Source organism: Schistocerca cancellata, chromosome 3 (genome assembly GCF_023864275.1).
Source record: "Schistocerca cancellata isolate TAMUIC-IGC-003103 chromosome 3, iqSchCanc2.1, whole genome shotgun sequence".
Classification (NCBI taxonomy): domain Eukaryota; kingdom Metazoa; phylum Arthropoda; class Insecta; order Orthoptera; family Acrididae; genus Schistocerca; species Schistocerca cancellata.
The window spans coordinates 947,948,679-948,020,767 of record NC_064628.1 but is presented as its reverse complement, the minus strand read 5'-3'; positions in this window follow the sequence as shown (position 1 = coordinate 948,020,767).

Below are 72,089 nucleotides of genomic sequence, written 5' to 3'. Positions count from 1 at the left end.
AGCCTTAATTGCTCTGACTTTGTCGTGGGTGTCATTTCGTGAGACATATGTGGCAGGAAGTAATATGTTGCCTAACTCTTCGCTCGAAAATACTCACTCTGAGTTTCAATAGTAAAGAATTCTGTGATACATAAAGTCTCTCTCGTAGTGTCTGTCCCAGGAGTTCACAGAGCACCTCCGTAATCATCAAACAACCACATTCCGAAGGTCTCCTGCGCAACTGCAGCTGACAAAGAGATAACGTGGTGCGCATAGAACACACCTGTGCCGTCTGTGCCCCCAAAACCCCGTGACATTTGCTAAGTCAGTGTACATATCGCAGTCAAGCTGCGCCAATCACTCGTTGCCGGGTTACTGGTTATTCTATGTGTTTTCTTATCTTTGTTAGCATCTGTCATTAAACCGAATATCATACTGCACTAACTTGAGGCTACTCTAATAAATGGGTACGTAACAAAAAAAAAAAAAGAAAAAAAAAGAAAAAGAAAAAAAAAGAAAAAAAGAAAAAAAACACGCTGTTCTTAACATAAAAGAAACCCTCAGTTTCCAGTGGCAGTGGGCTTCGCTTGAAACACATGGTAAGTAGTTTCTTTTCCTCTCACTCCACCATTCCTGAAACGAAACTGCAAGTATATTCCCAAGCGACACAGATACACCTGACAACTCTTGGGACAATGTTATATGGGGTGTTCAAAAAGTCTCTCCGCAGTGCCGTATGATTGTTCGCCTGCCTGGGGTACTTCCCTTCAAGTGGACTGTTCCAACATTCCACTGTTTCGTTTATCTCAGCCAGCGTTAGTAGTATCGTTGGTGTGTGTCGTTACGTGCTGAAGTGAACGTTTTAAGTTTAGTTCTTTCGTCCGTTGTTTCGTTTTTGTCACTGTTAAAATACTGACCACTGAAGAACGTATGTTTTTAGTCGATATAGTGTTCAAAGCTGGCGGTAAATACACAGTTTCAGTTCGTCAAACGTTTAAGTCAGCTTTCACGGAGACAACACTCCCATATCGCGATACTGAGAGAGATTTGAACAATAAATTTCGAATTACGGGTTCTGTGACAGATGCACCGAGAAGTGGTCGTCCTAGCGCTTTGTTTGAGGGTAAACTACTCGATATTTCTGATAAAATGTCCGTGAGTCCGAAAAAGTGAGTAAGAAAACTCGCCGAGGAAATCGATGTTAGTGTCGGAACGGCCCACACAGCTGTAAGGAAAAAATTAGAACTTTTCCCACTGAAGGGAAAGTCGTGCAAGAACTGAAAAATACTGATCATGGCAAGAGACTGCATTATTGTGAATGGTTAAAAAATTTCGTTGAATAAAACGGAAGGGATATTCTTAACGAAACGTTTTTGACTAATGAGGCGTGGTTTCATACATCCGGGTACATGAACTCGCAAAATTCTCGTATGTGGAGTACTACAAATCCATTGTGTATTCATGAGGAACGACTTCATTCTGTGAAAATACGAGTTTGGATTGCAATTTCTAGATGTCTGATTGTGGGTCTTAGATTTTTCAACCAAACAGTAAACCAAAACGATACTGCAGTGATATTCTGTACCCATTCATGGGAGAACTTGTGTTAAGTGAAATAATGAACGGTTATTTTGAACAAGAAGGTGCTACCGCGCATACTGCTCGCGTTTCAATGTCACTGCCTCTTGATGTTTTCGGAAACAGCATAATTTCACAGAGACTTTGGCCTCCACGATCGCCTGACCTAACACCACCTGACGTTTTCTTCTGGGGTGCAGCGAAAGCAACTGTCTTTAAAAACCGTCCCACATCCATCGATGAATCTAAAACTGCAATATCCACTTTCACTGCTTCTGTTACAGAAGAAATGTTACAGCTTGTGTTCGAAAAAATGATTAGACGAATTGCATTGTGTATTCAACAACATTTAATGTGAAAATTTGTAAGTAAAAATCAATATTCAATAAATTAATAACATTTATTTCACTGAGCTTCATTTCGGTATATTCAAGGCGGCATACGGCACGCGCGGCTAACAATCATATGGAACTGCAGAGAGACTTTTTGAACACCCCGTATTTCCATTTGGCTATTTGGAGACAACGCATTTGTATATGGGAAGATCAGGCCGTTATAAATCATTGAAATTTGTGGAGACTTCAAGATGATGAGCTCTGTGTGAATGTCGACACTCGGCAAAGACCTAATGTCATACGTAAACTTTTTGTAATCAATAACTGGAGTAAGTCACAACCGTAAAATACACTCCTGGAAATGGAAAAAAGAACACATTGACACCGGTGTGTCAGACCCACCATACTTGCTCCGGACACTGCGAGAGGGCTGTACAAGCCATGATCACACGCATGGCACAGCGGACACACCAGGAACCGCGGTGTTGGCCGTCGAATGGCGCTAGCTGCGCAGCATTTGTGCACCGCCGCCGTCAGTGTCAGCCAGTTTGCCGTGGCATACGGAGCTCCATCGCAGTCTTTAACTCTGGTAGCATGCCGCGACAGCGTGGACGTGAACCGTATGTGCAGTTGACGGACTTTGAGCGAGGGCGTATAGTGGGCATGCGGGAGGCCGGGTGGACGTACCGCCGAATTGCTCAACACGTGGGGCGTGAGGTCTCCACAGTACATCGATGTTGTCGCCAGTGGTCGGCGGAAGGTGCACGTGCCCGTCGACCTGGGACCGGACCGCAGCGACGCACGGATGCACGCCAAGACCGTAGGATCCTACGCAGTGCCGTAGGGGACCGCACCGCCACTTCCCAGCAAATTAGGGACACTGTTGCTCCTGGGGTATCGGCGAGGACCATTCGCAACCGTCTCCGTGAAGCTGGGCTACGGTCCCGCACACCGTTAGGCCGTCTTCCGCTCACGCCCCAACATCGTGCAGCCCGCCTCCAGTGGTGTCGCGACAGGCGTGAATGGAGGGACGAATGGAGACGTGTCGTCTTCAGCGATGAGAGTCGCTTCTGCCTTGGTGCCAATGATGGTCGTATGCGTGTTTGGCGCCGTGCAGGTGAGCGCCACAATCAGGACTGCATGCGACCGAGGCACACAGGGCCAACACCCGGCATCATGGTGTCGGGAGCGATCTCCTACACTGGCCGTACACCACTGGTGATCGTCGAGGGGACACTGAATAGTGCACGGTACATCCAAACCGTCATCGAACCCATCGTTCTACCATTCCTAGACCGGCAAGGGAACTTGCTGTTCCAACAGGACAATGCACGTCCGCATGTATCCCGTGCCACCCAACGTGCTCTAGAAGGTGTAAGTCAACTACCCTGGCCAGCAAGATCTCCGGATCTGTCCCCCATTGAGCATGTTTGGGACTGGATGAAGCGTCGTCTCACGCGGTCTGCACGTCCAGCACGAACGCTGGTCCAACTGAGGCGCCAGGTGGAAATGGCATGGCAAGCCGTTCCACAGGACTACATCCAGCATCTCTACGAACGTCTCCATGGGAGAATAGCATCCTGCATTGCTGCGAAAGGTGGATATACACTGTACTAGTGCCGACATTGTGCATGCTCTGTTGCCTGTGTCTATGTGCCTGTGGTTCTGTCAGTGTGATCATGTGATGTATCTGACCCCAGGAATGTGTCAATAAAGTTTCCCCTTCCTGGGACAATGAATTCACGGTGTTCTTATTTCAATTTCCAGGAGTGTATCTATAAGCATGTGATGGTGTTAACTGAAAGTGGAAGGGCGTCATAAAATTAACTGTAACACCACGGTGGCCGTATTATTTTGTGCAATCCGTGTACTTCCTTTAACTTGTGAGCTGGTGGCTGCAGGTTGATCGGACATCGTCTTCTCACGTTTGTTGCGGCCGCGAGGGGTACACTGAGCCCCGGGAGCAATTCTTACACTGTACACGGGATAAGTGTTTACAGAACGTCATGTGCACCAACAAAAGCTGGCAATGGCGGGTATTAAGATAGCTTACACAGAGCCGTGCTAGATTTTACTATGTTTGTAACTTTTTTATCTGATGCTTTCTATTTGCACATTTCTGTTCCTTGCCCGATTCATGGTCACGATTTGCAGTGCGCTATATGGTGCCCGTGTAGCTCAGTGGCAACTTCCTTCCTCGCGACAGAAGCAGTCTGGAACAGCTTAACTGTACTTGCGGTAGGACTTCTAAATACTGTATCAATTATTGTCCATTTCTCTCTGATATTGAGGGTCAGAAAAAGATGTCGATGTTTCAAGAAGAAAGACTGCATCCGGCCTCATGTCCTTTACAATACGAGCACCTGTCTCTACATTCCCCGTCGTTATTGTCCCATTTTGGCTGTAAATGTTTACAACAAGCTTTTAATACTGTTCTTTTGTCCAATTGCCGTATATCGCTTGCCCATCGAACAAGTTTTTTGTGCTTCCAGAACCGAAGCGACACAGAATATCAATATGTCAAGACCTTTCTGTACATGCAAATATTCGCAGTCGCACTTCTCGCAAGTAAAACGGCGGTGCTATTTATGCTAACTTTCGTCTCAGATTTAACGTAAGTCCTGCTGAAGCGGTATGCTTCTGAGCCGTGCACACTCCGAACTGTGCGTTTCCTTGAACTTGGCTCTCTATCTGCGTTTGGTTCCCGCCGTTGTTGCGGTTATGCCGTGCTTCTTCCTACTTCTACGTGTGGCACCAGCGATGTGTATCGATATTGCACCGTGTACCATCTTTGGTCTTGTGCATATGGTTTCCGGGGGGGGGGGGGGGGGGGGTCTGCAGGCAGTCGGTCGGTTGGTGCGGACCAGGGAGGATATCTCCGTGCGGAGCGCTCGGCTGGGTCCGCTGGCGGTCCCTGCACAGTGTCGGAGTGTGTGAGGAGCTGTCCGGTCGCTACGAGCTTCGTGGCTCACCGACTCAGGACGTCAAAGTTGAGTGGTGTCTTAAGTACCCAAGCCACGTCCGTTCCTGTTGTGTCGTTCGTTTCGGTGGTTCGCTGTTGGGGATCTTTTCCTGTGAGCAACACCGAGGGTTTGTAGTGGTGAAATTGAGCCGCCGTGCAGTGGAATTAGCTGTATTGGTACACTACAATTCAAGTGCACCAGTGGAATTTTCTGCCTTGTGGCCGTTAGTGTTCTGATTGTCTGCCTTGGCCACTAACGTAATTTCAAGCAGTGTCCTTTCCTCACCTGCTGTCGCTGTCCAACGAAGTATGTAGTTTTGACAGCTTAATACATATTTCATTGTGGATAATCACGTGCGTAACAGTTTGGTCTTTGAGTTCGTGTACCGATCGGTGGCTAGCAAGTCGTTTGGTCGGTCAGTCTGTGACTGTCTCTCGGTTGGGTTACCAATGGATCAAGTGTAGTTGGGCCCACCACCTGTCTCATCTAAGTGAAAGTTAAGATTCGAGGGCGGGCCCACCCCCCTCTGGAGGCGTCTGAGTGCTGTTGTCTATACTGTTATAGCCAATGGTGTAAAAGAAAAAAAATATTGCATTTTATGTAAATCAATGGCCTTCAGCCTGTATAAGTAAGTTTGAATTCTGTCAAGTGGATATTTTGATGAAACTTACTGTTGTGCTATCTTTCATTTAGTGCGCTGCCAGCCACTTGAAACTTAAAGGTTTAAGGTATTTTGAATTTTTGGAAAATCGATTTTGGGCCTTCAGCCACTTTAAACCTTATTCTTAAATTATTGGCATTGCATTCCTTTTTCATTTAGTGTGCTTTTGGCCACTTAAAGCTTAAAGGTTAAGGTATTTTTTTGAATTTATGGGAAAAAAAGCTGTGGGCCTTCAGCCGCTTAAAGCCTTATTCTCAAAATTTCCCCTTAAGCAGAAACATTATGGCCTTCTGCCTTAAAAGATTATGGTAATATATTGTAAAATTTTGAACCTAAATTGTGGCCTTCAGCCGTTTTTATTGCACCTTGTATATGTTTGTTCTATCCACTTTTGCGTTGAGGCTTTTAGCATAGCTGTGATGAATACATATATATTTTAATTATTTTATTTGCAATTTTAACTGCTTCAGTCACTTGAAAATTATCTTGTTGATTTTTAAGATTTCTTGTTTGGAGGCCTCCAGCCGTAATTGGATTTTGAAACTCGTATTTGTAAAGGTTCAGGAGTGTGCCGTTTTGGTTTAAATGTGTTATTAAATTACAATAAATTACAATTCTGAAGTGAAACTGACCGCCACCTTATTTGGTCCTTTGCACAATCCTAGTCACCTGTTCCGACCAGCGGGTTGAGCGGGCGTTTCAGCCCCATGAATTGGTTCTGTGAGTACGCTTCACGAATAACCCAACTCATTTTCATGTAAAATGCAATTACGTTTTTTATTTCTATTACTTTTTCAATATGTCACACTCCCTCGTCTTCTTTGTACCTCTCCAGTATGTATGAGCGCATATTGTGTGAGTGTGTTGGCCTCAGAAAGGAGAAGGGCTGTTTGAAAGATCGTCTGTAGACGCGGTAGACTTCTCAAAAGAAAAACAAGGGAAGCTAAAAACAGGGATTGCTTGAGACACTTCGGAAAGCTCGGCTCTGAGGAGAGTAGAGGCCGGAGGCTGGCCTCCATCCAATAGGAACGTGGTAGTTCAAACAACGGGCGGGGTGGCCGGTGGGTAGCGTGGCGGAGAGGCGATTGCTGGGACGTGACGAGAGGACGCAGTGTGCAGTCGCTCCCTCTTGAAGATGGGAAGATGTGAAATGCATGCTCCCGAACTAACTTCTCCTCTATGGACCGTCTCAGGAGACCTCTTGAAAATGATGTGCTCAAGTGTATGTGGGTGTCTTCACAGCTCTGTGCGCTGGCGCTTTTGCATTAATTTCTGTAGTAGCGGCAGGTCGCGTAGTGTTTCGTTGTGTGCGTGGCGACGAGTGGAAGGGTTGTTCCCTTCGGCCTTCCTATGGGGTGACCACTGATAGGCCAATCAGTTATTTGAATACTTGTCGGCACCGATAATAGTATGGACCGTACAATTATAACATGTAATTTATAATAAAATTTCAGTCACCTAAAAAAAAGAGTTGGAATTTAAAAAAAAATACCTCTCGTCTCCCAAAGCTGAAATTCAGAATTATAAGAGTAAGAAACCTTTTATTGCCTTAGTAAATAATGCCAAATCAACTAGCATTTCTGCCTCTCGATCACCCATTAGCAATATGGACGCAGGCCTGGAAAATGCTAGGAGTTACATCTACATCTACATCCATACTCCGCAAGCCACCTGACGGTGTGTGGCGGAGGGTACCTTCAGTACCTCTATCGGTTCTCCCTTCTATTCCAGTCTCGTATTGTTCGTGGAAAGAAGGATTGTCGGTATGCTTCTGTGTGGGCTCTAATCTCTCTGATTTTATCCTCACGGTCTCTTCGCGAGATAACCGTAGGAGGGAGCAATATACTGCTTGACTCCTCGGTGAAGGTATGTCCTAGAAACTTCAACAAAAGCCCGTACCGAGCTACTGAGCGTCTCTCCTGCAGAGTCTTCCACTGGAGTTTATCTATCATCTCCGTAACGCTTTCGCGATTACTAAATGATCCTGCAACGAAGCACGCTGCTCTCCGTTGGATCTTCTATATCTCTTCCATCAACCCTATCTGGTACGGATCCCACACTGCTGAGCAGTATTCAAGCAGTGGGCGAACAAGCGTGCTGTAACCTACTTCCTTTGTTTTCGGTTTGCATTTCCTTAGGATTCTTCCAATGAATCCCAGTCTCGCATCTCCTTTACCGACGATCAACTTTATATGACCATTCCATTTTAAATCACTCCTAATGCGTACTCCCAGATAATTTATGGAATTAACTGCTTCTAGTTGCTGACCTGTTATTTTGTAGCTAAATGATAAGGGATCTATCTTTCTATGTATTCGCAGCACTTTACACTTGTCTACATTGAGATTCAATTGCCATTCCCTGCACCATGCGTCAATTCGCTGCAGATCCTCCTGCATTTCAGTACAATTTTACATTCTTACAACCTTTCGATACACCACAGCATCATCTGCAAAAAGCCTCAGTGGACTTCCGATGTCATCCACAAGGTCATTTATGTATATTGTGAATAGCAACGGTCCTATGACACTCCCCTGCGGCACACCTGAAATCACTCTTACTTCGGAAGACTTCTCTCCATTGAGAATGACATGCTGCATTCTGTTATATAGAAACTCTTCAATCATACAATTGGTCTGATAGTCCATATGCTCTTACTTTGTTCATTAAACGACTGTGGGGAACTGTATCAAACGCCCTGCGGAAGTCAAGAAACACGGCATCTACTTGTGAACCCGTGTCTATGGCCCTCTGAGTCTCGTGGACGAATAGCGCGAGCAGGGTTTAACACGACCGTCTTTTTCGAAACCCATGCTGATTCCTACAGAGTAAATTTCTAGTCTCCAGAAAATTCATTATACTCGAACATAATACGTGTTCCAAAATTCTACAACTGATCGACGTTAGAGATATATGTCTATAGTTCTGCACATCTGTTCGACGTCCCTTCTTGAAAACGGGGATGACCTGTGCCCTTTTCCAATCCTTTGGAACGCTACGGTACACCGCTGCAAGAAGGGGGGCAAGTTCCCTCGCGTACTCTGTATAAAATCGAATTGGTATCTTATCAGGTTCAGCGGCCTTTCCTCTTTTGAGCGATTTTAATTGTTTCTCTATCCCTCTGTCGTCTATTTCGATATCTACCATTTTGTCATCTGTGCGACAATCTAGAGAAGGAACTACAGTGCAATCTTCCTCTGTGAAACAACTTTGGAAAAAGACATTTAGTATTTCGGCCTTTTGTCTGTCATCCTCTGTTTCAGTACCATTTTGGTCACAGAGTGTCTGGACATTTTGTTTTGATCCACCTACCGCTTTGACATAAGACTAGAATTTCTTAGGATTTTCTGCGAAGTCAGCACATAGATCTTTACTTTCGAATTCATTGAACGCCCCTCGCATAGCCCTCCTCACACTACATTTCGCTTTGCGTAATTTTTATTTGTCTGGAAGGTTTTGGCTATGTTTATGTTTGCTGTGAAGTTACCTTTGCTTCCGCAGCGATTTTCTAACTTGATTGTTGTACCACGGTGGCTCTTTTCCATCTCTTACGATCTTGCTTGGCACATACTCATCTAACGCATATTATACGATGGTTTTGAACTTTGTCCACTGATCCTCAACACTATCTGTACTTGAGACAAAACTTTTGTGTTGAGCCGACAGGTACTCTAATCTGCTTTTTGTCACTTTTGCTAAACAGAAAAATCTTCCTACCTTTTTTAATATTTCTGTTTACGGCTGAAATCATCGATGCAGTAACCGCTTTATGATCGCTGATTCCCTGTTCTACGTTAACTGTTTCAAATAGTTCGGGTCTGTTTGTCACCAGAAGGTCTAATATGTTATCACCACGAGTCGGCTCTCTGTTTAACTGCTCAAGGTAGTTTTCAGATAAAGCGCTTAAAAAAATTTCACTGGATTCTTTGTCCCTGCCACCCGTTACCGCTCCCATTACTGAGTGCGTTGGTTTTGTGCATGTGTCTTGTTATGAGTTGCATGCGCTGGTGATTTATAAATAACTAAAAATCAAAGTCGTAATCACAAGAAATATTGTCACGCACATTCGACCACAGCGTCCAGTAGCGGGGATAAGAATACTGTTCCATTCTAGAGTACGAGCACCAAATAACCAAGCAGACAAGCAGTACAGGTCAGCACCGCTTGAAGGGAAAGACGGTGAACGGCTACTACCATTTTTTGTTACAAGGCCACTACCAGCATTGTTTTTAAACATCGCTTACCGAATATTGTTGAAGAAAATAGATCGTTTTCCTTGAGAAATTAGTAGTGGATTCAGGAGTGTGGTGAGCGTACTGTAAGACACTGTAAACACACCATCAGATTATTTGACTTGTCGCGCTAACGAAATAGGCGAGTGTCAGCAATATGTCTCGTGGTCTTATCGCGGCGTGTTTATCTTCTGCCGTTAGGTCAGACGATAGACATGCCCCTTGCACGCTTAGAGTAGCTGATTGACGGTGACCAACTTTCAACAGGACATGATTAATTTTCACACACATTTATTAAAATAATAACAAGCATAATAATTACTTAACTTGGTTCTGGATGCTAGTTACAATTGACAATCTGAAGTTCCTTTGGTATCGGTACGTTAATCTTATTCTCACATATATCTCTGATATTTGACGAAAGTGTCTATACATTTGTCTTCATGGCTATGTACAGGAATATGGCAATCTTATTAGGCGCAGACTGAAACTTGTCTATAGACAAATGTAGTGCTCTTACAGACTGGTACAGGCTAATGCATACTGGTACAGACTGGTGCAGACAAATGCAGACTGGTTAATCGGTGGTCTGTACACTCGTTATAATATCTCGCGCATACATGTATCACTGCGCGAGAGTGATCCGCGAGGAGAAAAGGTCCTATGTTAGCAGCAATCTCATTGGCTGCGTTACGTATGAATACGCGGTTCGGCGGAAGCAGAATTTGGTCCGTCTCTATAGCAGCGCCATCTCGTAGTAGGAGACGGACGAGCGCTGCGCCTGCGCTGTTGTGCTTAGCGGGGTGCGCTCTAGTGGGAAAATTATGTACGCGCTGACTACGCGGAACTATGTAGACAACAAGGAGCCTGACAGAATTTAAGAAAAAATTACGAGCCTCAATGACAGAGCAAAGTAACAATCGTTTTTCCTTCCCTAACTTGTCCAAAACGTCATTGGGTCTTGTACAATACTCACGCCTGTCGGAAGGCCCCAGTCTTAAATGCTGTGGAATACATATCTACTTTGACACGAGTGCTGGGACTGATCAAAAATGGTTCAAATGGCTCTGAGCACTATGCGAGTTAACTTCTGAGGTCATCATTCGCCTAGAACTTAGAACTAATTAAACCGAACTAATCTAAGGGCATCACACACATCCATGCCCGAGGCAGCATTCGAACCTGCGACCGTAGGGGTCGCGCGGTTCCAGACTGTAGCACCTAGAACCACTCGGCCACAAGCCGGCCGGTGTGGCCGTGCGGTTCTAAGCGCTTCAGTCTGGAACCGCGTGACCGCTACGGTCGCAGGTTCGAATCCTGCCTCGGGCATGGATGTGTGTGATGCCCTCAGGTTAGTTAAGTTTAAGTAGTTCTAAGTTCTAGGGGACTGATGACCTTAGAAGTTAACTCCCATAGTGCTCAGAGCCATTTGAACCATTTTGAACTCGGCCACACCTGGGACTGATCCTTACTTGCTCTGATCTCGAGGTCCGCCCTTACCGACCTGGACATCGACAACAGATTCTTTTTCGCTGCGGCCATGTAGAGGGCCACGTTCATTTCACGGACACTATATCGGCCAGTAATCTTCCGTGTCTGATATGCCTTCCTGAAAACTCCCGTATCATTTCCACACTTTTTTTTATTGTGTTGCCATTACACGAGGTAGAAAATTCACGTATTTATCAGCGGTCCTAAAGCGTAAGGTTAGTGTTGATACTGGCCACCATTACGGCAACACACAAGACTAAGTGGAAGATAATGGCCGGGCCGCGAAGCGAGCGCCAACACGGGCCGGCTAATTCCTCTCGGTTATGACACGCTGCGATAATGAAGCCGTGTCTCCGATTACAAATACGCCGCGGCCGGCCGTCCGGCACGGCGCGGGCCCACTCTTAATGACGGCCAGCGCCCCGGCGGGCCTCGGAATTAATTCTCGGCCGAGGCAGACGCGGCAGCGGTAATCCCGCCATTACGGGTAATTTATACGCCGCTCCCCGGGGGAGTGCCGGCCGCCAAGGACACGGAGCGGCGGGAACGGGGCGGGCCGTATCTCACGCGATTACCGGCGGCGACATTAGGCCAGCTGCAGACGGCGCGCACGTGCGCGCGGGCACCACGGCGCCGCAAACGTAGGTCCGGAAACCGACGGCTTCCACGAGGCAACGTGTACTCGTGTACCGGCTGAGTACGTGACCACTTTACGACAGAGACCCCGCAGGTGCAAACTTCAGATACACGCCTGAGGACACACAAATTAAAGCAAGTGTTCAACCTCAAGGTGCCACCACGTTTCCTCATCGATGCCTGTACACGTTCGAGAACACCGTTCGCGTTCCGGATGCGTGACAGCCATCCATAAAGCGTTCCTGCAGTTCATCGACACTATCAACACGTCCGGAATACACTAAATCTACTGAATATCGACTCACAAAGACCTTACGGAACTTGGAGTACGGCCGGCGCAAGGGACGTGCAAAACGTGCGCCACTTTCCGAGGCGCGGCAAATCTGCTGCCACCCGTTTTTAAGGACAAACTCAATATTTATGCCCAAGAGGGGATTCGAAACCAAACCTCGGAGGGAGCCTCTTTGGGAACTGTGGCATGGCGCCTCGACTTACTGCCGGCCGCCCCTGTTGAACAAGGGCAGGGAGGAGGGCTGATTTCTTCCTCGCCACTGTGGCAGCACCGTCGTGTTTGCGCCGGAGGAACAGATTAAAATTAACTAGATTTCTTCAATCACGTCTGACTCCATTTTTGAGCTGGTGCCCAGCGACTCTTTTGTACAAATCTGTAGAGAATGTCAGCAATCATTCGCGATTTTTGTCTTCATTTTCCAGATCTATATGGATTTCGGGCACAGTGTGGCCATTCTCAACGCTTTGAGCTATGTTTACATCCATATCGTCATGCTGAACGTAACTGTCAACATGCCGGTTTAGATGTAAGCACATATTAAAAGCTTTGTGACTGGCCACTCAGTGGCCGAAACCTAGGTAGATCTGTAAAGTAAAAACAGAAATTGCGATTGATTGCTGACATTTCCTACACATTTCTTTAAAGAGAGTTCCACAAACGTTTTGTAAAAAAAAGAAAAAATAGCGTGGGGAGGGGGGGGGGGGAGGCGGAAATTTAGCAGCGCGCACAGGGTGGGCGGCACTTGGGCTTGGGCCGGCCTTGCTTAGAGGCCACGGTATTCGCGAGCCACGATACACTTGCTGTTGGGAAAACCAAGTGAAAGTGTGTTGGTGCATCATCGTGTATGTGCACAACATGGACGCTCTCACCTTAAGGAACTTCATTCAAATAGTGAATTAACTTTTGTTGCAAGCAGAGGAAGCACAGGATGTCTAGAGGACTCCACGATTTGAAAATTAAACATCACGAAAACCAAGATCGATTGTCGATCGCAACGCAAGGTATGTTTATAATAAAACCTGTAAGAATTTTATACACAAGGAACAGAGAAGTTTCGAAATAGTTCGAAAAGCTGCTAACAGATGACACCGTACGCTGTGCAGCACGTACAGTATCAGCGTACGTAATTAAAATCGCCCTAGTCAGCTCTCTTTCTAATCACATCACAATCTTTTCGAAATGGTCACCAGGCGCAGCACGGAAGTGGTGCAAACGAACAATGAAATTTGCCATCATACTCTGTAATGTCTCAAAGGGAATTGATCAGATGCCTCACACATTACCGATTCAATCTCGTCCAGCGTGCTGGGATGGTTCTGGTAAACAGTGTCTTCCAATGTGCCCCACAAAAGTAGCCTCAAGGAGTCATATACGGCGAATATGGAGGCCAGTCTACTTCTGCGCAAGTAAATTTGCACATACCACCGCAGTGGCTCTATTATCGAAGTATTCATCAAGAAAGAGAAAAACCTGTTTGGTGCGACGTGGACAGCCCCCATCTTGGATGAACGACTCTGCTCCTGGTCGATCCTACAACGCTGGCTGTTTGTGGACAAACTATTCCAAAATTGCAACGCAACGTTCACTACTCATACTTTCTGCGACGAAGAAAGGGCCAACAGCGCCTCTGTTGCATGCCGCAACCAAAACAGTAACTTCGAAAGAGTACAATAGTTTTCATTCACACAGATGGTGATTTTAGGAACCCAAAAATTTCCAGTTCTGTTTATTTACGACTCCATTAAGGTGAAAGTGTGCTTCATCTCTGAACCAGATGCGGCCAACACGAAATTACACATTATCAATCGTTGTGAGAATCTTCTTCGCCCTCTGCCACACAACTCGTTCAAGTACGACCTGGTGACCTTGGATTGTTGTGTGGAGATACGTGTAGGCTCTGGTCAGTAATTCCTTTGTGCTGGAACGCTTCAAGCCAATCTCAGCTGCAATTAACAGGGCGGATTTACTCAGATTTTGCTGAACAATTCCAGAAACTGTGACTACATTTTCGGGAGTAACTTCAATTTGCATGGAGCGAACATTCCCCATCCCCACTAGATTATCAGCCGCAACGATTCGGTAGAATTTGGCGATGAGCCCGAGAATGGTTCCCGCATCGGATCCTCTTGGAACCATTAAATCATGTTTCAAAGCTGCGTCTTGCCGTTGGACTGTACCTGTGGTATTCCAGTACCAGAAAAACACGTTGTTCTATGGAATACACCATGTTTCGTTTTAGTGGTGAGACTGCGGTGCAATATTTATAGACGGCGATCACAGCGTCATATGTTAGCAGTTTTTTCGAACTATTTCAAATATCTGAATAAGTACTGCATAAAATTTTTACACCTTTCACAATAAACATACCATTTGTTACATTCGCGTATCGATCTTAGTTTTAGGGTTCATATACGACTTCGGACAGCTAGGAAATGTGTCAGTTTACGGTAAACTATTGGTTTTCGGAGCTATGTTTACTAAAAGTAATTGCTTGTTTCATTGTCGTCTAATTGCCCTTACTCCTGAACCTATAATAGTAAAAAAGGCAGTATTTTACGAATAGTAACCATTTCGTCGCCAATGGTAATCAAGTGTTTCGCTATATTCGTCTGCAACCTTGGTATCTTGAAAGCACTTTTTATTAAAAGCGCAATTCCATATAATGCCGGAGTATTAGGCCTCAGAAATCAATATCTACAATAGAAGGCCGTATGACCAAACCGGGCGTAAAAATCCTAACTGCTGACGTTGACCGTATCGTTCAACGTTTTTTCCACCTAATTTAATCGCACAGTACGAAGCCTTCGTATTCCATTCCCCTGTTGTATCAACTCCTTTTACCAACAAAGTAGCTACATTGGCGATGTAAGTTCTTATAAAATCGACAACCGAATCTTAGAACGGGCTGTTACGACACCTGGCACACTCACTAGTCTGGAAGTTTCCATCTGGCACGATTCAGTTAGAAATTTTTTTTTTCAGAAAGCAGAAAGGACATGGGATCTACCTCCCACCAAACCCACTTTGCGATCAGTGCGAAAGTTATTGAGCTAATAGGACACAGATTTCCGTTCAAACATCGAATAATCGTACCGAACTGCACAAGGAAGATACTGCAAGTCGTGAACCCCACGTATCATTGAAATATAGCACATTTCTGCCAACTTGGGGACATTTCCCTAAGGCCAAATGTAACAGTTGCATGGGGTGTAAGTAGGCTCTGTATGAAAATCACTGACTGTGCTGTTTGCAGTCTGTGGCTGGTTTGCATTGTTGCTTATTTGCTATTGTAGTGTTGGGCAGTTGGCTGTTAACAGCGCGTAGCGTTGCGCAGTTGCAGGTGAGCCGCCAGCAGTGGTGGATGTGGGGAGAGAGATGGCGTAGTTGGCACTTTGGGACTTAACTGCTGTGATCATCAGTCCCCTAGAACTTAGAACTACTTAAACCTAACTAACCTAAGGACATCATACACATCCATGCCCGAGGCAGGATTCGAATCTGCGACCGTAGCGGTCGGGCAGTTCCAGACTGTAGCGCCTAGAACCGCTCGGCCACTCCGGCCGGCCATAATTCAGACTGCAGTATCACATATCGATAGCTCTCCACAGGCGTCACGAGGCTTGCAATGGAATGTCAGACACCAATGGCAGCCGTGTGGGATCTGGCGGTTCCGGTGGAGCGCGTCCGTTATCCCACACCTCCAGCAGGTCCGTATCTCAAGCACCTCTGTCGCCGCAATCTAGGTTGGTCAGCGGCAGACAGACGCCCATTCGCACTCGGATCCTCTTTGCTACGCGAAGCTAGACAGACGTCGCCTAGTCGCAGCTCCAACCGCATGATTTCCGCTTAGTCGGGGAGCCTCATCATTGATGGTACTGCTTTTTGCTGCACGATTTGTAAAGGGTCTTTGTAAACTTGGAGAAATACAAGTTAAGGAACTCCTCTGTTTACAGTGACGAACTTGTTCACTATACATTCCTGCTCGGATCCAGCTCTCCTACGGCGACAGTTGCCGCACCACTGTGCAGCCCAGCTCTCCTACTGAGCCGTGCGTGGCTCGTCTTCGTGCCGTCTCTCTCCCTTTTTTTCATTGCGTTTTTACTGTACTGCCACCTCGTTTTGGTTCCTGAGTTGCTGCCTTGCCTGCCCGTGAGGGGCAGCAGCAGCGCTTATCGATATATGCCCCGCCGTATTATCTCTGCTGGACTGCTATTACTTCCCAGTTGTCGTGTGTTGAGAAGTTAGTTCGTATCTGGCAGTGAGTTGCAACGCGCCAGCAGTGGAGTTCGCACCTGGCAGTCGGACAGTTGGGACGTGGCAGGAGTGGGTCGGGTTGGAGCGGCAGTGAGGTTCGGATAGCCATGACTCGCCCGACCGTTGCCGGGACACGTGGTTTCAATCGGGACCGTCTTTGTTGATCGTCGGTTGGTCGCCTTACCGGACGACGTGACTGCTCGCCGATTGGAGATGTGTGTGTCTCAACTGGTGGTTCGTCCTCGTCACTGGTTTCACCACTGGTCGCGTTGTGTGTCTCAACTGGTGGTTCGTCCTCGTCACTGGTTTCACCACTGGTCGCGTTCTTCGTCCAAGTGTTTGTGATATTGTGTGTAGCTCGTGATGTCGACTTCCCAGTTATTTTAGTGCTGTTTCCGTGCTGATGTGTAGCAGTCGGTCGGTTGGTGTGGATCAGCCAGGAAATCTCCGCGCGTCGCAGCGGGCCGGGCCCGCTGGCGGTCTCTACGCAGTGTCGGAGTGTGTGGGAGCTGTTCCGATTGCTACGGGGTTCGTGGCTCACCGACCCAGGACATCAAAGTTGAGTGGTTATTTACCTGCCGAAGCCAGTCTGTTAACATTGTGCCGTTTGTTTTAATGGTTGTCTGTTGAGGGTATTGCTGTGAGCAGCAGCTAGTGTTCGAGTTGGCGAAAGTTTGGCCACAGTCTGGTGGAGTTTAACTGTATTGTGGTTACCTGAAGTCCAAGTGCACCAGCGGAATTCTCTGCCTTGTGGCCGTTATTGTTCCGGTTACCTGCCCTGGCCGCTGACGTAAAATTCAGGCAGTGTCCTTCCCTCACCTTGTTGTCGCTATCCAACACTTTGTGTGTGGTTTTGACAGTTTATGCATACTTGGTTGTGAGCGGCTACGTATTTTACGCTTTGGCGTTCCTTGTGTACTGGTCGGGTGGAAAGCAAGTCGTCTTGTCGGTGGGTCCGTTGACTGTCTGCCCTAAGCGAACGTTAATATTTAAAGTGCATACCGATCCCCCGGAAACTTCTGAACGCCGCTGGCTGCACTGCCTTTTCTTATTGGAGTTTGACTGTGTATTTTAATGGCTCATAGCCGATGGTTTGAATTTGTATGCTTTTAATTGGGTTTTAAATAATGGGACTTCAGCCGTTTTAAAATTGAAAGTGCCTTACTTGTCGAGTCTTGTATTGTTTGGGCCTTGAATCTCATTAAATTTTTTTTTTTTTTTTGGATTAAGCATTGGGCATTCTGCCTTTTGAAAATTTATTGTAGTTTTGTATTTCAGTCATGGGCCTTCAGGCATCTTAAAATTTAAATTCCTTACTTGTTAAATCTTACACTGTTGGGCCTTCAGCATCATTTTTAAAAAAAATTAAGGATAAAGCCTTGGGCTTTCTGCCTAGTAAAAATTTACTGTAGCTGTGTCTAGAATCATGGGCCTTCAGCCGTTTTAAAAGTAAAATTCCTTATTGTTAAGTCTTAGATTGTTTGGGCCTTCAGCCTCCATTTTTTTTATGACAAACCTGTGAGCCTTCTGCCTTAGAAAATTTATTGCAGTTGTGTAAAAACACAATCATGAGACTTCAGTGGTTTTAAAATTAAAATTCCTTACTTGTCAAGTCTTACATTGTTCTACATCTGCATCTAATGTGATTACTCTGCTATTCACAATAATTCCCCCTATGTAGGTGGGTGCCAACAGAATGTCTTCGCAATCGAAGGAGGAACCTGGTGATTGAAATTTCATGAGAAGATCCTGTCGCTACGAAAACCGCCTTTGTTTTAATGATTATCACTCCAATTCACGTATCATGTCTGTGACACTATCTCTCCTATTTCGCCATAATGCAAAACCGTTGCCCTTCTTTGCACTTTTCCGATGTCATCCGTCAGTCCCATCTGATGCGGATCCCATACCGCACAGCAATACTCCAGAATAGTGCAGATAAGCGTAGTGTAAGCAGCCTCTTTGGTAGACCTGTTGCACCTTCTAAGTGTTCTGCCAATGAATCGCAGTCTTTGGTTTGCTCTACCCAGAATATTATCTATGTGATCGTTCCAATGTAGGTTATTTGTATTTGTAATCCCTAAGTATTTAGTTGAATTTACAGCACTCATATTTGTGTGACTTATCGCGTAATCGAAATTTAGCTGATTTCTTTTAGTACTCATGTGAAAGTTGTTGTTGTGGTCTTCAGTCCTGAGACTGGTTTGATGCAGCTCTCCATGCTACCCTAGCCTGTCCTAGCTTCTTCATCTCCCAGTACCTACTGCAACCTACACCATTCTGAATCTGCTTAGTATATTCATCTCTTGGTCTCCGTCTACGATTTTTACCCTCCACGCTGCCCTCCAATGCTAAATTTGTGATCCCTTGATGCCTCAGAACATGTCCTACCAACCGATCCCTTCTTCTTGACAAGTTGTGCCACAAACTCCTCTTCTCCCCAATTCTATTCAATACCTCCTCATTAGTTATGTGATCTACCCATCTAATCTTCAGCATTCTTCTGTAGCACCACATTTCGAAGGCTTCTATTCTCTTCTTGTATAAACTATTTATCGTCCATGTTTCACTTCATACATGGCTACACTCCATACAAATACTTTCAGAAACGACTTCCAGACACTTGAATCTATACTTGATGTTAACAAATTTATCTTCTTCAGAAACGCTTTCCTTGCCATTTCCAGTGTACATTTTATATCCTCCCTACATTGTCATCATCAGTTATTTTGCTCCCCAAATAGCAAAACTCATTTGCTACTGTAAAGTGTCTCATTTCCTAATCTAATTCCCTCAGCATCACCCGACTTAATTAAACTTCATTCTGTTTTGCACGTTTTACTTTTGTTGATGTTGATCTTATATCCTCCTTTCAAGACACTGTCGATTCCGTTCAACTACTCTTCCAAGTCCTTTGCTGTCTCTGACAGAATTACAATATCATCGGAGAACCTCAAAGTTTTTATTTATTGTCCATGGATTTTAATACCTGCTCCAAATTTTTCTTTTGTTTCCTTTACTGCTTGCTCAATGTACAGATTGAACAACATTGGGGAGAGGCTACAACCCTGCCTCACTCCCTTCCCAACCACTGCTTCCCTTTTATGTCCCTCGACGATTATAACTGCCATCTGGTTTCTGTACAAATTGTAAATAGCCTTTCGCTCTCTGTATTTTACCCCTGCCACCTTTAGAATTTGAAAGAGAGTATTCCAGTCAACATTGTCAAAAGCTTCCTCTAAGTCTACAAATGCTAGAAACGTGGGTTTGCCTTTCCTTAATTCGTACTCCTAAGGTAAGTGGTAAGGTCAATATTGCCTCACGTGTTCCAATATTTCTACGGCACCCAAACTGATCTTCCCCGAGGTCGGCTTCTATCAATTTTTCCATTCGTTTGTAAAGAATTCGTTTTAGTATTTTGCAGCTTATTAAACTGATAGTTCGGTAATTTTCAAATCTGGCAACACCTGCTTTCTTTGGGATTGGAATTATTATATTCTTCTGAGGGTATTTCGCCTGTCTCATACATCTTGCTCACCAGATGGTAGAGTTTTGTCAGGACTGGCCCTCCCAAGGCCGTCAGTAGTTCTAATGGAATGTTGTCTACTCCCGGAGCCTTGTTTCGACTCAAGTCTTTCAGTGCTCTGTCGAACTGTTCACGCAGTATCGTATCTCCCATTTCATGTTCATCTACATCCTCTTCCATTTCCATAATATTGTCCTCAAGTACATCGCCCTTGTATAGACCCTCTATATACTCATTCCACCTTTCTGCTTTCCCTTCTTTGCTTAGAACTGGGTTTCCATCTGAGCTCTTGATATTCATACAAGTGGTTCTCCTTTCTCCAAAGGTCTCTTCAATTTTCCTGTAGGCCGTATCTATCTTACCCCCAGTGAGATAAGCCTCTACATCCTTACATTTGTGCTCTGGCCATCCCTGCTTCGCTATTTTGCACTTTCTGTCGATCTAATTTTTGAGAATGTGAATAACTTCGCACTTTTCTTTATTCAGGGTCAATTGCCACTTTTCGTACTATTCAGATATCTTATCTAAATCATTTTGCAAGTCGTTTTGATCATGTGATGATCAGCCTCATTTGAAATATTATTTAAGAATAAAACCTTGCTGTTTCTGCCTTTCGAGTTTTATTGTAGTTGTGTTTTAAATCATAGGCCTTTTGCGGTTTTAAAAATTAAAGAGGTTGTGCCCTTGACCCATAATATTGTTTGACATATTCAGTCTATAGTTAAGCTCGGAAATTTGCGCTGTAATGTTTGGGCAACTAAATGAAGTTGTATGTGTTCGAGTGTAACTGACAGCCGCTCATTTTTGGCCCCTTTCCACAATTCCAACTACCTGTTCTGTCCTGCGGAATTTAACCAGGCGTTTCACCTGTCTTCTCACGACTGTGTACGAAGTTCTACACAACACATTCGAGACTATTTGACACATGTCGAACGTGGTGACAAAGCAGTGCCGCAGCCCAGCAGTGATGTAGAGAACTCAGTTCACGCAGAGGGTACCTGTGGTCATACAGAGGCCTGACCGAAGGAGAAGGAGCGTTGAGAAGCGCTGGAATTTAACGACCGGCACGTCAGCTGGACCGCGCCGCACTGTGCGTACCTCGTGCGACCTTCCCGCGTGTCACGGCCTGCTGTCGCCATGGAGACGGGCACGCCCACGCCCACGCCCACTTCGATCTGCGGCCTCGCGCTTCCGCACCGGGCAGGCCGGCCACTAGCAGCCGTCAGCGGCTCTGACACCACCGTTGGCCGGCGCCGCGGTCTGTCGGCGTGCGGGCGCCCACCGACCCACCTCCAGCAGCGCGGTCATCCAGCCAGCAATAAACACACCGCATTTCATAGTCTCCTCATTCGCCAACAACATCAAGCCGCGCGGGATTAGCCGAGCGGTCTCGGGCACTGCAGTCATGGACCGTGCGGCTGGTCCCTGTGGAGGTTCGAGTCCTCCCTCGGGCTTGTGTGTGTGTGTGTGTGTGTGTGTGTGTGTGTGTGTGTGTCCTTAGGATAATTTAGGTTAAGTAGTGTGTGAGCTTAGGGGCTGATGAGATAAAAAAAAATCAAGTGGCGACCGTCACGCTGCTCGCACCTGCCCCGTCGTGAAATTCTTCGTCGTATACTTTGTTTCGTCAGTCTCCTCTAACGCACTTCAGTGTGCTGACTATCGTGTTCGACACATCGAATTCCAGTTCTGGTCGCCGCAGAAATTCTCACCGCCAGAGTTTGACAGGGAGGGACGGACGGCAATGTAATGTCCCACATTTCGAAAAGTTGTCCCGGATCGAATTCCACATCTCTCCGCAATATCGCTTCTTCTTCTGTTGTGCCATCTTTCGGGACCACGAATTGGATTTTCATCTACTTCTGCCCAACTCGCCATCTTTCCCCTTCCCTCTCCCACTCTTCTTCCGAAATCTTCAGTATCCAGTTCAACGAACCATTTGGTTCCTGTCTTTCATCTTGTCCTCTCAGTTTCACCCATTTCGTGTTCGTATCCGTGCACAATGGATACGCAGTACTGTCATCGCCGAAGACTCCGCAGTTGGCAGCAGGAGTGCAGCGGCGTGCACCAGCGGTCGCTACGCCCACACCCCCGTGCGACCGCCCGACCACACTCGCCGCGTATACTCGCCGTCTGCGGCGGCGCTGCCACTTACCCGCCTGTCACTCCCCAGTTAGTCTCCTGAGCCCAGTCAGTCTAGAGCCCACGACGACGCCAGCAATACCGAATTTACATCGCTATTCGGTATTCACCTTGCCTTGTGGGACTTTAACTTACTGTCAAAGCAACAACTACGACAGGGATGCTTACAATTGCGCATGACAACGCCATCAGTAGGCAAAGGACATTGTACTGTACCGTATGTTCATATATGTGTGAAATCTTACGCGACTTAACTGCTAAGGTCATCAGTCCCTTAGCTTACACACTACTTAAGCTAAATTATCCTAACGACAAACACACACACACACACACCCATGCCCGAGGGAGGACTCGAACCTCCGCCGGGACCAGCCGCACAGTCCATGACTGCAGCGCCTGAGACCGCTCGGCTAATCCTTCGCGGCTGTACCATATGTACATCTTCGATGCATAAGTTGAGAATTCTCAATATACTGAAGTTTGTACATTCATTCCCCGTTCGATTTATGCTTCAATTCCCGAGCACCTTCGTGAGCAGAGGTGTATTTTGTACGTGTGTCTACCACTCGGACACACAACGTTCGGCACCAACGCTAGACGCCATAACACTACCCGTATTCATACTCATCACACGTTCAGCAAATTTTACCGTTTGCCGCGTAATTTCTTTCCGCCGTTTACTGTGTCGAGGCCGATCCATCCATTGCCGCCAAGTATGCTGTTCGAGAAGAGCAGACTATGTGCCGGGGCCGGGTCCACCCTCTCCCTTCTTTCGTCATAAGACAGCACGAATGTGACAGCACATCATAAACAGACACATTACACCGACCTCCGCTCAGTTACACACAACTATCACACAGCGAGTAAAGAGCACATTGCGCGTGGACGAAAGGACTCTTTGTCGTTATTCGCTGAATCTACCTCTCGGGGTTTCTCACCTACCAACGTCATACCACGCTTTCCTTTCATTATTCTGCCATTGTGATTTACGGCCGGTTTTTTATGTTATTTTAAGTAACCACTGATCCGAAACCTGTCTTACCGATTCAGTCTCTTTTTCGCAGACTACATCTACATTGTATAAGACTTTTGGCAAACCGAATACAACGCACTCGCGGGAAATTGAACATAAACCGCCGCTGTACTGAAGAGACAGCGTTTCTAAACTGTAAAAGAAGTTGATATTTAGAGTCTGAGCTGAATAATTCGTTGACATGGATGACAAGAGACGGACCGCAAATTCGCATTTGACGTTGGCGGGAAATCGCGGCTCCACGTTACTGAGGGAAATGAGTGAGTGTCTAACTCTGGACGCCCAGAATAGGGCTCCAGTGCTTCTGTCACTGCGCTGCCTGGCCGTGTGAACACGAGGGTCGCCCAGGCCGGGGAACCACCCGAGATCAGCTCCTCATTTCAGTCCCCTCACATCCACTTCGCCGCGTGTTCACACGGCCAGGTAGCGTAGTCACAAAATCACTGGAGCCCTATTCTGGGCGTCCAGAGTTAGACACTCACTCATTTCCCTCAGTAACGTGGAGCCGCGATTTCCCGCCAACGTCAAATGCGAATTTGCGGTCCGTCTCTTGTCATCCATGTCAACGAGTTATTCAGCTCAGACTCTAAATATCAACTTCTTTTTCTTTTATTATTCTTTATTGTCCTTTGATGGTCGCCCATTTTTCTGCAAAACCTGCATCCACCTCATAACTTTAAAGCATAGAGCACCATCTGCGGTGTTTAAATAACGGTTCAACCAAGCCCGGTTTCAGAAACAGTTTCCCGACGTAACATCGTCCACAGGGTGGCAGCTGCCTATCACTGCCGCAGACGAATGGCCTCACCAAACCTGTTAATAGAACAGTGGTAAGCATAGGGCCATCACCATGTCGAATAAGATTTTACATACTGTATATTTTGAGTTACACTAGCACTTTCATTTTTCCTCTTAGAGGTAATGCCGCAGAATTAAAATAAAAACAGTTCCTGTCCATAAATTACGAGTATGACCATGGGTTTCGGGAGGCTCCCTTGATTGTAAATGAAAATCCAGGTTTTGATATTCCAAACTGGGACTGCACAAATATTCCTAATTGGGACTGCACTAGTTCACTACCCCCGTCCTTACGTGCAAGTGTAGAGGACACCAAACACAGCTGAAGGAGCAAGAACGTCTGGCTGCCAGCTCTGCTAAGCCCCGTGGCAAACCCTACGTCGCTTGTCGGACATTACCTATGAAATGGAGGATGACGAGGAGTTTGTTAATACAAAGCCGTGACGAAGCGCGCAGCCATCCGTTGAATCTTCTCTCGGTAAGGATATCTTACAGGCGAACAATACTGAAAATTGATGGGACGAGGGTTTTACATTCTGTTTTCACAACGTGGAGGTCACTAGCGCCAAAAAAGCTACGAAGTCTGTTGGTTCATGAAATCCAGAGTGCCGTAGACAAAGATGCTCAGGTCGATTCCACGTCCTCAGACTGCTGCAAGACATTCGATACAGTTCCACTCTATCATCTGATGTAGAAAATAAGAGATTAACGAGTACCGGGTCAGATTAGTGACCGCATTCAGAGACGCAAGTCAAAACATTTTTCTTAACGGGAGAAATCGCAGCATGAAAAGGTAATTTGTGGAGTACCGAACGGAATATTATCGGGCCATTACTGTTTACAACAAATACAAATGATCAAGTGGATAAAGTCGAAAGCTGTATGAAGCTTTTCGCTGACGATGGTGTCGTTTGGCGTAGAGTCAGAAGGCCAGAACGCTGTGGTGAGATTCGCTGGAAATAACAACACTGAAATGAGGAGTATCTGTCTGGAGCGATCTAAAGTGCAAATGACTACGTAAAACAAATTGTGGGAAAAGTATATTTCAGACTGAGATTCATTCGAAGAGTGTCAAGGAATCCTAATTCACACAGGAAAGAAGTGGCTTTAAAATCACTTGTTCCAGCAATTCTTGAGTATTGTTCCCCAGCGTGCAACCCGCACCAAGTGGGCTCAACAGAAGAGATGCAGGAGATCAACGAACAGCGCCAAGTTTCCTCACGGGATCGTTTACTACGTGTGAAAGAGGTACAGAGGTGCTCAATAAAGTCCAATGGCAGACGTTACAAGAGGGGCGTTGTTCATCACGGAAATGGTAACTTATAAGGGAAACTCCGCATCGCACGCTCCTCAGATTTATTGGTAAGATGGCTCAGTGCATTCCCCGTCAAAAGCAGAACACAAATCAGGCGTGAAGACAGGAAGGTGTACTGAACTGAGAAAAAAGAAGCAAAAGCGAAACACTGAACGGTCCAATCTCAAGAAGTGCAACGCCGAACGAAACTAGATAGTCACGGCGTCGTGGGTATGTGCTCACGGTGTCGGACTGTAAATGGGGAGCTCCGTGTTCAAATCTCCCTCGTACCCTTTTTATTTTTTACTTTTTTTTTAAAGAAATGATGAACTGTCCTTCCGGTCCTTGTCTGTGTCTGTTCGCTGTATTCACATTTGTGTGTCTGCCGTAGTGTAACGTCCGTTCGCAACAGCGGGGTGTAAGGAAGGGACATCCAGACGTGCGTACCTTCTATTTGTTCTAACAAGTACCACATTTTATGACTTTCATTCCGGTTTGGAAGGTTTGCCTCTTGGATTACTTTGTTGTAATATAGTCAACAACCGTTTATTTGTTGTTTTCATTCTATGACAGATCTATCCGGCATCTCGTCTGCTCTCACTGTTCATCACATGTACTTGCGACGGCAATTTATTCTGATCGTATGGCTCATATTCTGTAACCAATATATAGTATGAGAATTGCCAAGAAGGAGAACAGACACGTCAGTAACCGGACGGAAAGTTCATAATTCGTGAGAAGGACAAAAAAAGAAAAACAGAAAAAGCACGAGAGGGATATGAACACGGATCTCCCGCTTTGCAGTCCAGCACCGTGACCACTCATCCACGACGCCGTGATCCTTCCTACTTGCTCGATGTTGCACATCTTGAGCTTCGACGGTTCACTGTTTCTATTTTGCTTCTTTTTTTCACAGTTCAATTCACCTGCTTTTTGCTTTCATGCTTGATCTGTGTTCAGTTTTTGCCGGGCTATTAGGTAGGCCTTTTCTCCACTAAATCTGAGGGTGAGGTGTTGGTGAGATGGGCAGTGTCCCTTGTCAGTACTGAAGTTACGCACCAGTTGTCAAAAGTGTGATACATTTACCACCTCATATTTCGGGATTATGTTATCCCATAATCAAGGATAGAGTAGGATGGAGAGCTGCATCAAACCAGTCTCAGGACTGAAGACAACAACAACAACAACAACAACAGCAGCAACAACAACAACAACAACAACAATCAAGGGTTAAAATATCGAGAGCTTATGCTCAAAGAAGAGTTGGACAACTTATTACTTCCTCGCGAACTGACCACGACGAAACAAATGCGAGAGATCAGAGCTTATACGGAAGTTTATAGAGTCGTTCTTTACATATACAGTTTGCGAATCAAAGAGACAAGGTACCCTCCGCCAAACACCGTGAGGCGTTGGTTAATCGGTTGATTTGTAGGAGGGGACCAAACAGCGAGGTCATCGGTCCTATCGGAATAGGGAAGGATGAGGAAGGAAGTCGGCCGTGCTCTGTCAAAGGAACCATGCTGGGCATTTGTCTTAAGCGATTTAGGGAAATCACAGGATGGCCGAAAGCGGATTTGAACCGTCTTCCTGCCGGAATCGAGTCTAGTGTGCTAATCACTGCACTACCTGCCTACGTCCGTGAGGTGAGTTGCGGAGTATAGATATACATGTAGTTGTAGCTCAACGTGTAAAACTGCAGTCATGCAGCTGCGTGCTGTCCGTATAATTACAGTGCTCCCTCTCGAAGCGCGAATATAATTATGTAATAAAATACAGATTGCTGCTATTGTCGTTTAGTGTTTTTGTTGTGATGGATCCATTTATGCTAGACTGCCATCTTCAGACAGTCTGCGAAAGTTACATGGTATTATTATATTAATACAATGATCATTACCATATTTTCAGATTCATAAATTTTGTGCTTACGTCCGTATAACTTTAGTGGTCGATGTTACTCTGTATCATATTACAATGTGGTATAGATTTAGAACTCTTATGCTATAAGCTGGTTTGTGGTTTGCTGCTGTTATTAATCGTCCTTTCTCATAACTTTTATAATTTTTCGTTTTATCGTCAGACTTGACAGACTGACATCATATACACTAATTCGTGCCATCCAAAGGCACACAAGCATGCTTATTTCCAAGCCATTACACAATACAAAAGCAAATTACCACATAAAAAGAACTCAATACATTACGATATGTGGCACAACAAAATGCGTTACTAATGTAGATATACAAAAGAAAAACTACACCTTCGCAACCGAAAATTCACAAGGACATGAATTATCCAAAACAAAACTGAAGTAAGATACATACCTATAACTTATTTAGGCACAATATGAAACAAAATAAACGCGTTAATGAAGAACACAAGTATGTAATTCGCATATAGAAGGAACAAAAATTTCTGCCATAACTTCGCTCAGGAAAAAAAAAATTACCAATGTATACATAAACCCAGTCATGTACAAAATAAAATGTTAGAATCGCAATAATTTTACATAGGACAGACATGGCGCAAATTCATTGTAACATATCGAGAGAACACGAGAATTAGCGAAAATAATACACCTATTCTTCAACCACTTAAAGAACTGTAACCACAACACAGTACGAAAATTTTACTCATAGTACTTAAACATTTCGTACTGAACGTACTTGAAGATATAGAAATCCTCATACAAGCAATTAAACACCCTGAAGACACTTTAAGAGAAGAAACTATTTTAAGACATAAACATTTCATACAAAATTGTATTGAATTCCTCCCCAAATATAACAGATAGGCACAAACAACCACCCAACACACATCGATTGCGAAGATTATTCATACAGCCCATAATGGTAACATCGACACATCACAGCAGCTGTAACCATATAGCATCTACATCTACATAGATACTCTGCAAATCACATTTAAGTGCCTGGCAGAGGGTTCATCGAACCACCTTCACAATTCTCATTATTCCAACCTCGTATAGCGCGCGGAAAGAATGAACACCTATATCTTTCCATATGAGCTCTGATTTCCCTTATTTTATCGTGGTGATCGTTCCTCTCTATGTAGGTCGGTGTCAACGTGTCAACCAAATAGTTTCGCATTCGGTGGAGAAAACTGGTGATTGGTATTTCGTCCTAAGATTCCGTCGCAACGAAAAACGCTTTTCTTTTAATGGAGTCCAATCCAAGTCCTGTATCATTTCTGTGGCACTCTCTCCCATATTTCGCGATAATACATAACAGTCACATAACTGAGACGATATTCCATAAGCACGCAATTTCACTATAAGCCGCTTGTGTGAGTCAGTGTCAAAAGTCTTCCGGAAATCCAGAAATACGGAATCGATCTGAAATTCCTTGTCAAGAGCACTCAACATTTCATGTCAATAAGAGCTAGTTAAGTATGGAGCTAATGGATAAGCATACTCCGAAAGGAACCTAACTTGTATTATAACGATATGTTTACGTAATGTGTATACATAAACATACAGTTATAAATGTCCCCGTTCGTAGTCGCTAATTATAACAATATGTTTACTTTTGTGCTGTAACATATAGCTGTAATCAGCGGTGGAAATATATTTGCGTACGCCGACCGTGTGCGGCTGTTTCTTGTTGGATCGACTGATCAGTCGGAAGTTGCATTGCAGAGGAGAGTAAATGCCTATTCAAAATATAATTATTTTTGGATAGCACAACATGAATTTCCTAAGGGACCGCAGTTTATCATGCATTTACCAGTATAATATGGCGCGGAGAAAGTATTTCGCCGTATGCAACTTCCGTCCGAACTAGACGAAAGAATTCGTGACTGTGAACTCTCTGTTTGGCAAAAACATAAAGAAAATTAAGTAACTTCATGAAGGAGTGAGATGTAGATTCTACACTAAATAAATAGTCCATACACTAGTTCCATTTAACTCTGAATTTATGGCAATTAATAGGTGAACTTACACTGCAATGAATGATTTAACATCGATGTCGTTTTGACTGGCACTTCTCTTCTAGTAATGAAAATAATTCCTTTGACGTTTTCACATACACGTCGCACAATAAATTTACTGCTATGCAGTATTGCACTTTTTAGTATTGCACTTTTACTTTACGCTAAAATAAAATTATTTTTAACGATAATAATACGGCGGCAAGACATGCGCGTCCGACACAAGTTAACAAGAGACAAGAGAAGAATGAGTAACTGTTCATCGAGAATATCTCGTACATCAAAAGAATGTGTAAAAGTGTTCTTCTGTCAGTTTTTCGCGCCGCGGTTTTCAAAGTCAGTAACTCACTGCATCTCTGACGGCGCTTCGACAATAAACGAGTTACGTCACAGGTCGTTCACCTTTTACATTCTCGCAACATTATTTGCTAACTGTAGCTGTTGCCGAGCGACTGCTCGATTAGTGAATGATTTAAAATGAAAAGGCAATCACATAATGCTGCAGTATACAGTCTGGACCAAAAGACTTGTTTTTATTAAGTGATTTAAGTTGCTTCACTTCTCCGAGGATATTTACTTCCAATCATGTTGGCAGCTATTCTCGATTCGAATTATGGAATATTTACTTCGTCTTCTTTTGTGAACGCATTTCAGTAGGCTGTGGTTAGTAACTCTGCTTTGGCAGCACCTTCTTCGATATTATCTCCAATGCTATCGCGCAAAGAAGGCATTCATTGTTTCATGCCGCTAACGTACTTCACATACGACCAGAATTCTTTGGATTTTGTGCGACGTTTCGAGACAAAGTTTCGTTGTGGAAACTGCTATAAGCCTCCCGCATTGAAATCTGCGCTAAATTTCGAGCTTCTGTAAAAGATCACCAATCTTGGGGATTTGGCACGTTTGTTTCGTTGTTTCTGCAACAGTGTTCTAACCCGTTTAGTGTACCAAGGAGGATCAGCTCCGTCGTTTGTTAATTTATTTGGTATAAATCTCTCAATTGCTGCCGATACTATTTCTGTGAATTTAAGCCACATCTAGTCTACACTTATATTATTAATTTGGGATGAGTGGAGATTGTCTCTCAGGAAGGAGTCATGTGAATTTTTATGTGCTTTTTTGAATAAATATATTTTTCGCTTATGTTTCGAGGATTTGGGGATTACAACCCTGTGTTCACTAATCCCAGAATCGGTTTGATGTTCGTTATTAACTCAGGATTCTTTGTTGCTAAGAGGTCAAGTGTGTTTTCACAACCGTTTACTATTCGCGTGGGCTCATGAACTAACTGCTCGAAATAATTTTCAGAGAATACGTTTAGCACAATTTCGGATGATATTTTATGCATACCTCCAGAATTAAACATGTATTTTCGCCAACATATCCAGGGTAAATAAATTAAAGTCACCACCAACTGCTATTGTATGAGTCGGGTTAGTGTTTGAAATCAAACTCAAGTTTTCTTTGAACCTTTCAGCAACTGTGTCATCTGAATTGGGAGGTCGGTAAAAGGATACAATTATTATTTTATTACGGTTGCCAACAATGACCTCTGCCCATACTAATCCACAGGAAGTATCTATTTCAATTTCGCGACAAGTTAAACTACTTCTAACAGCAACAAACATGCCACCACCAACCGCGTTTAGCCTATTTTTTCGGAACACCGTTAGGTTCTTCGAAAAAATTTTGGCTGAGCTTATATTCGGCTTTAGCCAGCTTTCAGTGCCTATAACGATTTGAGCATCAGTGCTTTCTATTAGCGCTTGGGGCTTGATAATTTACCAATACAGCTACGACAATTTACAACTGTTATACCAATGGTTCCTGTATCTACGTTCTTCCTGTGTTCAGCCTGCACCCTTTCTGACTGACGCCCTTCTTGTGTTTTCCAGAGACCCTCTAACCTAATTAAACCGCCCAGTCCACCCCACACAGCCCCTGCTACTCGTGTAGCTGCGTCCTGCGTATGGAGGACAACTGATCTGTTCAGCATCTTTGGGCAACTGTCGCAACTATCAATCTGTCAAATCTGACGATGAAATCTCAGATTCTAAAGATTACTAGAAAGAGCGATTAACAACAGCAACACTCCACAAAACACGTTATAAGAGTCCTAAACCTACACCAAGTTGTAATGTAACACAGGGTGAAGGCGACCGCTGGTGAAGTAGGAACGTCAGTATCAAATTTGTATGTCTGAAAATACGGAAACCAACATTGTTGTTGTTGTTGTTGTGATCTTCAGTCCTGAGACTGGCCCTCCATGCTACTCTATCCTGTGCAAGCTTCTTCATATCCCAGTACGTACTGCAGCCTACATCCTTCTGAATCTGCTTAGTGTATTCATCTCTTCGTCTCCCTCTACGATTTTTACTCCCCACGCTGCCCTCAAATGCTAAATTTGTGATCCAGCGATGTCTCAGAACATGTCCTACCAACCGATCCCTTCTTCTAGTCATGTTGTGCCACAAAGTCCTCTTCTCCCCAATTCTATTCAATACTTCCTCATTAGTTATGTGATCTACCCATCTAATCTTCTGCATTCTTCTGTAGCACCACATTTCGAAGGCTTCTATTCTCTTCTTGTCTAAACTATTTATCGTCCATGTTTCACTTCCATACATGGCTACACTCCATACAAATATTTTCAGAAACGACTTCCTGACACTTGAATCTATACTCGATGTTAACAAATTTCTCTTCTTCAGAAACGCTTTCCTTACCATTGCCAGTCTACATTTTATATCCTCCCTACTTCGGCATCATCAGTTAATTTGCTCCCCAAATAGCAAAACTCCTTTACTACTGTAAAGTGTCTCACTTTCTAATCTAATTCCCTGAGCATCATCCGACTTAATTAGACTACATTCCATTATCCTCGTTTTGCTTTTGTTGATGTTCATCTTATATCCTCCCTTCAAGACACTGTCCATTCTGTTAAACCAACATTATAACAAATAAAATAAAAATATTATGTTACTTTTCGCAGGTGGTCTGAAGATGACAATCTAGCTGAAATGGATGCATACCAAGAAAACTTTGAACTACTATATTAGGAGTCTGCATTTTACTCCTTAAGAGACATTTTCAACGCTGTGGATCCGTTGAATCGTAAAAAGCTATTATAATTCCTCCAGTTAGCAGTTACGATTAAACAGTGGCGAGTGCTGGGACGTGTGAGTGGCTCGCGGTTCCTCAACAGTAAAGTCGCTTCCAAACGGTATCAGTCACGCTGGAGGATACTGTGTCGACAAGTCGGATACATTCATTTAGAATACGTGACTTTCAAGAACGCGATTAACAACCACCCGCGCCGTGCATATTACTGTCGGGCCGCTTATGCGTGCCGTAAGCTATAAAGAACAACGACAGAGGCTCGGGAAAGAGGTGGCCAGACACCAGCTGAAGCGCCTCACCCCTCTTTCTCCAGACGGGCTTCGGCCGCGGCGCCGAATGAGATTCACGGCGGCGCGACGGGCTCTGAGAGGAGGAGGGCAGGCCCGCAATATCGCCGTCGCGGCCACGAGGGTCGCACAAATATTTGAGCGACCGAATTACCCGCGAATTTTATGTAAAACAGCCTGCAAAAGCGCCGCGCCGGAGGCAATTTGGCGCGCGCTGGAGTGGCGGCCGCTCCAGTGCTCCGCTCCAGGCCGTTAAGAGCGCGGAGGGCAGCTTCCAGCCGCTGGAGGCGACGCGACGCGGCCTGCGGCTGTTTATCCAGCGCGAAACCCGATCTGACGCTTGCGCGCTCTTCCCAACTCCCAGCGCCGCCGAGGAAAGTTCACCACCTGTCGGCGTAACTGCTGTGCGTCGCTTAGCTGCCCGCCAAAGCGAGTCGAAGGGCTCCTTTCCACGTACTTGCTCCTTAGGAGAAAGGATTCTGTAAAAGCTGGTGTGCTTTAACGGAAGTTAAAAAAAACGATAAACAAAAACATTTGGTGACTGAGTGCTTGCCGAAATCGTTCACGTTAAACATTTTAGGTACACCGAGACTGTAAGAAAGAATACAGGCTGTTTTCGTAATAATAATGGGGAAGGGACATTGTATAAGTTTATATCAATGATTTTTCAGTTAGAACCGTGCGCATGAAACTTAAAAAGGCAATATTTGTTTTGCCAAACTCTTTTTCGCTTCAATTAACCGTTTCTGGAGGAAGGAAAATTTTTCTATTTGTACTAGCGTTCTTAGGTGATTCTTTTAAAGAGTTTAGGTGCAAGATTTATACAAAAATGTAGACTTGCCTTCACTTTATAGACAAAAATAACAAATTCCGAAATCTTCTATATTGTAAAATTAGCAAAAATGATCATTCAATAACTACCATGCAAAATAACAATAACAAAATTCGGTTTCACAGTGGAATATAGCAAACCAACCAGACCCGTGTATCGTGGTGGTCACGAGGTGCTGCGCACTGCTACACTGACCTGCTGATATTTTCATAGTGATGCCCAACAGTTGGCAGCACTTGTGCATGTTGAAATGGTTGAAAATTCACAAATGCGTATCTCACGTTTCCAAATGGTTCAAATGGCTCTGAGCACTATGGGACTTAACTTCTGAGGTCATCAGTCCCTTAGTATTTAGTCCCCCCTCCCCCCCCCCCCCCCCATGAACCATGGACCTTGCCGTTGGTGGGGAGGCTTGCGTGCCTCAGCGATACAGATAGCCGTACCGTAGGTACAACCACAACGGAGGGGTATCTGTTAAGAGGCCAGACAAACGTGTGGTTCCTGAAGAGGGGCAGCAGCCTTTCAGTAGTTGCAGGGGCAACAGTCAGGATGATTGACTGATCTGGCCTTGTAACAATAACCAAAACGGCCTTGCTGTGCTGGTACTGCGAACGGCTGAAAGCAAGGGGAAACTACGGCCGTAATTTTTCCCGAGGGCATGCAGCTTTACTGTATGATTAAATGATGATGGCGTCTTCTTGGGTAAAATATTCCGGAGGTAAAATAGTCCCCCATTGGGATCTCCGGGCGGGGACTACTCAAGAGGATGTCGTTATCAGGAGAAAGAAAACTGGCGTTCTACGGATCGGAGCGTGGAATGTCAGATCCCTTAATCGGGCAGGTAGGTTAGAAAATATAAAAAGGGAAATGGATAGGTTAAAGTTAGATATAGTGGGAATTAGTGAAGTTCGGTGGCAGGAGGAACAAGACTTCTGGTCAGGTGACTACAGGGTTATAAACACAAAGTCAAATAGGGGTAATGCAGGAGTAGGTTTAATAATGAATAGGAAAATAGGAATGCGAGTAAGCTACTACAAACAGCATAGTGAACGCATTATTGTGGCCAAGATAGATACGAAGCCCACACCTACTACAGTAGTACAAGTTTATATGCCAACTAGCTCTGCAGATGAAGAAGAAATTGAAGAAATGTATGATGAAATAAAAGAAATTATTCAGATAGTGAATGGAGACGAAAATTTAATAGTCATGGGTGACTGGAATTCGAGTGTAGGAAAATGGAGAGAAGGAAACGTAGTAGGTGAATATGGATTGGGGCTAAGAAATGAAAGAGGAAGCCGCCTGGTAGAATTTTTCACAGAGCACAACTTAATCATAGCTAACACTTGGTTTAAGAATCATGATAGAAGGTTGTATACATGGAAGAACCCTGGAGATACTAAAAGGTATCAGATAGATTATATAATGGTAAGACAGAGATTTAGGAACCAGGTTTTAAATTGTAAGACATTTCCAGGGGCAGATGTGGACTCTGACCACAATCTGTTGGTTATGACCTGTAGATTAAAACTGAAGAAACTGCAAAAAAGGGGGAATTTAAGGAGATGGGACCTGGATAAACTGAAAGAACCAGAGGTTGTAGAGAGTTTCAGGGAGAGCATAAAGGAACAATTGACAGGAATGGGGGAAAGAAATACAGTAGAAGAAGAATGGGTAGCTTTGAGGGATGAAGTAGTGAAGGCAGCAGAGGATCAAGTAGGTAAAAAGACGAGGGCTAGTAGAAATCCTTGGGTAACAGAAGAAATATTGAATTTAATTGATGAAAGGAGAAAATATAAAAATGCAGTAAATGAAGCAGGCAAAAAGGAATACAAACGTCTCAAAAATGAGATCGACAGGAAGTGCAGAATGGCTAAGCAGGGATGGCTAGAGGACAAATGTAAGGATGTAGAGGCTTATCTCACTAGGGGTAAGATAGATACTGCCTACAGGAAAATTAAAGAGACCTTTGGAGATAAGAGAACCACTTGTATGAACATCAAGAGCTCAGATGGAAACCGAGTTCTAAGCAAAGAAGGGAAAGCAGAAAGGTGGAAGCAGTATTTAGAGAGTCTATACAAGGGCGATGTACTTGAGGACAATATTATGGAAATGGAAGAGGATGTAGATAAAGATGAAATGGGAGATAAGATACTGCGTGAAGAGTTTGACAGAGCACTGAAAGACCTGAGTCGAAACAAGGCCCCCGGAGTAGACAACATTCCAGTAGAACTACTGACGGCCTTGGGAGAGCCAGTCCTGACAAAACTCTACCACCTGGTGAGCAAGATGTATGAAACAGGCGAAGTACACTCAGACTTCAAGAAGAATATAATCATTCCAATCCCAAAGAAAGCAGGTGTTGACAGATGTGAAAATTACCGAACAATCAGTTTAATAAGCCACAGCTGCAAAATACTAACACGAATTCTTTACAGACGAATGGAAAAACTAGTAGAAGCCGACCTCGGGGAAGATCAGTTTGGATTCCGTAGAAATACTGGAACACGCGAGGCAATACTGACCTTACGACTTATCTTAGAAGAAAGATTAAGGAAAGGCAAACCTACGTTTCTAGCATTTGTAGACGTAGAGAAAGCTTTTGACAATGTTGACTGGAATACTCTCTTTCAAATTCTAAAGGTGGCAGGGGTAAAATACAGGGAGCGAAAGGCTATTTACAATTTGTACAGAAACCAGATGGCAGTTATAAGAGTCGAGGGGCATGAGAGGGAAGCAGCGGTTGGGAAGGGAGTGAGACAGGGTTGCAACCTCTCCCCAATGTTATTCGATCTGTATATTGAGCAAGCAGTAAAGGAAACAAAAGAAAAATTTGGAGTAGGTATTAAAATCCATGGAGAAGAAATAAAAGCTTTGAGGTTCGCCGATGACATTGTAATTCTGTCAGAGACAGCAAAGGACTTGGAAGAGCAGTTGAACGGAATGGATGGTGTCTTGAAGTGAGGATATAAGATGAACATCAACAAAAGCAAAACGAGGATAATGGAATGTAGTCGAATTAAGTCGGGTGATGCTGAGGGTATTAGATTAGAAAATGAGACACTTAAAGTAGTAAAGGAGTTTTGCTATTTGGGGAGCAAAATAACTGATGATGGTCGAAGTAGAGAGGACATAAAATCTAGACTGGCAATGGCAAGGAAAGCGTTTCTGAAGAAGAGAAATTTGTTAACATCGAGTATAGATTTAAGTGTCAGGAAGTCGTTTCTGAAAGTATTTGTATGGAGTGTAGCCATGTATGGAAGTGAAACATGGACGGTAAATAGTTTGGACAAGAAGAGAATAGAAGCTTTTGAAATGTGGTGCTACAGAAGAATGCTGAAGATTAGATGGGTAGATCACATAACTAATGAGGAAGTATTGAATAGGATTGGGGAGAAGAGAAGTTTGTGGCACAACTTGACCAGAAGAAGGGATCGGTTTGTAGGACATGTTCTGAGGCATCAAGGGATCACCAATTTAGTATTGGAAGGCAGTGTGGAGGGTAAAAATCGTAGGGGGAGACCAAGAGATGAATACACTAAGCAGATTCAGAAGGATGTAGGTTGCAGTAGGTACTGGGAGATGAAGAAGCTTGCACAGGATAGAGTAGCATGGAGAGCTGCATCAAACCAGTCTCAGGACTGAAGACAACAACAACAATAGTATTTAGGAGTATTTAAACAGAACTAACCCAAGGACATCACAAACATCCATGCCCGAGGGAGGATTCGAACCTGCGACAGTAGCGGTCGCGCGGTTCCGGACTGTAGCGCCTAGAACCGCTCGACCACCCCGGCCGGCTCAGGTTTACATTACAAAAATAAAAATAAAAAATAAAAAGGTTCTGTTGCAGCTAAGACTCAACGAACGTTAATGTTTCCAATTGTAGCCAGGGAGTCTGAAAGGGTTAGGATACCGTGAATGGCCTGAAATAGATATACCTATGCATTTTTTTTGCATCTTTTTCACCTTACACATTCTGTTTTTCTATGTGTAACTTACAATGAGTTGTGACCTACACTCCTCTTGCACAATATATGTTTCGTTATTTACTCAGTGTGTTGATACTCTTCTACATGTGTCTAGCACAACAAGAAGAGATCGAGACGATGTTGGCCTGTGACTTTTAGAATTGAGTGATGTCGTTTGCGGTGTCAAGTACCACTTGACCTTGACTGAGAGTATCATGTTGCAGTTGGTCTGCCCTCACACCTGATAGCGACACTGGGTGACAGTTACACAAATGCAAGACTTGTATTCAAAAGAAACCCCCACCCCCCTCCCCAACTATCCCCCGCGCCAGCCGGCCCACGCGTTTGAAGCACTATCGGTTCTTGATGACGTTGACCATCAGTATCAGGTTAATCAGGTTACACATCCTGCCCATGCAACCTATCCTCCTCCTTCCACCCCCCACACAGGCCTAACTACGCCAATAGGGTACTATCGGTTCAAGCCAAGTAATAGTTATTAGCGCTTTAGGTTACAACTTTCAGGGAACATGCTCACACACGCCTGTATGTGGTTCATTCAAGGTCACCCTATACCCTTCAACCTCCTCCTTCTCCTTTCTTACTGCAACAGTTGCCCTGGATGTTCCATTACCTTTGAGCTCTGTGCCCGTAAGGAGAGGAACAACAGGTTTCCTTGGCGTCCAGATGCTGGTATTTTTTTATAAATAATTACAATTTAAATTTACTACAGTTCCAAACGTCACACGAAACTGTGTGTTTCCAGAGATATTTTCTAGTCTCCGACATCTGTGATGTATGTTATAACAGTCAAGCTAATTTCGTTATTTGAGGCGCCAGCAGAGACCAGCCACCACACACAGGCAGACTGTAAGGACTATTATGATCCATTTTTACCATACTTTCGCCATTTTTCGTATTTTTTATATTTTACATAATTTTACCATTTTGACGTGTGTTCCCACATATTCACCATTTCTGCGTTTATTCATATTTTTCCATTTTCCAAAATTTTGCCATTTTTTACGTATTTTTTATTTTGTGCCGTACTTTCCGTAGTCTATATATGAAAGTACAACAATATACATGTTCTTATTGCACATTGCCGCAACGCTTTATTTAACAACAATTACACTGCTGTAGAGACTTTATTTTCTAAGCAGGAATATTGATAATCAAAGTGCTATACAAAACGTTACCACACTGGATTATTTAACGACAAACAGGTTCTCACAAAGACAGTTAAACAAGACCACTGCGTGATTTACAAAAAATAAAAATATGTAATATTTAACTACAAATACGTTCTTGCAAGAACCTTAAATGTTGTAGAAATACCAGTGTGGTATATAAAACAAATAAATTGTTGCTACATTATCGCTGCATTATTTGTGAGTGTGTGACAATGTATGCGTTAAAATGAGCGCATTCCGCTACGTAGCAATAATGATGTCACAACATATTGCGCAAATATTAACAAAAGTTATTCTGTAACAAATTTGTCAGATTTACGGGTGTCCAAGACGAACATGAATTCGGCGTGTACCGGCACTGCACCACTGCCAATTCCGGAGCTCGCAGGTTCAATCCCGCGTCCGGCCATACGGATTTAGGTTTTCCGTGATTTCCCTAAATAGCTCCAGGCAAATGCCAGGATGGTTCCTTTGAAAGGGCACGGCCGACTTCCTTCCCCGTCCTTCCCTAATCCGATGAGACCGTTGTCCTCGCTGTCTGGTCTCCTCCCCCAAACCAGCCAGCCAGCCACACGGTGTCAGCCTCAGAGAGCGAGCACCCTGTGCTGCACTTGGATCGCCGGCGCATAGAGAACTTGGAGTGCGGCCGTGTCCGACCCTGCACCACGAACACCACACCAGCGGCAGAGCAACTGGCATTGTTGTAGAAATGTATGTACAGGGAGTTTCAAAAATGACCGGTATATTTGAAACGGTAATAAAAACTAAACGAGCAGCGATAGAAATACACCGTTTGTTGCAATATGCTTGGGACAACAGTACATTTTCAGGCAGACAAACTTTCGAAATTACAGTAGTTACAATTTTCAACAACAGACGGCGCTGCGGTCTGGGAAACTCTATAGTACGATATTTTCCACATATCCACCATGCGTAGCAATAATATGGCGTAGTCTCTGAATGAAATTACCCGAAACCTTTGACAACGTGTCTGGCGGAATGGCTTCAAATGCAGATGAGATGTACTGCTTCAGCTGTTCAATTGTTTCTGGATTCTGGCGGTACACCTGGTCTTTCAAGTGTCCCCACAGAAAGAAGTCACAGGGGTTCATGTCTGGTGAATAGGGAGGCCGATCCATGCCGCCTCCTGTACGTTTCGGATAGCCCAAAGCAATCGCACGATCATCGAAATATTCATTCAGGAAATTAAAGACGTCGGCCGTGCGATGTGGCCGGGAACCATCTTGCATTAACCACGAGGTGTTCGCAGTGTCGTCTAAGGCAGTTTGTACCGCCACAAATTCACGAAGAATGTCCAGATAGCGTGATGCAGTAATCGTTTCGGATCTGAAAAATGGGCCAATGATTCCTTTGGAAGAAATGGCGGCCCAGACCAGTACTTTTTGAGGATGCAGGGACGATGGGACTGCAACATGGGGCTTTTCGGTTCCCCATATGCGCCAGTTCTGTTTATTGACGAAGCCGTCCAGGTAAAAATAAGCTTCGTCAGTAAACCAAATGCTGCCCACATGCATATCGCCGTCATCAATCCTGTGCACTAGATCGTTAGCGAATGTCTCTCGTGCAGCAATGGTAGCGGCGCTGAGGGGTTGCCGTGTTTGAATTTTGTACGGATAGGGGTGTAAACTCTGGCGGATGAGACGATACGTGGACGTTGGCGTCATTTGGACCGCAGCTGCAACACGGCGAACGGAAACCCGAGGCCGCTGTCGGATCACCTGCTGCACTAGCTGCGCGTTGCCCTCTGCGGTTGCCGTACGCGGTCGCCCTACCTTTCCGGCACGTTCGTCCGTCACGTTCCTAGTCCATTGAAATTTTTCAAACAGATCCTTTATTGTATCGCTTTTCGGTCCTTTGGTTGCATTAAATCTCCGTTGAAAACGTCGCCTTGTTGCAACAACACTGTGTTCTAGGCGGTGGAATTCCAACACCAGAAAAATCCTCTGTTCTAAGGAATAAACCATGTTGTCTACAGCACACTTGCACGTTGTGAACAGCACACGCTTACGGCAGAAAGACGACGTACAGAATGGCGCACCCACAGACTGCGTTGTCTTCTATATCGTTCACATCACTTGCAGCGCCATCTGTTGTTGAAAATTGTAACTACTGTAATTTCGAAAGTTTGTCCACCTGAAAATGTACTGTTGTCCCAAGCATATTGCAACAAACGGTGTATTGCTATCGCTGCTCGTTTAGTTTTTATTGCCGTTTCAAATATACCGGCCATTTTTGAAACACCCTGTATATTTGACAGAATATTTGATCACATCTTTGATCAAATCTTTGACAAAGAAATTTGATAGTGTAATACCGGCCGTACCGGCAGACACATCCAGCTGCGCAGCGAGGTGTTTGATAGTGATCCGTCGACCACCTCGAATGAGAGTGTCCACACGTTCCGACAATGCAGGAGTGACAGCTGCGTGCGTCAGGCGACTGGACAGATTTGCGAGACTTCGTTGCGATGCTGACAGGCGCCTCGCCACACGACACACTGTGCTTCTGTTCACTGCGAGGCTGGCTGGCACTCTGAAGGCGCGGGGCTTTGGTTCTGCGCCAAAAGCGACACAGTGACAGCCCTCTGGTTGGAACGCACCTCCGTCACCGACGACATTTTGATGGCTACCTACCGGAACCTAATGAAACTTAATGGGTTAAAAGTGCGAATATTCCACGACGTCACACAACAAATTCCACACTTTTTGAGCCGAAATTGTCTGAGAAAAAGGAAGGTACGAGCTGAAGATCATGTGACTGGACGTGTTGTTATGGTGTTCTTTACCGAACGGTTTTTTGTTACTGGCCTGAATGACTGTCATCACGAAAAAGCGTTTAGTGTTAGTAAACATTCTAACCACATTCATCACTAATATACATTCTTTGTGAATGTATGCACATAACAAGACTGACTAGCTTGCGGTCTAAATCAACTTCTTCCAGAGAATTAAAGTCAATGCATGCAGGTTGAAGATTGACTTGTGTGGGAGTACACACATTCCATGTGATCAGAACAGATCAGTGGTTACAAAACTATGCTCTGTAAATCTATAGTTTTAATTGTGTAATGAGGAAATAGGTTACACAATGTGTCACAGTGATGCCAACACTTCTGTTGTCTTGTAGGAAGTCTTATGTTGCGTATGTGGATGACTGCCTGTTTGTTGTACGCAAATTACATTTCAACATTAGTGTGAAATGCTTATGCATTACAATAAAGTGAGCAAAACGGAACTTTAATTAGTGCGGTATGACTGGCTATTCTCCTAGCTGGAATTCGATTCACCAGTCAAAAAAACTGGATAAGACGTAATACTGGGATGCATGCTCATTATTTACCGTTATGCCCTCGCAACCACGGATGGCAAAAGCTCCACATTCCCAGAGGTTTTTTATGGTGTTAAGAGTATAGAAAAGCCTGGTGATGCTCACTGTCTCCATTCCAGTAACTCTGAGAGCCCTGACTGTTCTGCTGGTAATGCTATAGAAGAAATTCGGTCTTCCTGATACTTACATGACCCGTCAGTCAAGCAGACGTAATTCATTACTCATTAAATCATGTACAGCTGTATGTGATTCTGTAATTTGTCTATTGAAAAGTAAAACAAGCTTATAAGTTGATGACGTAACCATGACATCTCCTACAAACATGACTTTTGAAAAATTAGAGTACTGTTGGCAGTATGGACAAAAATCGTGTGACGTGATTGGGTGGTCTGGGATGTTTTTGATTCGTCTATTAGTCACTTCCCTAACGCTGCAGCAGGTAAAGTTATATCTCCACCACGCTATGATAATGACATCATCCCGTCATTAAATACGATAATTACCCACCACGATCGATCTAATCTATAATTATTTATCATTTGTTTTTGTTGCTGTTGTGGTCTTCAGTCCAGAGCCTGGTTTGGAGCAGCTCTCCATGGTTCCCTACAATGTGCAAGCTTCTTCATCTCCCAGTACATACGGCAGCCTCCTTCTAGTCAAGCTGTGCCACAAACTCCTCTTATCCCCAATTCTATTCGGTACCGGCTCATTAGTTACGTGATGTACCCGTCTAATCTTCAGCATTCTTCTGTAGCACCACATTTCCAAAACTTCTATTCTCTTCTCGTCTAAACTATTTATCGTCCATGTTTCACTTCCGTACATGGCTACGCTCCAAGTACATCCCGTTACGGGATTTACTCGTCAGCTTGAGACAGTTACCAAATGTGGTTAACACAGTGAACAGTGCCCGGAGCAGTGCAGCAACTCGACGTGGCAAGCACTCGACAAGTCGTTCGAAGTCCCCCGCCAGAAATATTGAGCCACGGCGTCTCCGTAGCCGTCCATAATTGCGAAAGTGTTGCGAGTGCAGCATTTTGTGCACCGACTGATTTTCCGATTATATCCCATATGCTTTCGATGGGATTCGTGTCGGGTGATCTGTGTGGCCGAATCATTCATTCTAACTGTCCAGAATGTTCTTTAAACAGACAGTGAACATCTGTGATCGGTAGAAATTGTCAGCCATAAAAGAAATCCATCGTTGTTTGGGAACATGGAGTTCACGAATGGCTGCAGATGGTGTCCAAGTAGCCAGATATAACCACTTAGAGTCAATGATAGGTTCACTTGGGCCAGAGGGCACAGTCCATCCCATGTCGACACAGCGCACACCATTATGGAGACACCGTCAGCTTGTACGGTGCCTTGCTGACAACTTGGGTGCGTGGCTCCGTGCGGTGTGAGCCACACTCGTATCGTACAGTCAGCTCTTACAAACTAAAATCTGTACTCGTCTGACAACGCCACAGTTTTCCAGGCGTCTAGCATGCAGTCGATAGCGTCGCTACCCCAAGAGAGGCGCTGCCGGCAATGTCGTAACGTTATCAAAGACTCGCGGCGGTAGTCTTCTGCCACAGCCCATCAACGCCAAATTTCGTTGCACTATCCTAAAGGATACGTTCGTCGTACGTCCACTGATTTGTGCGGTTATTTGACGCATCGTTGCTTGTTTGTCAACTCTTCGCAGATGCCACAGCTCTCCGTCTTGACGTGAAGGCCGTCGACCAATGCGCAGCCCGGGAAATAGATGTTCTCGGCACGCTCTTGACGCTGTAGATCTCGGAATATTAAATCGGGTAGCGATTTCCGAAATAGAATGCCCCATGCGTATAGCTCCAACCACCATTTCACGTTCGAAGTTTGTTAATTCCCGTCGTACGGCCATACTGACGTCGGAAACATTTCCACGCGAATAACTGGAGTACAAAGGAGAGCTGCGCCAGTGCACTGCCCTACCATGCCTTGCGTACGCGACACTATCGCCGTGTTTACGTGTGCATATAACTAGCCCGTGGCTCCAGTCACTTCAGTGTGGACGCGGCACGTAATTATTACGCGAGATACCTGGAACATGTGTGTGGCCTCGTTCGTTACAGACGTGTCAATTCGCGATTCCGGGGTTGGCAGCAGACGTTACCAATACTGGCTCCAGAGGTAGCCACACAGGAATCGGGGCCTCACCAACGGCTATCGTACGTGCACACATTCCTCGGTCGGTGAAGGCAGCTGAAGTGGACACCAGGCGATCCTGGCTGTCCCATCCCCCTGATCATCGCCTGCAAGTGGCCACAGTATAACCAACTCTGCAACGAGCTGGGGCTCTCGTAATTGCGCTTTGCATCTGACTGCACTGCATTCGGCCAAACATTGAGTCAAGGAAACGATTTTTATCTAACTGTTGTTTTGTCTTTCATTTTCCGCTTTCTGCCTTCAGAACCCACGTATCGCTGCAGGATATAACACTATCTTCCCTAAAAACAGTATCTAGCAGAGTTTCAACACAGACGTTCTCGAGCTCCTCGATGGAAGCCTGTTTTACTAGAGATATGGGACGCCAGTCCAGGGTTTACATGTGCATATGTCCGAACATGTATCAAATAGAAACGCCCGTTAATACTGCACAGGTATTTCTGTCTAGGATTTTTTCCGCTTTTTAATTTTCTTACTGGTCTGAAAACGAACTAGCTGTATGCTTCTATGTTGACCATATGATTAAGACATCTCTTTCGATTTTGATTGGGCGTACATGCCATTTTCTCATCTCCTCACGTTCCTTATGCGGAATTTGCATTGGCGGTAGTAAAGATTTCCTGTTGCCAGCTACAAATGCCTGTTCTCTAAAATTTCTCGCTTGGAAATATAGCATTACACGACTCATTTAGACAGAACCCTCCACAAAGTTGCCCATCAGTGCTCAAGGAAAGTGTTACAGCATTTCCACAAGCAACAGAAAATTTACTGCTATCAAATAACATCCAGAATTGCAGGCTATAGACGGATGCCAGCAATCTTACAAACAGCAAAGTAGCATAAAGTTTAGATAAGCGAATGTTAATGAAAAAGACACAGAGCAAATAATGTATATGAACCTCAGAGCGTTACCATACTCCAAAGTAATAATATTTATATGGTTCTCCGAGAATTAGAGGAAGAGTTTTCAAAGAATATTACGGTTTGTTTACTATGGCTTGCATTTACTGTGCTGCTACACTACGCTTTGGCCTGTCTCGTGCCCTGCTTACGCTGGCGAGTGGCAGTTGCACAGGTAGACTTTAACGAAATCATCAAAAAAATTGGGCGTGTGCAGGCAGTGGACAGAACACGGGGGGGGGGGGGGGGGGGGAGATTTGTAAGAGTCCCAGTTCGGGCATTGCCTGGGGCAGTTCCCGACAGCCAACGAACGTCTGGTGTCCGCAATTTCAATACAGCCAGTTGCATATCCAGAGTTGTCGGTAGTTCCCCGGGCCGTAGAGCCGATATAGGAGAGGACAAAGACGTGTTCGGCCCGTTGCGGCTTCGGTGCTATTCTCTGGACTGGCTGCAGTGCGCTTTGGCACTGTCGTGGGAGGCGGTGGCGGCAGGCAGCAGCGGCAGCGGAGGCGGATGGAGGCGGCGTCGGGGGCAGGCGGCAGCGCCAACGGGGGCGAATGGAGGCGGCGTCGGGGGCAGGCGGCAGCGCCAACGGAGGCGGGTGGGGGCGGCGTCGGGACAGGCGGCAGCGCCAACGGCGGCAGATGGAGGCGGCGTCGGGAACAGGCGGCAGCGCCAACGGCGGCGGCAGCGCCAACGGCGGCGGCAGCGCCAACGGCGGCGGCAGCGCCAACGGGGGCGGGTGGAGGCGGTGTCGGGGGCAGGCGGTGTCGGGGGCAGGCGGCAGCCCAATGGGGGCGGGTGGAGGCAGCGTCCGGGACAGGCGGCAGCGCCAACGGGGGCAGATGGAGGCGGTGTCGGGGGCAGGCGGCAGCCCAATGGGGCGGGTGGAGGCAGCGTCCGGGACAGGCGGCAGCGCCAACGGGGGCGGGTGGAGGCGGCGTGGGGGACAGGCGGCAGCGCCAATGAGGGCGGGTGGAGGTGGAGGTGGCGGCAGCAGAGATGTGGCGCTCCTTGTACATAACTGTTTGGGTCCCAGTTTTATGCATTCGTCACTGGAATGTTGTTAAGGGAGAACTGAAATTGTTATCCGTCTCGTCTTATTGACTCATGGCGTGCAGATGCTGTTGCTCTCTATGGCCGCATCTGGCATTCGGCTGCAAGCTTGGCATAGATACCCAGGGCCTCAGAGAGTCGATGGCTTTGGTTTAAACAATTTGTACTGAAAAACTACCACCCATTTGTCATGGTCTTTTTCACTTAATATGAGAACAACACACTAAATAGAGGGCAACGACAAACTGAAATACAACATGACTGTTTTATTCAAGTGGACTGGATTAGAGAGACTGTACTTACTGACTTTCCAACTTCATATCAAATGTATTCAACGTGGTGCAGGTCTTCCTTGTTATTGCATGTGTTTTCTGCGAATCCGTGTGAACGAGAAGGACGATGGATCTGGGAAAGGCAAGACTGTGTCCAACGAAACGAGAAAAGCAGCCCTCTGGCTTCGGCACAGGTGGGCGACCTCAACTCCCGGGGGCGTCGGCGGGGGTGCCTATGTGAGCGAGCCGGGTCTGTCAGCGGGTGACTGACGGTTTCTCGTGTTCTAAGGAGTGCTTTCATTGTGTAAAAAAGAAACCTGTACATGCAAGTCTTAACATCGATGTAATCGTAGATGCTGACTTGTAAAGTCGTGGAAATTTACACTGAGGAACCGTAACTCTACGAAACTAATTTTGCTATGAAACTAATCACACAGACGTCACACTGTCGGTGTATAAGTTCTAGCTGTAGCCGAGTTTCCACACTGTCAACATAACCCGAAAATCTGTAAAACTACGCATCGCTTTGCATCTCTGCAAGCTGAAAAGCAGCATGGTAACTTTATCTATTTGCTGATTCATTCGTCGAGTGTTCCTCCTGAAAACAAACATGTATGTTCATAGTGCAAATGTTGGGAAAATTACTGAGACGTTTATTTCTCTGCTCACATATGATTAATACTTTCTTTTTCATCGGCTTCTCGTTGTTCGCCTTCAAAGTGTCCTTAATTGTTTGCATGGAATCTATTGCAATGTTGCTGTAAACTGAAAGTTTTTTCCTTGTGTTCAAAGTTTTGAAGCTTATTAATATAACGCGAAACTTATCACGACACTATCGCATACAATACACATATAGACTTAGCATCCTGCACTGATACGTTGATGTTGATGTATCTGACCGTTTTGAAGTTCCTAACCGGACCATAATGCTACTTTTCACCCCTTTATAAACAGCTGCTCTCCATTTTAAGGAAAAACTCCACCTTAAAAATTCATTTTTTTTAAAATTATTTCACGTCTTTGGAGTGGTCACTCTTTGAAACCAAAACGATCTGGTTGTATTTGAATAATAAGTACGTCTAAGAAATGTTTGAAATACGAACTGTGTAAGGGGAAGTGGCACATCGAAAGACACCAAGGATAATTTTTGATTTCTGTCACCATGAAACAAAACCATCTTTAATCAGAACTTGGGACAAACTCAAAGTGGTAAACAAATTGCTCACTTTTTTATGATGACTTATTTTGTCTTTACCAGTTTCGTGTTGGCTTCCTCATCTTCTAACAAAGGGAGAAAGTATGGGTTTAACAGTCGTTGGAAATCAGTTACTTTCCCTGTTGATGTGTAAATGTAAATTTAAGGAATACGCTTAAGTTCTGTTCAGTACAGTGAACAAGCTCCAAATAAATAGGTAGGTATTGGCTCCCTTCCGGTCCACCTTCTCAGGAAGACTGCGAGTAGATTTTTATTCCGAAAATACAAGATAAAATCTACCCTGATCTTGTAATTACAAGACGCAGCCTCATATAAGCAGAAAGAGATAACGTTATGGTGCCGGTGAACTTGTACCTTGTAGTAACATTCTTTTTTTTTAATAAAATGTTGAATTCCTTTTTACCGTAAGTTTTACTATTTTTCAAAACTCTGTGTCGACATTTCATCATAAATGTTAACAAATTTAAATCAAATTTTTGCAGGAAGTAGTCTTAATGCTGTTTGCATACTTCTATACTTTTATATTATCGAAAATGTAATTTATTTTATCACCACATTCATGTACCGTTGACTGAAGAAAATTTTAAGCTGAAATTTGAAATAAACAGAGAAAACAAATTATTAACATTTCTCAGAAAACGAAAGCGTCGAATCCTTGGACCATGTCTTGTGAATGTACCTACAAAACCTGTCATGTGAAAATTGTGGTGTGAGTACGAAAAGTTCATTTTCAAGAATACCATTAAAATCACATTAAAAATTAGAAACTCGCAAACCAATGCAGTTATCGGCTTCAAAACTTCGGTATTGCTACATCTTTACATAACAGACATGACTGTAAGATTTGGTTACTATCGGCAAAATAGAAGAACAGTTACAATTTTCGTGTGGTGTCTCCTCTTCAGCACCGCGCCGTATGAATTGTTTGTTGGTATCTATCGGTCATTCACATTTGTTTTCACTTCCGTTACGCTACCGGTCGGCCGCGCTGCGCTACGTAACGACGCCTGACCGTTGACCGCCCCATTTGACTGCGAGCGCCCACAACACAGGCGGCGAGCGAGCGTGATCGTGTACGAGATTTGTAACCAGAAATTAATTTTAACATAATTATGTTGAAAGGTTCTAGAATTGCCAGCACTCACTTTTTTATGACGATTTATTCTGTCTTTACCAGTTTCGTGTTGGCTTCCTCATCTTCTAACAAAGGGAGAAAGTATGGGTTTAACTACATGTCATTTGTCTGCGTTTTCTTACAAAGATTTTGCATTCCATGTTCGCCCTTGCACATTTTTATTCTAAGAACCTCTCAACGTGAATTCTGTTTTGATTCCGTAGAAAACGCTTCACCCTCGAGATAGTATTCTCAGTCGTTCAAAAATAGTTCAAATGGCTCTGAGCACTATGGGACTGCTGTGGTCATCAGTCCCCTAGAACTTAGAACTACTTAAACCTAACTAACCTAAGGACATCGCACACATCCATGCCCTAGGCAGAATTCGAACCTGCGACCGTAGCGGTCGCGCGGTTCCAGACTGTAGCGCCTACAACCGCTCGGCCATTCCGGCCGGCATTCTCAGTCGTCATTAGGGAATATCTTACAAATTTCTAGAGGCATTTAGGAGACTTTGTGTCGTTTCTAGGGAACAGCATGAGAAGGTAAGTCCCTTTCATCACTTATTAAACTGATTTACAATTTTTACAAAATTAACAATTGTTGCATTAAAGTACTTTTCAATATTTACAAATTTTTCAATGTGTCTCACATTTCCTTCGTGATTGTAGCTTTTGTGTATAGGTTACACAAGTCAGAAATGATTTTAATTTCCCATCAGTCTGGAGTTTCTTTAAAGCTTTCGTAGTCGTTTCGTCAGTCTTCATTGGTGACTCTTTTCTTCGTTACCCATCAAAGTTTAAATTAGTCGGTGAAACTGGTGACCGTTGTGCTATGCATCTGCTCGAAGATTTTTCACTAATAGCTAAATATTCAAATGAAAGTCCGATATTAATGTATTTATTCCTCGGTTCCATCCTTATGAAACGTTATTAGTTCGACGGCGCCTTCCACTGCAGTTCCACATCTCTCCTGGAATATGTTTGTTATAGAGCCACTGATCCACAGAATTGTGATAAAAGTCCTGAAACCTTTGGTTTTCAGGCGTGCTGTCCTGAATACACAGCCAATCATCATCTAACATTTACAGGGGAAACGTGCTAGAGCAGAACACATTCGTTTGTGACAGCGGATTTTGTGTTTTGCTTGCGGTTGGAACGAGGCCGCAACACTGAATTTCATTCTACAAACACTTATTAAAATGATAATCGCTATCAGTAATCTCTGTTCCAGGAAACAAACTTTTAGCTGCTTGGACGTCGGCAACTTCGATTTCCATCATCAGAGATGCAGTGTTCCATACAGGCAAGTTAGCTTTAATGGCTTTAAAAGGAATTTCATATGTTTCTCGCTTTTTATTTGGCATAAAAGTGTAAACAACTGGAATGGTGTTTGTTACCTTCCAAGAATTGTTTAAGGTTGGCCGTGGTGTATAAACAACTCCTTGCTCGAACTCTTGAACGTTCCACCCACAAAGAAAGAGTCCCTGTCTGATAAAAAAAACTGGCAAACACCAGTATTCTGTCTTTCGATCCCCTGTTATCATCTGCTAGTAAAAAGCTGCTACCATCATTATTTTCTTGGAAGAACGTCCCTCCAGAATCGGTGGGATCTTGAGCAGTTCCCATTTATTTTCGCCTAATGCGATATAACGAGCCGCCCTACTTCAACGTAAACTCCTGAAACTGTAGAGTCTCTTTCCTTTGCACGCTTCTTTGAACTGAGTTATTTTTTGTGGATTGTCTTCCCTTGCATTTATTCTTTTTAAAGTTTATGCAACGCCACTAAATCACTTCTTGTTTATCTGCACAGTCGACTGTACACTGATGCCCGTTGTAAATCAGAGAAAGCTTTCCTTTGGTGATTTCACTGAACTGCACTACCTCAACACTAGAACACGGAACACTACTCGCTGTTCAGAGGTCAACTGCAGTACTGAACTCTGGGAGAAGCCACGCACGCTACGAACCGGTGCGGGGACGGTGAACTTTGTGCAGGACATGGGCTTTGGGTTTTTCCAGAATACGTCGCAGGTAGCGGTGGACAAGCTGCTGTATCCTACTTCTGCTCTGCCTGCAGTACGCTGGTCTCCGTGCAGATATCAACACACTCCCACTCCGCAGCAGACGTCACCAACTCCTGGAGGCGCCCCACGAAGCAGTGGGTACGTCTACGATATTGTCCGTCCTGTTTTGTTGCCCTTCATGGAAAGCCATCCTGAGCTTACATTCCAGCAAGATAATGCCCGTCCGCACACGCCGAGAGTTTATGCTGCTTGTCTTCGTCCTTGCCAAACCCTGCCTCGGCCAGCAAGTTCATCGGATCTCTACCAACAGAGAAAGTTTGGAGCATTATGGGCACGAACGTCCGATCAGTTTGGGATCTGGACGATGTAACTAGCCAACTGGACAGAATTCGGCACGCTATGCCTTAGGAGGACATACAACTCAATTAATGAAGGGCCAGAGATGGACCAGTGCCTTATTGACTTGCTCATTTTATGATAGTCTCTCACTCTCGAATAAATCATCCAATCATGCTGAAATTGTTATCATTTATTCATCTGCACATTTACAGCACATCTACCGATTTCCGTCCTGTTCGGGTAATTCCTTCGTGGAGCGTCTGTTTTCTTGTATTAGAGTGTGTTTTCGAATTAAGTTTTATTTTCTCCAAGCTGTCTTTACTAAGAAAAGGTACACGTTGACAGGGCACACTCTGAGCTGTCAAGGAATACTGCTTTTGCTACAAAGGGGAACTTGGGGGTTTAAAAGTCGCAGAGGTGGACGGTTGTTGTTGCAGCAACAGCAGCAGCACAGAGGCGTCCACGATGGGTCAGAGCGTAGAGCTACGGAAAACAAGTGAAGACCACTCCGTCCTGTATGAATCCTCCTGTTGCTCTGTCAGCGAGGCTGTGCGAGGGTAACGGTTTAAAACAGACGCGAGAACGCCACGAACTCTTGCCGATTCGCCGCACGAGCGACCCACGGTTTCCAGGGCGGCCGACGCGAAGACAAAAGCGGCGCGCTTCGTCACGTCTGGTCGCTCGGCGCGCAGTAATGGCGGTGTTTAGTGCGCCGGCGCCACGGCCGCCATTAATCAGTGACGCGTAACTGGCGACCGCTATGCCATAGCGCGCATTATCCCCATCACACGCCGTCTCCATTATTTAGCGCCAGCACGGGCGGCGGGCGTACACCGAGCCACGTACTTGCTCGTTTCTGGAAGCCGTTCCGCGTTTGGACACACTTCCACAGGGAATTTATTTACTATCTTTCTAGAAATACTGAGTTCACGTAGAGCCTTAGTGTACCTACAGTCCACGAAATTTTTACGACTTTATACAAAATGGTAAGAACAGGTGGTCTGCAGAATGGTGGTCGTAGGAAAGCTGCACGGGAGCAGAAATGATTAATGAACAAGATAACAAACAGAAGCTTTACGTAGCTGGTAGACCTCCAGGCAAACGGCGATTCATTAGAAATAATGCAGCAAGAAACAGAGTCCAGCTATCACAACAACAACAACAACAACAACAAAGATGAGGCACGAACGATAATGTCTGAGTGACGCTGTCAGCGTTAGACACAAACCAGCAGTTTCGGTGCCAATTTTGCGACGCCCATGGGGTGGTATCGATACGTCATACCACAGTTAGCAACTACACTCCTGGAAATTGAAATAAGAACACCGTGAATTCATTGTCCCAGGAAGGGGAAACTTTATTGACACATTCCTGGGGTCAGATACATCACATGATCACACTGACAGAACCACAGGCACATAGACACAGGCAACAGAGCATGCACAATGTCGGCACTAGTACAGTGTATATCCACCTTTCGCAGCAATGCAGGCTGCTATTCTCCCATGGAGACGATCGTAGAGATGCTGGATGTAGTCCTGTGGAACGGCTTGCCATGCCATTTCCACCTGGCGCCTCAGTTGGACCAGCGTTCGTGCTGGACGTGCAGACCGCGTGAGACGACGCTTCATCCAGTCCCAAACATGCTCAATGGGGGACACATCCGGAGATCTTGCTGGCCGGGGTAGTTGACTTACACCTTCTAGAGCACGTTGGGTGGCACGGGATACATGCGGACGTGCATTGTCCTGTTGGAACAGCAAGTTCCCTTGCCGGTCTAGGAATGGTAGAACGATGGGTTCGATGACGGTTTGGATGTACCGTGCACTATTCAGTGTCCCCTCGACGATCACCAGTGGTGTACGGCCAGTGTAGGAGATCGCTCCCCACACCATGATGCCGGGTGATGACCCTGTGTGCCTCGGTCGTATGCAGTCCTGATTGTGGCGCTCACCTGCACGGCGCCAAACACGCATACGACCATCACTGGCACCAAGGCAGAAGCAACTCTCATCGCTGAAGACGACACGTCTCCATTCGTCCCTCCATTCACGCCTGTCGCGACACCACTGGAGGCGGGCTGCACGATGTTGGGGCGTGAGCGGAAGACGGCCTAACGGTGTGCGGGAACGTAGCCCAGCTTCATGGAGACGGTTGCGAATGGTCCTCGCCGATACCCCAGGAGCAACAATGTCCCTAATTTGCTGGGAAGTGGCGGTGCGGTCCCCTACGGCACTGCGTAGGATCCTACGGTCTTGGCGTGCATCCGTGCGTCGCTGCGGTCCGGTCCCAGGTCGACGGGCACGTGCACCTTCCGCCGACCACTGGCGACAACATCGATGTACTGTGGAGACCTCACGCCCCACGTGTTGACCAATTCGGCGGTACGTCCACCCGGCCTCCCGCATGCCCACTATACGCCCTCGCTCAAAGTCCGTCAACTGCACATACGGTTCACGTCCACGCTGTCGCGGCATGCTACCAGTGTTAAAGACTGCGATGGAGCTCCGTATGCCACGGCAAACTCGCTGACACTGACGGCGGCGGTGCACAAATGCTGCGCAGCTAGCGCCATTCGACGGCCAACACCGCGGTTCCTGGTGTGTCCGCTGTGCCGTGCGTGTGATCATTGCTTGTACAGCCCTTTCGCAGTGTCCGGGGCAAGTATGGTGGGTCTAACACACCGGTGTCAATGTGTTCTTTTTTCCATTTCCAGGAGTGTATAAACATTAATCTGACATACATAGATCCATTCCACGTTTTCACTTTAATTAAACGTGTTGTCAGCTACCTACTATTTCCTTTCCTGGGTGAGGCACTGTACAGTTTCTTACCACCTTTGCATTTCATAGACTAATGGGATTCTCTGATGCAATTCGTGACAGTTAAAAGGTAAACAACAGTAGTATGTCTGTCCTTTTCTGTCTGTAACGTTAACAGTAAATCACACTGATATCAAAATGTCAAACAGATTCTACAGCCTACGATAAAGTAGGGCAAAGGCTAACATTATTCTCTTGGTTCAAATGGCTCTGAGCACTATGGGACGTAACATCTACGGTCATCAGTCCCCTAGAACCTTTTTTTTTTGTCATCAGTCTACTGACTGGTTTGATGCGGCCCGCCACGAATTCCTTTCCTGTGCTACTTGCACTTGCACTTGCAACCTACGTCCTCAATTATTTGCTTGACGTATTCCAATCTCTGTCTTCCTCTACAGTTTTTGCCCTCTACAACTCCCTCTAGTACCATGGAAGTCATTCCCTCATGTCTTAGCAGATGTCCTATCATCCCGTCCCTTCTCCTTATCAGTGTTTTCCACTTATTCCTTTCCTCTCCGGTTCTGCGTAGAACCTCCTCATTCTTTACCTTATCAGTCCACCTAATTTTCAACATTCGTCTGTAGCACCACATCTCAAATGCTTAGATTCTCTTCTGTTCCGGTTTTCCCACAGTCCATATTTCACTACCATACAATGCTGTACTCCAGACGTACATCCTCAGAAATTTCTTCCTCAAATTAAGGCCGATATTTGATATTAGTAGACTTCTCTTGGCCAGAAATGCCTTTTTTGCCATAGCGAGTCTGCTTTTGATGTCCTCCTTGCTCCGTCCGTCATTGGTTATTTTACTGCCTAGCTAACAGAATTCCTTGACTTCATTCACTTCGTGACCATCAATCCTGATGTTAAGCTTCTCGCTGTTCTCATTTCTACTACTTCTCATTACCTTCGTCTTTCTCCGATTTACTCTCAAACCATACTGCGTACTCATTAGACTGTTCATTCCGTTCAGCAGATCATTTAATTCTTCTTCACTTTCACTCAGGATGACAATGTCATCAGCGAATAGTATCATTGATATGCTTTCACCTTGTATTTTAATTCCACTCCTGAACCTTTCTTTTATTTCCATCATTGCTTCCTCGATGTACAGATTGAAGAGTAGGGGCGAAAGGCTACAGCCTTGTCTTACACCCTTCTTAATACGAGCACTTCGTTCTTGATCGTCCACTCTTATTATTCCCTCTTGGTTGTTGTACATATTGTATATGACCCGTCTCTCCCTATAGCTTACCCCTACTTTTTTCAGAATCTCGAACAGCTTGCACCATTTTATATTGTCGAACGCTTTTTCCAGGTCGACAAATCCTATGAAAGTGTGTCGATTTTTCTTTAGCCTTGCTTCCATTATTAGCCGTAACGTCAGAATTGCTTCTCTCGTCCATTTACTTTCCCTAAAGCCAAACTGATCGTCACCTAGCGCATTCTCAATTTTCTTTTCCATTCTTCTGTATATTATTCTTGTAAGCAGCTTCGATGTATGCGCTGTTAAGCTGATTGTGCGATAATTCTCGCACTTGTCAGCTCTTGCCGTCTTCGGAATTGTGTGGATGATGCTTTTCCGAAAGTCAGATGGTATATCGCCAGACTCATATATTCTACACACCAACGTGAATAGTCGTTTTGTTGCCACTTCCCCCAATGGTTTTAGAAATTCTGATGGAATGTTATCTATCCCTTCTGCCTTATTTGACCGTAAGTCCTCCAAAGCTCTTTTAAATTCCGATTCTAATACTGGATCCCCTATCTCTTTTCAATCGACTCTTGTTTCTTCTTCTATCACATCAGACAAATCTTCACCCTCATAGAGGTTTTCAATGTATTCTTTCCACCTATCTGCTCTCTCCTCTGCATTTAACAGTGGAATTCCCGTTGCACTCTTTATGTTACCACGCGGCAGAGAAAATCCCTGACCATGCCGGGAATCGAACCCAGGAACCCGGGCGTGGGAAGCGAGGACGCTACCGCACGACCACGAGCTGCGGACCATTATTCTCTCTGCATTCTTTTATTTCCAATTTTTTCACGATGGAGACGATGGCCATGCAACAAAAGTTAGTTCTAGTTCGTCACTGAAAGTAATACGACGATTTTTGATAACTCGTCTACCATATTAGATATCTGCAACTAGAAAAACGGGAATCTAGTGGCGTACTAAAGAGTATTGTCCAAGAGGAAGTGGTTTCAAATCCAAGTACAATCTTGTAACAGTGTTATGAACCAAGCAAGTAAAAGTACAAAAAAAATAAAATATGAGAAGCGGTTCTATTGTTCTGTGTGCTATTAATATAAAAAATTGTGTTACTAGACCATATATTACCAAATGAATACGGCATAGGAAATAATAATAATCATACCTATCTTCAAATAGCTAGGCTGGTTGCTGACAACAATACGGTAACGGAAATTGATGTTCTGTTACATGAAGATCAGTTTGGCTTTAGAAAAAATAGAGGCACCATGGAAGCAGATTTGATGTTAGACTTGATAATGTGAGCAACAGTGAAGGAAAATCAAGACACGTCCACAGCATTTTCTGAAAGTATAAAAAGTGAATTGGTACAAGATGTTCCAAATTGTGAGTGACGTACAATAATGTCAACACGAAGCACTGAGATTTGGATATCAAGAACGAACTGGTCATATGTAAAAGGGAGTGAGATTGGGAAGCAGTCTTTCAGCCCTACTGTTCAGTCAGTGCACTGAAGAAGTAATGGCGGCAGTAACGAAAGATTCTAGAATAGGACTAAAAATTACAGTGAAATGAAATCAATGATACGCTTCGCTGGTAACGTTGCTATCCCCAGTGAAAGTGAAGAAGAATTAGAGGACAGTTTGATGCTAATGAATACTTTAAAGAGTATAGAATATGTACTGAGAGTGAACCGAAGAAATAAGAAAGCTGTGAGAAGTAGCAGAAATGGGAATAGCAAGGAGCTTAACATCAAAATTGGTAAGCATCTGTAGAATAAGTTAAAGAATTCTGCTAACTCCGAAGCAAAACAACGCACGACGGCCGAAGCAAGGACGACATAAGGAACAGGATATCATAGCCAAATATGGTATTTCTGGCTAAGAGCAGTCTACTAGGATGAAAATTAAGTGTGGGAAAACAGAAAGAGAAGGGGCTTGAATAGTTTGAGATGTGTTACTACCGAAGAATGTCAAAAATTAGGAGGACTGATGAAGTAAAGAATGAGGTTTTCCGTCGAACACTGACAGGAAGATGGGACACGATGGCAGGACGTGTGTGACATCAGGGAATAACATCCTCGGAATTGCTGAGAGCTGTAGATCGTAGAAACTGTAGCGGAAGACACAGATTGGAATACATCTAACAAATTAACAAATAATTGTAGACGTAAGGCGTGAGAGCTATTCTGAGTTGAAGAGGTTGGCGTAAGAAATAAAAAAGCTGTTAAGTTCATATTACTTGGGTCACCAGTTCACTGATTTTCAAACCACACCCCAAGTAGGAAATTGTTGAGTGTAACCTATCACACGCCTAAAGGAGTAGAAATATGTTTTATATAGGAGACTGTTTTTTCACAATTTCCAGTCGGACAAGAGCAGCCATAGTGTAGCCCACCTGACCAAAACAGAGATCGGAATGTTCACTACTCTCGTCTTGCATGTTGTTGATAAGCCTCAATCTTTGAAAGTGGTTTGTTTCTGCATTATGTTTTCATCTACTTCTTGCAACGTTGAAGGTTTTCTATTATATTACACTTTGTCGAGTAATTGCGTTGATAAATCAAGAGTGAACAGATTGTAAAAACTCTTGTATGTTCACTTGTTGTATGTGAGTCGATTGTCTGCACGAGTGTGAGTCCCTACTACCCTGGTGTACGTGGGAGCGAGGACTGGGTTGCCTTAAGCGACAGGAAACAGAGCCGCACCGACTTCAGACTTTATGGCCTCCTCCAGCACCTCCCGTGACGGCGCGTGTTTATCTTACGGAAAATAATATGCCGAAATGGATTTTTTGTGTTACACACTGTCTGAGGAGGATGTTTTACGAATAACTGCGGAGGTGACAGACGAATGTTTTCTAATTTGAACGGCGAGTGGTGAGGGAGGGGAGGAAGGGGGAGAAACAGGAAGGGGGAACAGTAGCTCTCTGCGTGTTAGAGTGTCTGATCTCCCCTTTTTGCTTCATGACTTCATATCCTGTCATAAACTCTTCCTCCCGCCTACAAGCAATGTCTTCAGTTACTTACGGATATATTCCGATCTCCGGTTCCACCTACATCTACAGCTCCCTTCAGCACCATGGCGGAAGTTGTTCCCTTATTAAAGTGTCTACTCTTCTAGTCATTTTCTTCTTTATTCATTTCTTTCTTCTTCTCCTTGATTTTCTTTTGCCTAGCTTTGATCCCTTCTCGTACGGGATCCGTTTCTTCAGAAGTTGAAAAATTTTATTATTTACCTATGTGGACCGTGCTGACGCCACTTTCGTAAGGGAGAGAAGTTGTGTGTGCCACCTGTTTATACCCTTTGTTTTGTGTGTGTGTGTGTGTGTGTGTGTGTGTGTGTGTGTGTGTGTGTGTGTGTAATTGTACGTTTGTGTATGTTATTCTTCGGGGCGCAATTTGCGAACGAGCCTATACGAGCGTAGGAAATGTGATACTCAGGAAGGCCGACGTAGCAGCAGCGCGTATCCCATCCGGCGTCTGGCCCACATCCCTGTCTTGCAAGATGGCGCCTTGCGTTCTAAGTTATATGAGTGGATCGACTTCTCTTCTGGGCAGCGTTTTCCACATTCGTAGCCAGTTTTGAGGAGAACGCCTCTTTCCTTACAAGTCCATTTTCAGCATCGTTCTATAACACCATATCTCAGACCTTTGATTCTCTTCGTATCAAGTTTTACCAGTTGTCCCACTTCCACACTGTGCTACGCTCCACATGTTTGTGGTCAGAAGTTTCTTACGCAAAATGAGGCGTGTTTTTGATACCAGTGGATTTCTTATTACGAGGATTGTTTTCTTATGCTAGTCTGTTTTTTATATAGTCTTCTTCTCATTGTCGTATGTTATTTTGCTTCCAGCCTGGTAGAATACATCTATCGTGTGGTGCTCCTTTTGATATTAAGTTCATCACGTTTCTGCGACTCTTCACTACTTTCGTATTTTGCTTGACTTTCAATGTAACTTGTATTCTCAATGGACTGTTCGTTCCATTACATGGGTTCTGAAATTCTTCCTAATTTTCACAGAGGATAGCAGTGCCGTCTTCAAACCTTAGCATTCGTACTGTTTCAGCCAGAATTTTAATCCGTCATTTGAAGCTTTATTTTATTTCCTTGTTTCTTCGTCGATATGCAAGCTAAACAGCAGAGGAGGAATACTGAATTCTCTCCTTATGCTCTTTTCACTCTGAGCACTTTGCTGTTGGTTGTGCATTCCTATTACATTTTTAAAAATTCCGTGTTTCGATAGTTGTCGGTACGTAATTTTACCTGCCTCTAGGTCTCCCGGCTTTATTATCCCCTATCGCTTCTTACTATTATCTGTTCTTGCTACCCTCGGAATTGTGTGATATTTTTTCCGGAAGTCTTATAGTATGTCGACAGTTTCATGAATTACACACGAACATAAATAGTGCTGCCACTTCTCCCAGAGATCTCACAAATTCCCGATGGAATGTTATCTATCGTTTGCACCTTGTTGAATGTCAAGTCTTGCAATGCTGTTTTAAGTTTTGACTCGAATCCTAGATCCCCTGTCTGTTGCAAATCAACTTCGGCTGCTTCTTCTGTCACGTTGTGTGACAACTCCTACCGCAGTGGTAACCAGCGATACCTGTTGGAGGAAAGTTCCCACGCGGCGAGGGTTCAGGCTTTTCTTTGTCAGCCAGCAGCGCCGGAGGCGAGGAGATACTGTGTGTGTGTGGGGGGGGGGGGGGGGGGAGGGGCACTTGTCGGCCTGTTTTTTGTGTCATTACCGTTTTTTCCTGGCAGGCCCACCTCCTCGGACGTCTGCATCTCGCCGCAGGGGGAGCGGAAGAAGACATCTGCCGGCGTAATTACGGTGCCGTCGCGCTCCGGGCTGCATTTAAAAATAAATTAATTTGTAAATACGGCGAGTGCGCGCGAGATGGATGCCGGGATGCCGGCGCCGGCTGTTTACAGCCGCTTACGCCCCGGCGTCGATTTTTTCTGCGCTCTCCCTTTCCCTTTCCCTTTCCCTGCGCCCGCTGTCCCTGTGTGGTCCGCTACACCTCGCGGCGCCCTGCCAGAGGATTAACTCGCGGCCCCCCACAGGCGGCCGACTGGAATTTTAATACACTACAATTTTTCGAAAGAAAAAAAAAATCTGCCCTGGTTTTAACGGCTAGGTCTGATTGCGCGGACGCTGACACTGCTACGTGGGATAAGCCCGGTCGCGGCTTTACATATTCATTCGATTCTGTGAAAGGCTTTCGTGGTCGCGAAGGGAGGGGGGTTACGTCCGAGCGTATGGCTGTCCTATATGTACGTGGTCACTCTGCACACCACTTTATTTTTCCGTTGTTCCACCCACGAATAGCACGCGGGGGAAAAAGAATCTTTCCGTGCGTGCTTTGAGTGACCTTATTTTATGACGACGGTTATTAATCCGTATGTAGGTGAGAATCAACAACACATTTTGGCATTCGGAGGAGAAAGTTGTTGATCGTAATTTCATGGAAGGTTCTCGTAGCATTGCAAAATACCTTCCTTTTGATGATTATCACCCCAACTCACTTATCGTACTCCTCAAACTCTTTCCCCTATTTTGCGATAATACGAAACGAAATTTCCTTCTTTGAACTTCTCCGTGTCCTCTGTCAATACTACCGGTAAGGATCCTGGACTGTGCATCAGTACACCATAACACCACAGAAAAACGTAGTGCAGACAATCTTTTTAGAAGATCTGTTGTACCTTCTAATTGTTCCAGTAACAAACGGCCTGTGGTTTGTCTTACCCACAACATTTTCCATTTGACTATTTCAAATCAAGTTATTCTTACGTGTAATCCTTAGCTATTTATTTAGATCACCTGTTAGTTTGTGTCGTTCTTTGCTGTTATTCTCATCCGATAACTGCTCCCATTCAGCAACAGATATTTTGCGACAAGTGAAAAAATCGTTTATTTACTATGAAGAAACAAACAGTCGGTCTTGGTTCCAGGAATGCGTTTAGTACTTATTAACGCCGGCCGCGGTGGCCGAGCGGTTCTAGGCGCTCAGTTCGGAACTGCGCGACTGCTACGGTCGCAGGTTCGAATCCTGCCTCGGGTATCGATGTGTGTGATGTCCTTAGGTTAGTTAGGTTTAACTAGTTCTAAGTTCTAGGGGACTGATGACCTTAGCAGTAAGTCCCATAGTGCTCAGAGCCATTTGAACAATTTGAACTTATTAACGAATGCCACACACATCTTCAGATTTGCTGAATATTAGACGGTGTTAACTACACGGGTTACCGGGCTTACAGAACTTGCCAGAAAATAATTAAATAATTGTCCACGTCAAACATATGGAAACATTGCGGAGTGGAGTTGTTGAGGCATGCGATGTAGTCAAATGACTGCAAAACAGGTTCAGGCCTACATAGATCTGTCACCACGCAAAGATATCTGAGGTATAGTTGCTCATATTCGGGCTATGATACATTACTTACTACGAGGATATGAGCAACCACACCTTCGGCATGTCTGTTTGGTGACAGATCTATGTAGGCCTGATCTTGTTTTCCATTCGCTGGACTTCGTCGTGTGCCTCAACAACGACGCCGTACAATGTTTCCAAATATTCGACGACAGTAATTATTTGCTGGGATGTTCTGTATGCTCCTTGTCCCTTGTATCTAACACAATCTACGTACTACTTAGTTTATCTGAGGATGCCTGAATCAGGCGAAACGCGTCATTGGCATATAAATAATAAACACACTCCAGCAACCATAACTGACACTTTGTTCCTTCATGGTATATTTAGTAGTTCCTGTACCATACGCAACCTCGCAATTTGTTTTTCCTTCTTCCGTAGCATGTACACAAAATTGAACAATTTTATTCTTGAGACATAGAGCTCTTCTATTGAATATCACTTAACAAACTTACATTAAATTAATAAGAAAATCATAGAATCTCTTAGCAAACGTGAAGGTAGATATTTGTGGCCGGTACTAAGGGAACCAATGACATTTAAGTCCACAATTCCTCGCCTCTAATCAGACCTGATGGTACAGAGATGTTACGATATCCTGAAGGGTTTAACCGCTGACGTATCACTAAGAAGCATTTTATCATACAAAAAATCGTATCAAGAACTACGTGTTTTTAAGAAACCTGAAATGCGCTGTTGTCTTTAAACGGCATACTTTCACAACACGCAAGTTATATCACTAAAACAACCTAGTATGAAAATTTTTCATCCACCAACATGACGAATCCGTCATATTGTTATCTCAAACCGTATCACAAGAGGCTGCGTTTTCGAGAGCTTGTTAATGAGCTGGTGCTGTGAAATAGCACATATTTATAACGGGTAAGTCAGAATATTAAACAGACCAAATATGAGCTTCATATTCAAAAGACGTAAACCAATATGGCGCCTCCCAACTACTGGTTATGACGTAGAGCGTGGTCTTGCATCTCACTGGCCACGCTCGTGTCGACGAACCCAAAATCCGACTTGTCCCTCTCAACCTTCCGTGCTACAGAATGCACTGCAACGTAGAATTCCACAATACTCGACAAGCTCGACGCTTCCAGGTCCCGTTTGAGGACGGCTTAATGGTGTGATGGCCGCAACGCACGCAACGTCTGCAGCGCTGTGTGTGTACCAGGAGACCCAACGTTCCCCATGCTGTCTCTCTAAGTGCACCTAAGGCAAGTATAGGCAACTTTACGATGGCTGCTTTAAGGAACCATTTGCACTCGAGCGCAGACAATATTTAATTTAGTTAACTTAGATTATATGTATCGATTTTTTAAGACAAGAGAATGCAAAATAAAGGAATTAACACCGCTCTCTTGTCGCAGCCAGTAGGAATCTACACTCTTATGTCTTTCGTTGTCTTAGAAGGACGTAATATTTTGTGCGGCTCCACAGTTAGCCATATTGATATTTATTTGCAGAAAAGAGGCGCAGAATTAATAAGTCGCTCTCATTTGTGAATTATCTGCAATTATTTACTTAGAATTTTACGTAAGTGTCATTTATATCGTAATGTATATGTTAAAATGAATATATGTTTTATTTAATCGTATGCTTTTCTTTGTTTTAGTAGTTTTAGTCTTCCCATTTGTCAGATATCAGACTTTGACTACAAAAAATATATAATGAGCCCTGGCTACGTTCCGTACATCTTCGGACGTGCGAAGCTCGATAAATTCACGGCGTAAATTTTAATCTCTCAATTATCTATCCAAACAAACAACTATTATTATTACAAATTATTATTATTGTATTTTATTATTATTATTATTATTATTATTATTAATATGTTTTATTTTTATTTGTTAAACGGCCGAAATGGCCATATACAGTACACTGATCGCTGCGGGGAATGTATCCCCCCTAATTAGCTAAGTGAGGTCAGGAACGCAGTGCGAACGTAGAGCACAAACTTCAAACTGAACGTTTCGAAGTTTCAGCAACAAAAAGGGAATCACGATATGTCGAAAAAATGTTTCCTGACTAAGTTTGACTTCAGTTTTCGTCATACTAGCAGCCATTAACAGATATAGCGATGGATGTCGTGCTTTCTACTATAGGAGCAAGTAGTATCTCATCTGCAATTTTCTACTGATCCGTTGAAATCGTCAGTAGCGGAAAAGAGATTAAGAGATTATTGCGAAACATAATTGATACGTGAAAAATCCGCGCCGGCCGGTGTGGCCAAGCGGTTCTAGGCGCGTCAGTTTGGAACCGCGAGACCACTACGGTCGCAGGTTCGAATCCTGCCTCGGGCATGGATGTGTGTGATGTCCTTAGGTTAGTTAGGTTTAACTAGTTCTAAGTTCTAGGGGACTGATGACCTCAGACGTTAAGTCCCATAGTGCTCAGAGCCATTTGAACCAATCCGCAGCTGCATGACAAACAGCGGAACTGTCGGGCGGAAGCGGTTTCCGAGACAGTGTAAAGGAAATTAGCGAAAACACAGCAGATACTAGCAGCTCAGCAGCCACGGTTCTCTGGCAGCAGGTTTTAAATCATAGACGAAATTTAGCTTCTGCGAGGTTTTTTACTGCAGAGGTTTCGTAATCGCTCGTTTGTTATCAAGGCAGAATCACAGTAAATTTCATACAACTGTGTCAAGTAATAGTTCTTTATTTTTCACAAGAAATTGGTACTGAACGCAAATAACGTGCAAAACGAATGCATTATATATAACCGGGAACACAGTGAACTTTATCCTCCTTACAGCTGTACGACCAAAGTATAAAGAATCACAGTACCCTTGCTCTACGCCGGGCGGGGTGGCCGAGCGTTTCTAGGCGCTACAGTCCGGAACCGCGCGACCGCTACGGTGGCAGGTTCGAATCCTGCCTCTGGCATGGATGTGTGTGATGTCCTTAGGGTAGTTAGGTTTAAGTAGTTCTAAGTTCTAGGGTACTGACGACCTTAGCAGTAAGTCCCATAGTGCTCAGAGGCATTTGAACATTGCTCTACAGTTGAGAAACCACAGACGCATATCTTCATTCGCACGTTCTAACATAATCCAATTCAAGACACTTTGTGAGTCCTAAGATAGCAGCTAATATCGATATAGTTGTTTACAAAAATGAAATTTTCACATAAAAACAATGTCGAACAGAAACAATTAATGCATGTTTAAAAACTGATATTCCATGTCTTTAGAAGAACATAAAATCTTGTAAATTTTGTAAGTTTTCGTAAATATTTAATAGCGATTACCTCTGAAAAATATGTAAACTCGGTGCTTTGTATAGTATCTTCGAACTGCTTCACCGCGTACAGTTTTCTGAGGCTGCAGAAGGTAGACTTATTACTCAAGTTAGTAGTTCAGACTGCATCACTATGATGTGTGAAATGTTTCAGAACGCAAACGATTGAAAGTTCTGATGCTTTACTTCATTTCGTAACTAGAGAGTTTCCTAGATATTTACAATCCTTACAACGGTTAATTTTCTATATACCAACCCAGCCTATAACAATTATCACGCCTCTAAGGACGACAACGAAGCCAACATCGAAGCAACCAGCTAAGTAAAAACTTTACATTTTAGTCTGTGGACATGCCCTTTGATGCAACTCAGTTCAAAGTAACAAGTAACGTCCGACGTAAGGACAAGTCATTGAATGTGCAGCACTGAAGAGGCGTATTACAATGTGATCTGCAGACCACTGTATTTAGGTTCTGAACGATCTGAGAACATGACTCTACCTACACATTAAATACGAAGATAGGAATGAAGATCGCACAAAAGTAGGCACACACAAAACGCAGTTGTAGCTGAATAACAGAACGACCGCAGAAAAAAAAAAAAATTGTACCGGACCGCGACTCGAACCCGGATATCTCGCTTATCGCTAGCGGTCGCCTCACCATTTGGCTGTCCGAGCGCACCTCACAGCCAGACCAAAGCTGCCATACGTCATTCCCCCAGCGTCGGCGGATAAATAAGGTACTGCAGCGCCTGCGCTATTCCGATTTGCCTGGCAAACGTCTTTCAAATAAAAATTCCTCCCCTGTAAGGGGACTTCTTAACGTATGTACGAGTATAGGCTGCAGACGCGTGACTGACGACATGTACAAGTTTTGTATCTGGCCGCAAGTCGTGCTCGGGTAGCCAAATGGTACGGCCACAGATCGCGATGAGCGGTAAATCCGGGCTCGAGCCCCGGTTCGGCACAAACTTTCATTATCGTCATTGCATTATGCAGCTGAAGGTTGTCCATATTGGCAAGCGCTGGTACATTTCATAACGGATGTAGTCGCCGTGGTGCCCATTCCTTCGGAAATGCAAGCATGGCCGAAGGAACCGTGCACCGTAAATCAGAATAACAAAGACTCTGCAATATCGTTAAAAGCATGTGTGTTGCATATTATCCCTTCCTCCAGAAGGAAGCCTGTTACATTACCCTTCCTTATGGGATTGAAAAATACACGCTACAGCACAGTAGTGTGGCAAAGTTAAACACGTAACTTACGAAAATGCACAGTTCTTCCTATATTAGATGTTCGACCTCTGTGCCCAAAATTGTAATAATGTGATAGGGTTTCAGGCAATCACGATCTGCAAGCGGCCGTCTCCAGGACTTGACGTGTACGTGGCGGGCACGAGATGGAAGTGCCCAATCCCGCCGGTGAATGGGTGCGGCCCTGTATGAGATGAGCGCTGCAGGTGTTTCGCCCCCGCTGGCCACGCCGCAATCCGTCAATCCGGAATCCGGCCGCACAACAGGGGCGATCAGCTCTCTCCAGCCTGCCCCGCCCCCTCCCTCCTCCCGCAGACCAAATTGAAACGATAAAACGGCGCCTTCGAGTAACGGCCCAGCTGCCGCCGCCTCCGCTGAGATATTGCGGCGATCGGCCGCGCGGCTGTGCAGGGCTTAAGGCGACGACAATCTGCCCCAGCTGTGCTCACCGACCACAGCCGCCCCGCAGCCGTACCTCAGCTGCTGCACGCGTCGTCCTCACAACTCCTTAGGGAGGAGATTCTAGAATACCATCTGTTGGGCGCTGTGTGTACTACCGTGTTCACCACTGCAGTCGCATCGGCTAGTTTCTGGCTGCAAGCCTAGAGCTCGTGTGGCTTTTCCCCAAATCCTCCTAGATGGGTGCTGGTCGTCTGAGGGGGCGTTCGAGCCGTCGAACATATCTACATCTACATCTACATCCATAATCCGCAAGCCACCTTACGGTGTGTGGCGGAGGGTACCTTGAGTACCTCTATCGGTTCTCCCTTCTATTCCAGTCTCGTATTGTTCGTGGAAAGAAGGATTGTCGGTATGCCTCTGTGTGGGCTCTAATCTCTCTGATTTTATCCTCACGGTCTCTTCGCGAGATATACGTAGGAGGGAACAATATACTGCTTGACTCTTCGGTGGAGGTATGTTCTCGAAACTTTGACAAAAGCCCGTACCGAGCTACTGAGCGTCTCTCCTGCAGAGTCTTCCACTGGAGTTTATCTATCATCTCCGTAACGCTTTCGCGATTACTAAATCATCCTGTAACGAAGCGCGCTGCTCTACGTGTTAACGTTTTCGAACTGCCATTTGTAATAAAGTAATTTAATTTGGTATCCTGTTTCATTTAGTAAGCAGATGATCTCCTTAGTATTAATTGGATTTATTACTAGATGGTCAAACTGAGAGTTACGTTTCAGCAGTGTCACGCTTTTCAAATTAATTTTATCTGTTGCTTGGAGCTAAATTAAAATACTTCAGTCTATGGAAGTTTAAATCCATAAAATAAGCACCGACCGCTAGTACATAGTGTGTCGTCAAGCGATGGACAGATGTTTCCAATGGATGAAGAAAAATACAAGAAGACAAAAAGAAAATTTCTGTTTAACAACTATCCAGGAGAGGACTATTTTGTGAACAAAGGCAGGGTATTGCTTGAAATTTAACAGTTCCTGTCTCTATCATTACAAATAACAACATCTTATATACACAGGGTGGTCCATAGATCGTGACCGTGTCAAATATCTCACGAAATAAGCACCAAACCATAAAACTACTAAGAGCGAAACTTATCTACCTTGAAGAGGGAAACCAGATGGCGCTACGGTTGGCCCGCTGTATCGCGCTGCCATAGGTCAAACGGATATCAACTGCGTTTTTTTTAAAATAGGGACCCCCATTTTTTATTACATATTCGTGTAGTACGTAAATAAATACGAATGTTTTAGTTGGGCTAGTTTTTTCGCTTTGTGACAGATGGCGCTGTAATAGTCACAAACATATGGCTCACAATTTTAGACAGACAGTTGGTAACAGGTTGTTTTCTTAAATTAAAATACAGAACGTAGCTACGTTTGAATATTTTATTTCGGTTGTTCTAATGTGATACATGCACCTTTCTGAACTTATCATTTCTGAGAACTTATGCTGTTACAGCGTGATTACATGTTAATACCACATTAATGCGATAAATGCTCAAAATGATGTCCGTCAACCTCAATGCAATTGGCAATACATGTAACGACATTCCTCTCAACAGCGAGTAGTTCGCCTTCCGTAATCTTCGCACATGCAAGGACAAGCGCTGACGCATGTTGTCAGGCGTTGTCGGTGGATCACGATAGCAAATATCCTTCAAATTTGCCCACAGAAAGAAATCCGGGGACGTCAGATCCGGTGAACGTGCGGGTGCTTCGACGACCAATCCACCTGTCATAAATATGCTATTCAATACCGTTTCAACCGCACGCGAGCTATGAGCTGGACATCCATCATGTTGGAAGGACATCGCCATTCTGTCATGCAGTGAAACATCTTGTAGTGTCATCGGTAGAACATTACGTAAGAAATCAGCATACATTGCAGCATTTAGATTGCCATCGATAAAATGGGGGCCAATTATCCTTGCTCCCATAATGCCGCACCATAGATTAACCCGCCAAGGTCGCTGATGTTCCACTTGTCGCAGCCATCGTGGATTTTCCGTTGTCCAATAGTGCATATTATGCCGGTTTACGTTACCACTGTTCGTTGCTAAATAGAACGCGTGCAAAAAATCTGTCATCGTCCCGTAATTTCTCTTGTACCCAGTAGCAGAACTGTACACGTCGCCATACAATTCCTGGTGCATAGAAATATGGTACGGGTGCAATCGATGTTGATGTAGATTTCACAACACCGACGTTTTTGAGATTCCCGATTCTCGCGTAATTTGTGTGCTACTGATGTGCAGATTAGCCGCGACAGCTGCTGAAACACCTACTTGGGCATCATCATTCGTTGCACGTCGTGGTTGACTTTTCACATGTGGCTGAACACTTCCTGTTTCGTTAAATAACGTAACTATCCGGTGAACGGTCCGGATACTTGGATGATGTCGTCCAGGATACCGAGCAGCATACATAGCATGCGGTCGTTGGGCATTTTGATCACAATAGCCATACATCAACACAATATCGACCTTTCCCGCAATTGGTAAACGGTCCATTTTAACACAGGTACTGTATCACGAAGCAAATACCGTCCGCACTGGCGAAATGTTACGTGATACCACGTACTTATACGTTTGTGACTATTTCAGCGCCATCTATCACAAAGCGAAAAGAGTGGTCCAACTAGAACATTCATATTTCTTTAGGTACTACCACGAATATGTAATAAAAATGTGGGTTCCTATTTTAAAAAAATTCAGTTGATATCCGTTTGACCTATGGCAGCGCCATCTAGCAGGCCAACCATGAAGCCATCTGGTTTCCCCCTTAAAGCTAGACGAGTTTCGTTCTTTGTAGTTTTTTCGTTTGATGCTTATTTCGTGAGACATTTGGCGCGGTCACTAGCAATAGACCACCCTTTACATGCGAGACTAATATAGCTTTCAACGAGAATATTTCAAGATTTGAAAATTTACGAGCCTGTTGTCGTTTAGTCCATTGATGTAAGGTATATTAAAGATTCTGGAAGTTATAAGATTCGTGTGTTGCCATCTGTATACAAGTGATTAATGAATCCTGTGGTTGAATGATGAGACTGGGACAGTTTACTACAAGGAAAGGAATTCTTCACTTGGACAGATTGCAAAAATAATTTAGGTGAAGATGGCTTTGTCAACGTTGATCCTCCGCTGTTGGACAATGTCCACCGTCAGCTGCCATTATACGACCAGCATTTCGGTTTGGGGCTGACACATGACGTATTGCTTTTCCCTCGTCTATCTGTCGTTCCTGCTCCGCCTGGTTACTACAGGCCATCGGGCCGTTTGGCAGCCCGTAACTCCGGCGTATCTACCATACAGAATGACAAAGATGGGTTCAAAGTTAATCTAGACGTCCAGCACTTGAAACCGGAGGAGCTGAGCGTTAAACTGGTGGTAGAGGCAAAAAATGAAGAACGTCGAGTACAGTTACATATAGCGGCGCATGCAGCGTCACTATTTGCTGCCGAAGGAGGAAGTGAGTGAACAGGTGCAGCCGCAGCTGTCCTCATAATAACGGCACCAAAGAAGGCAGAGGGTGGCGAGCGAGTGGCACAAGTTGTGCAGACGGGTGTTCCAGCAGTTACCAACCAGCAGTGAATAATCCATTGCTGGTGTACAAACTAAGTTTTGTACTGATTGATTATTTTTTGTACTGTCATTGTACTTTCGTTCGAGAAATGTAACATTTCATTTTTTGCGTCTCGTCATGGAGATTTTATGAATGTGAAAGGCTGCGTTTATAGATTTCTGACTCACTTTCTTTTTTAGTAAGTGTAAAACAATATTACACACACAAATGTATGAAGAATGCATTTTGTGTACTGTTTATAGTGATGCATAATTCTCACATTGTAAGACTGATAGTATTTATATTGATGTTCAATAAATACTTTGTGTGGAACAAAAAGTGGTGTGATGCTCTGTTAACAGTCGACAGCCCCCTCTGTCAGTATAGCACGGGCAACAAGTACTCACGCGTTATCTGGAGACCTCGAAGAAAAGGCACAGCCACCAGCGTCAACAAGTCAAAGCGAAACGGCTGCTGTCCAAACCGAATTATCAGCTACGCGAACCACAGGTACCGAGTGGCATCTTGCTGCATCGGGCTGTGCACTACGGCCATGTGACAGTGACGAATGGAAGCTCGCATCACGTCTGTTCCTCGGAGCAGCTGCCCTCGGATACGTGCGTCGCACTGCTGTGCGCAGCGCCGGGCCACGCCGTTTTGTCCACCGTCGCCTCAGAATTAGAGATGGGGGATGCGCTCTTGAACTAATTCATAGAGTTGAATCTTTCAAAGGAGTGAACAATCAGTGATTCAGAAAAAAAGAACGGTAGCTCCAAACGTTTCCCACGGCAGAGAGAGAGAGAGAGAGAGAGAGAGAGAGAGAGAGAGAGACGGAGCATATCAGCAGCGCCTCTGCTGGTCACAGCACAGTGCACGCCACACAACACAGCCGGCGCCGGCCTCTGCCCTCCTCCTACCTTGGCTGCCTGCATTGTGCAGTGACCCATTGGATTTTGTGTTTCACATATGCTGTGCCGTCTCTGTGCGTCGTCTGCCGCGTGCAGTGTCTGGCGCAGCTTAACTTCGCATCGCACTCTGTCGGCGATCGTTTCAGTCGCACGTCCTGCCCTCTGGGCAGTTGATGCGAGCAACAGGACAGAGAGCCACCTAGCGGATAACAGAGGAACTACTTGCAACAACCTGCTCGCAAGGGAACGGACGATTTGTCTCGGAGCGGGTGAGGTCACCGCTCCCCGCACCCTCGGAACTCGCCCGCTCAACGCTCACCCCACCGTTCTCGACTCTAGCCAGAGCATTGAGCAAAGCGACTCAGGCGTCACTCTGGTCTCTGCGGTCTTAGCTCACGCAGTAATACAGCTCGCGGCTCGACCTGCTCGACTCAGTGCTTCTGCATCGGAGTTCGTCTCTACTGGATATTGTTCTTCGTAGTAATACCGCTATGTATATTACATTATTATGTTATGTATACATCATTTGTTTTTATTTTATTTTTATTTGTTTAAACTGATCAGATTAGGTTCCTGACGACTCCTCTTACTATAGGATTTTTATTATGGACACTCGAATTTACGCTTTTTACGAGCGAACCGATAAACATATCGCAAAATGTGATACACCAATATTTTCCTTGATTTATTCTGCGTAAGGCTATATGCAGCACTTTCGTTTTACAGTCAAATTTATATATTTTTTTCTTATTCTGGTACGGATTTTGCGATTTTAGGCGTCTTCGGAAGGAAACGTTCACTTTAAAAATATATGGCTTGCGATATATTTGTATGAGGTTAATGAAATTTTAATACATTATAGCCAAATATATTGTTAATGTAAATCTCAAGTTACAACATTTTCCGATCACCCAAAAAACCACGATAGTGCAAAATAAATCAATAATCAAAAACTTTGTCATATCGTGGAAATTTCAATAAACAATACAAAATTCTTACTCATTATCTGTGCTACTTCAAAATAGGATCAAATAAGATCAAAATACAGGTATAGTACTGGAATAAACCAAGTTTAAAGGGCAATGTGCCTTCCATTTATTTTCTATTGTAAATGAGTAGTGTCATCAAAAAGAGCTAATTCATTTC